We start from the raw sequence: 72,089 nt of genomic DNA on the forward strand, positions 1-72,089 counted from the left end.
GAGTGTATGTATATGTTATATGGAAGATTTATGGTATAAACATCAAAATGTTAATAATGGTTATCTCTGACAAGTAGGAAGATGGGTGTTTAAATTTTCTTATTTTTACTTCAATATAATTTCCTGCATTGTCTATAATTAAGATTTATTATTTTAGGGTCATAAAATAATATATAATAGGTTTTAAATTTTCTACTGAAATTGCTACCATATACCTTTTTCTCTCAAAAGTCAAAATTCAGAGAAATGAACTCGAGAGTTTTAGTTTGTGGGTTTTTTTCTCAAGTGAGGTTTTCATATTTTGTTGTTCCTATTATTTTAACTTTCTTTGAAATTTTATATGCACAGACTTATTTGAAATATTGTCTTCACTCATATGACCAGTGCTTTGAAGGGGAAACCCCAAATTATTGCAGAATTTAGGATTTTTCCAGCACTTTCAATTATTGGGACTGCTCAGGACAATCATTGGCACACAAATCTATAATTATTCATGATAGAGGGAATATTTGTAAAATGAAAATGTCATCCACAGCCCTGCTCAGGAATGTGACTTGAAAGTCTCTGAAATACCCATTAATGTATCCTCTTATAAGTATCCTCACTTCTACTACCTTAGTTCAGGCTCTGATTATCTCATGTCTTAATCTCCCAAACTGTCCCCCAGTTTGCATCAGATTAGAAAAGCTACCTTTTATCTAATTTGAAAAGGATCATTTCTGGAAAATGGCAATAAGTGAAAAACAATCGCCAGATTTCTTTCCATGGCAGATATGTTACACTCCCTCACGTTTCAAATAAGAGCAATATATTCAGCCTTTGCTGCCTTAAATACCACTCCAAAACTTAGTGGCTTAAATCAACAATAATTTATTAACTTGCAAGTTGGTGTGTTGGCCATTGGGGCCGGGCCCAGCTGGGCAGTTTTTCTGCCCATCTCAGCCAAGCTCATTCATTCATTCATCAATTGTCACCTGATGGCTTGGCTGTGGCTGGATGGTCTAGGATGGACACACCTGTTGGGCATTTGGTGCGCTATTTCCATGGAGGCTCTTCCATATGACCTCTAAAACAAGGTAGTTCAGGTGCAAAGCCTCCTGAAGACTACGCTCAAAATCTCACAACATCCCTTCTTCGGGAGTGTCACAAGGCCAATCTAAATTAAAAGGGATACCTCTTGAGGGCAGGAGCTATAGTGAATCTTTGGCCATCTTGAATCTATCATGCTATGTGATGAGCCTTAATACATACATTAAAAAGCAAGGAAGTGTTAAATGATGAAACAAAACCAATTTACTAATGAGCTTGATATCCTTTATTCAAAGAAAAACAAGCCATGGATTAGGGACGTACAGTGCCTCCCAAGCAGTGAAGCACTCTTCTCAAGGGATTTTGGGCAAGTTCAAGTTTTATAGAGCCTTAGAAAAAGCAACATGGAAGCAAAGCAAGATTGACTAGGTCAGGGATTTCCTTTATAAGACCAGCAGGTCCCATTTTCTAGAGTAAGGTAAGCTAGCTAGAGCTGAGTTGGAGAACTGTGGCTGGTGTACATTAGCTTTCCTTGACAGATATTTCTTGTAAAAGCAGGCTGACTTAGGTTGAGATAGGTAACATGGGCTGGGCCACTAGGGCAGTCTCCATTTTGTGGTCTCAATATACAAATTAACTTAAGGAATTAAATTAAGAAAGCCACATTCTTAGCTACACAGTCAGACTCCAACAGTGACCCAAAGGTAACTCTTATTAACTCTTACATTTCCTCAGAGACATTCATCTGGAGATCTCTCTCCTCTAATCATCCCACCCTATTCCTATGGCTCTGATGCTCTTCTTCTATATCCTCCTTTTTACTTCCTGACACAGTCTAAGAGAGAAGTTCTGATTTTGTCGGGTTATCTCAATCCATAGAGGGCATATCTATTAGGCAGATCACACTAGATCAACTCCAGAGACCACTGGTCTGCTTAAAGATTTCCAATTCTCAAAGGGGAGAGGAGAGTCAGGGAAGAATGCCTCAAAGAGAGCAAGCCAGAATCATCTGTTGATATTACGCTTTTCCTTATTCATCCAGAATAATTCTCACCCGTCCTTCTAGAACAGGCTAAAAACTACAAGAATTGTCTTCACTGTAAAAGCTTCCCAGCATCCATAGGCAAAATCAGTGTCTTCCACTATTGTGGTCTTCTGGTTATCTCAATTTCTGGACTAGTTACATTTTATAGTAATATAATGGACAGAGCACTGGGAAGGGTGGGCAAGGTTATAGAAACATTTCTGGTAGGTAAAATGGGCTCAGATCGAAATTCCTTAGAAAGTTACCTCTTGGGAGGCTTACCTCTAACGGCCTAAAGTATAGTATTGACTCAGCCTTATAGTTTTCATAATGCTGACAGAAGATAAGTCCTGTTACACTGTTAAATTAATTAAACAAGGAGGCCATTGGACAGAGGCTCCAATACTATGAGGTTTATGTCAGCAAACCAAAATCTAAGCCTGTAAATGCGTCAAGGTTATGAAATCAAAACCTAAGGACAATCAATCACAAATAGTCAAAAAGGCTTTCAGCTATATTCCATCAATAATTTCCTTGCTTTGCTTCCACCTTTTTCTACAAAAAAAAAAAAAAAAAAAAAATCTCTCCCCAGCTCCTGTTGTTTGAACCCTCCTGATCACTTCTGGTTTGGCGCTGCCCAGTGGAATCAATTTTTGCTCAAATAAACTCTTAAAATTTTTAATGTGTCTCAGTTTATTTTTAACACCACCAGAGTAACCTCATGTTAATTGATTGCGTAAGGTCACAAACACAGGGCGAAGACATACCCCAATGAGATATGTTTCTGAGTGTTTCTCAAATGGGCTCAACCGAAAGATGACATTTAATATTTCTATTAAGTATTCTCTATTTCTCTACCATTCTCTGACTAGCATTTCTACTGAGCTTAAAATAATGGGCTATTTCCTTTTAGATCAGTTTCAGAAATATAATTCATTGGTCTGTAGATGTCTATTACAATGAATTTCTGTTTTAATTGTGGAACAAGAATTAGCTAAAAAAAAAAATTTAAGCAGACAGGCACTTATTTGGGCAATTAAGGAGACATCGATGCAAGTAGACACCTGAATCAGTATCCATGTTAGACGAGGGTGCAGGATTATAAAGGCAAAAGGTTACAAGTGTAGTTCTTAATCTGGTCCCTTACGCAAAACAGGGATAGAAAGTAAGTAAACCGGGATTGGTTAGGTTAATATGCAGGTGAGGGATTGAAACCTGTCAATCACTTTGACTCCTTTCAAACCTAAGAATGCAAATGATACAGGTGTCATGGCGAAGAGAGAGTTAAACCCAGGCTGAAGGTTTGCAGCTGGCAAAAAGTTCATGGTTCCTTCAATGAGAACATGTATAAATTCCCCGAACCTTACAGCTTCCAACCAGACCTCATTTTAAAAGAGACTCCCTTAGCGAGGCTTGCTTGCTCCATTTTGAAATCTCCTTTTACATAATAAATAAGGTAACTTTGCTAGAGTCAGAAAATCCATTATTGGACTGTTAATATTGTCGATGAAGAAAAATTGTGCCTTCTACTCTTCAAGGTTATGTGTTCTGGTCTAAGAGTTAAACTGACATGAGACAGATTAGCAAAAGAAAAACTATTTAATTATATTCAAACATACAGGAGCCCTGCAAAAGGCAGCCAGATAATTGAGGCTTATATACCTTCTGGAGCTAAAGAAAGGGCTAGGGGTCTGGGGCTTCAAAGTGGGGGGAAGGCAATTTATGGGAAGGTGAGAAGAGGAAAATGTTTGTTAAAGAAGGGTTGCCCTACTGGGTAGATAAGTCTCTCAGATGAAATTATCTCTGGTAATAGCACTCTTTCTGGTACAGGTCCACTTTCTAATGTAAAATTACCCTTAGTAAAGGGCAACTTCTACTCTGTTTTCAGAGCTTCTCCCGTGTCTGAAGTTTCCAAAAGTAACATGATCCTTATGCCAAAGAGTACTATGCATAGCATAATGCCTTACTTTATCAAAACATTTATCAGAACTTTCCAGTAGACCTCTGTCTCGGCTGTATTCTAATTGGCCTCATTTAAAAGGAGTTTGTTGGACAATATCTATTTACTTTTACTTGATAATTTCAAAAATTATAATGCACTAAATCTCTAAAGATGAGGTTGCAAATGGTGGACGTCAAAAGATAAATTTCTTGGTTTGGTATTATCTCACTCTGTAGAATGGAGGCCCCCCTACATTCACCCCCAGACAGGAATTTTACTGACTTGTTCTTCCTCTGATACTCACTATATCAAATAATGGCATCAGTATTTATGATGATCTAAGTTACAAAATATCTAAGCCCTCTCTGTCCTCCAAAAACCCATTCCATCGCCAAGATTTAATCTCTACATATCCCTTGAAATTTCTCTTTTAAAAGTTCAGACTTTTATTGTCTAGTATCCCAAATCTCTCTTCCATAATAAGCCCTGGTCTCACCAGAACTGTCTTTATAAAATATAGATGGCATCACGCCAATCCTTTAGTTAAAACACATTGATGAGCTCCCACTATGATAGGGAAAACTAGGATAAAATGGGCAGTGAGAGAAAGGTTAGGGCCTGAGTTCCCTCAGTCAGGAAAAACACATATTTTGGAACAATTCTGGGAGTGTCTTACCACATCAAAGCCCCTTGGGCTTAAACTCCCTCTTAAGAATGTAACAGATACCACCTACTCCCCCTAAAGTTCCCCTCAGGAATTTGACAATCAAAATACCTGACTACAAAAGGTAAACCATCAAACCTATGTTATACAAGGGAGGGACAGTAGTATGACCAACCTGACTCCTCACACAGTGGAGTCAAGACAATCAGAAATGGACAACCCAGCACCTAGAGTTATCCAGCCAGTAAGGGCAGGACCTGAGAAGGAATGAGGGGGAAGGGAAAGGGGAGTGACCAGAACCTTATAAAATAAGGACCTTTTCTTACAGTCACAGGTATTCACCTTCGAATGCTCCCTCTCTGTAAAGAGAGCTTTCACACTACTCTTACTTTCTTATACTCTAATAAACTTTTCCCTGCTGCTCATTTTGTGTCCACCTCTTCATTGTTCGAAGTGGCAAGACCATGAATCTCGGGTATTGAGGTAAAAAACGTCCTGCAACACCACTGCCATCAAGGTTAAGTTTAAGCTCCTTAGCGTCATCTTCAAGCTCATCACAAACTTGGCCTGAGACACCAGCTTTCTGTATCTCAACCTAGTATCAATCGTTAATCAAAACTCAGAGCTTTAACTTTAGCCTGAAGATGTTGATGGCCTGTGTGTATTCTATTTTTAATGAAATGACTTAGTGACCTTATCCTTGCCTTGTGTCCTGTATCTCCCTGACTCCAAATCTGACCAACCGAAAGAGCAATGTTTTCTCCCCTGGTCATAACAAAGAAACTTTGGGAATACACAAATACACCAGTAACCTTTTGAATAGCTTACTGACAAAATAGTTTCTGAGCTCACTTTAATGAATTCTTTGCACTGGTTCATGGCTATAAAACAGTGACTGTTAGCAATAAAGCCCAAAGAAGAACCTAGGAGGTGCCTGCATTGAGAGGGCAATGCAATGCTTCGAGGCAACCAACAGGGGGAGCTGTATCCCCCCCTGCATCTCAAACATTCCTTGCCCCCCTGCCCTGCCCACCGCACACAGACAAGTCCTTAACATCTAAGCAAAACAAATAAATAACAGGTGGAATCTGATTATCTCCATTTGTTTCCTGTGTGCCTATTTTCACACTTTTTTTTTTTAATTTTTTAACGTTTATTTTTATTTTTGAGACTGAGAGAGACAGAGCTTGATTGGGGGGGTGGGGGGCGAGAGGTAGAGAGAGAGGGAAATCACAGAATCCGAAGCAGGCTCCAGGCTCTGAGCGGTCAGCGCAGAGCCCCACGCAGAGCTCGAACTCATGGACCGCGAGATCATGACGTGAGCCTAAGTCGGCCGCCCAGCCCACTGCGCCACCCAGGCGCCCCTATTTTCACATTCTTCTTCCTGTTTTTGGCAATACTGCTTTCCAATATTTACAACAGCTGTGATGGAATCAGCTTCATTGTTGGGAGCTGGTTTTGAGTGTTTGGCCTAAAGATCCAGGGGGAGAGTTTGGCCCTTTCAGCCCAAAAGCTCAGAGGTGCCTAAGCCTTGAGCTTGAGCCTGTGAGACCACTGTAACTTAGGTTTCTGTTGTAGTTCAGGTTCTTGGAGCCAAAATTAGTCTTCTTGGTTCTCAGCAGTGTTTTATTTCCCATTGTGGTCATGTTTGTCCCAGTACAAGGCTTTGAGAGGGTTCAAAGTACTTTGGCAAATAAACAACACAGCTCCTGATGGAGACCCGATTGCAAGGGAAAATCACCAGGGGTCTCCAGAGTAGCTGATGAAGGTGTTGAAGGGACAGGTTATTGCTTCTTTCTGTTTGACCCAGATTTTCTCTTTATTTTTTTTTATTGTTAACATTTATTCATTTTTGACAGAGTGTGAGTGGGTGGGGCAGAGAGGGAGATACAGAATCTGAAGCAGGCTCCAGTCTCTGAGCTGTCAGCACAGAGCGTGAGGCCGGGCTCAAACTCACAGACCGAGAGATCATGGCCTGAGCTGAAGTCAGACACTTAACCGATTGAGCCAGATTCTCTCTTTAAAATCCTAAGAAACACTCTTTAGGGATTACTAGATCAACTTAAATGGAACTGGAAATTGCCTTTTAGCAGCAACATCAATTAAGAAATGGACATGAAGTCTTCATAATGTGTACCCTGTAGCTGAGGAAACAGTGACACTAAGCAATTTGAGAATCACAGAATGCATATGAAGCCCGTGGATAAATTGTTTGCTAGGAGTTGTAAATGATGTTTCAAGTACTATTTATCTCCTTAAATCTCTTCAAACTATATACACAATTGGTGCACAATTAAATTGTTATTGATGCTTCTTGGTAAAGATGGGAGATAATAAATAAATCACAGAATCCCATCACCCTATAACCTAACAAGATAAACAAAAAATAGGCGAATCCATGAAGAAGTTCAACAACAAGAACCAGACAAAAGCAATAACCCCATATCATAAATTTTAAACGATGACAGCCTTAGGAGCCTGGGTGGCTCAGATAAGCAACTGACTCTTGTTTTCGGCTCAGGTGGTGATCTCCCAGTGAGATTGAACCTCAAGGTGAGATTGAGCCTCATGTTGGGCTGTGTGCTCACAGCACAGAGCCTACTTAGGACTCTCTCGCTCCCTCTCTCTCTGCCCCTCTCCTGCTCAAACACTCTCTCAAATAAATACACAATTTTTAAAAAAGAGGACAGTCAAGAGAGTAACACAGGCAGGTTAGTGAGGGCTCCTCTTCCCACCCTCTCCCCTTACAAACATTACTGTTGAGTCAGAAAAGTCCTGAGACTTCCGTTTATACCTCCTAACTATGGAGAGAAGTAGACTAAACAAATACTTCCTTGTCATGGGGAAGGGTGGAGTGGGGAAGTGGAAAAAGTTCCCAGGTGAAATGGACAAAGGAAAAAAGTTGGGCTGAGTCTCTGCTGGAACACAAGCTCCAGGCCTCCATGAGCAGCCTAAGAAAAAATCTATGACATGAAGGTATTCTCCCATGGAGTAGAATAAGCTCTTATTAAAAGGTAAATTCCTTTAGTGAAGATTGAACACAATCTCAGAGGAGATCTCTAAGCCCATTTTTCAACAAAGGCTGCAAACAGCTTTATCAAAGTTGCTCCCACATTCAAGATACAGGCAAAGTGGTTAGATCTCAATTCCCAGTCTTCAACTATAAGTCATAGGCAAGATAGATTAATGAATGAATTTAAGGTGAAATAGATTTATATTTGATTGTATACTGCATATCACTAGAAATTGCATCCCTTCAATCTCCATCAAGCTGAAAGCCTTTCTCTTACCTGGTCATGAGACTCAGAGTGAAAAGTGCTTGTTGAGGAAGGTCATCAAAAAAATGTGACTCTCGGTTGACCCATCAGCTAGACCTGGGTACTCAGAGGATCTTCATCCCTTCTGCTGTCCTTGAATTGTGCATTCCTCTTGCCTTTCCCACTCCTAGAGGCTGCATAACCTTGAGAACACAGCCTTGAGACAGGGATGCAGTGCTGAGAACCACCTGCATAGCACACATGACTGAACCTAGTTACAGTCTCTATGTAAACTTAAGGTTTGACAGGCGGGTTCAGGGATCCATTCATCTTGCTGCCACCCAAGACAAACCTCATAAGTTCCCTTTGTTAATTAAAACTGCCACCTACCTACCTGAAGCAGCAAGTCTCTTTCTTTGGTCTTTTCCTGCCCTCACAGTAGGGGGTCACTGGTTTCAGATTAGACAGGTGAAGATTCCTGGAAGGTTACAAACCAACAGTGCCCTGAAATTCAGAAGGACAAGAACCAATTCCCTCGTAAGTAGTGCCATGAAGAATCCCCATGGGAGATCTAGAGGCCACTACGAGAGATTACTGAAAAGTAAGAACAAGAAAATGGATCAGGGAAGGTGAGCATTAAGACGAAACTGAGGGGCACATGATTAAGCATCAGACTTTGGGCTCAGGGCATGATCTCACAGTTCGTGAGTTTGATCCCTGCCTCAGGCTCTGTGTTGACAGTGAAGAGCCTGCTTGATTCTTTCTCCCTCTCTCTCTGCCCCTCCCCCAACAGTGCTTTAGGGAAAGCAAAATAAATAAATAAACTTAAAAAGAAGAAGAAGAAGAAACTCGAGAGAGAAGGGACAAAGGGAATGAAATTTCCAAGGCACATTGCTAAAGGTGAAGGCAGCAAGCCCAAGTTAAGAGGAAGCATCTGGAGCAGTGTTTGAGAGCTGATCGTTCAGGAAATGTAACAAGATGAAGAAAACCACCCAGAACTCCTCTTTCAGACAACTATGCATGACTAGAGGGAGTCTTTTAATAATTCACTTGGAGTGAAAACTAAGAGCTCCTAAGAGATGGCCCCTAAAGAGGGGGAAATCAGATTAAGAGAGTGGCTGAAAATTTGGAGCCAGCCCTGGAGTACTCCGGACATGGAGGAGGGGCAGAAAACTCACAAGCCAAGAAGTGGCTTTTTACTTTCTCAGTTTGAAAGTGAAATTCAAAAGCCCCAGCTAAAACTTCAAATACTGCCTGAACTGCAACAAGAACATGTAATAAAATTTTGCAGAAAATTAGTGGCGGAGGGAATTCACCACTTACCAAAAAAGAGAAGGAAAAAAAAACAAAAAACCTTCCCAAACTATATGAAAACATCAACTGCATAAACCAGAAGCACAACTCCTACAAGGAGATGGCTGAAGACCTGGGGAAAGAATTGGAAAGAATGACTTCCTTCTATCAAGGGCAGATTATCTCTAGTGAGAAAAACCTCAAGATGGTATATGCTTCATCCTGGAATCATGTCCAAATTCCTCTCTCCACGTAGGGAAGGATGGGGGGGGGGGGCGTCCCAAGCAACATAGTTATATAGGATCATAGACCTGGTGCATGGGATGGCTCTTACCTAATTACTGCAAGCGGTGCTGACAGCCAAGAGGCCACAGTGCTGGGATGTGAAGTTGTACTTGAAGCCAGTCCAATAGAGTTCAGAAGTAGATATTAAAACATGGGAATCAGATAAAAAAGGAAGAGCAGGAAAACGTGCGTCAAGAGAGCAAATAGGAGGTAAAAAAGGGAACCCTGGCATTTATCTGTGGCCCACAGCTAACTTCTTGATGTACCTTACAGGTCTTCCTTTTATGTCATCTCCTCAGACTTTCCTTGACCGCTATATCTAAAGCTGTTCCCATTCACTTTTTAAACGACTATCATGGATTTGTGTTTCTTTCTTTGCTCTTATCACAGTTTTTATTTATCAGTTATTTACTTTTTTATTAGCTATTTCTCTCTCAAGACTGTAAGCCTTCTGGGGTCCAGGACCATGTCTGATTTGTTGATTCCTATTCTTATAGGTACCAGAAAAGGTATGGTACTCAGCAAGTGTTTCTTGACTAAACAGGTGAGTAATTGCTCATGGTCTTAAAAAGGCCATCCTCTGAGATGTAAGGTCCAAATTAAGAGAGCAGCTTACTTGTTTTCCCATAGTGCCTAGACACTCAGTAGCTCGTACCTTGAATATTTTTCAATGAATTAATAAGTGAAGCTGTTTGTAACCTAAAAAACATCGACATGTCACTCATCTTAAGATCCTTATATGAATAAAACAATAGCCTCTGATTTTTTTACAATTGTGTAGGCTCATATGTTTATTTTCCAAATCATGGTATTTTTTTAATGGATTAGAATATTACTTTCTTTATACTTCCTTTGTTAGTATGGCACAATAATGTAATTTATTCCTCTTAGGCTTTTCAGGCAGTTCCTGAGCAAATACTCAATGAATCCTTTCTGTTTCTCAATTGGATGATACTTCATGAATAAAACTGTGAATACAACTGTGAAAGGCATTCCCTTTTTAAAAATGAAATCATGGAAAGCTTATATAGTTTCTCATTGACAAAGATATTTTGAATGCACTAGACTCTGGAAAAAACACTAGTTTCTATAAACTAGAAGAGAAGCTTATGACTCATTTCAAACTAGAAAAATCAAGCTAAAGTTTTCTGATTTATTTCTGGTGTGTTGGTTCATTTCCATTTATTCTGACTAGCTAGGCACTATGGAGAAATATATATATATATAAAAGAGATTCTTCCTCCAAGGACCAAACAGCAGGAAAGAATTCAAACAGCCCTAACAAAGTCCCCAGCAAGGCCAACATGGTCCCGAGTATAGTAGGAGCAAAGAATAAGGAAAGCTATGTCACAGCTGATTGACATGATCAGTGAATACCTTACAGAGAAGGTAACATTTTAGGTTGGTCTTAAAATGGACTTATTTCAATAACCATTATGATATGAGTTACATGGAACATTTTATATGTGCTAATTGGATAGAACCAGCAATTCAAAAGGCCATTTTAAACATCCCTATGTGTTGTTAAATCAAGGAAAGCCTTTTGGGTAGCCAGAAGTTTAAAATTTAAACATAAGGGGTACCTAGGTGAATCAGTCAGCTAAGTATTCAACTTTGGCTCAGGTCATGATCTGGGGGATTTGTGGACTCGAGCCCCGTGTCAGACTCTTTCAGGCTCAGCATGGAGCCTGCTTCAGATCCTCTGTATCCCCTCATCTGTCCCACCCCAGCTCACATGCTCTCTCTCACTCTCAAAAAACAAATAAACTTAAATAAATAAATAAAAACTAAACATATATGCACATACACACATATATGCATAAATAATATACATATACATATACATATAAATAATATATATAAATTTGTGAAGTTAATGAGCTAAAGAACATGAAAAAAATTTTTCAAAAACATTTGATGAGCAATATTTTATCATAAGACCAGTTTAAAATTCTAAAATTTTAGCTTTTTTATTTAGTCCACTTCTCTTATTTTAAAATTAGGGGGGGGAAAGTCTTGGGAATATCAATCAACCTTCCCAGATAACTACCTGCAGAGAGGCCTCCACCCCACATTTCCCACTTTGACCAAATTGCCTTGCCACCATGCTATACTACCTTTCCAATGATAGACTATGAATTATCCTATTACAGTCTACATGTATCTGCTTGCCAGATTTTGGATTTCATAGAAAACAAAATTCATAAAAATATCTCTCTTCTCCCACTCAAAAAATAAAAGTAGATTGGGCAAAGTTGGCAGTGGATACAGTTTCAAACTGTTATTCACCAAAATTTTAATCCTGTAATCATCCCAACAGGCCTGTGAAGTAGGCATCCTTATTAATGTCAGTTTTACAGATAAAGAAGCCAACGCACGCATACTTAAACACTTGCCCAGGATCACCCAGTAGGTATGTAAGAGTTGGTGGCTTCAATCCACGCGGGGCCTAAGCCTTTAACCATTAAGTTACCAAGATAGCTTTGTATATAGGAGATGATATCCATCAGCTGACTCTGTACCGCACAGACTGATTATATTCATGCCTTCATCTCCATCACCTAGCGCAGTCTCCTTGTACATTATAAGCCTATTTCATAAGTTACTCAAATAAATATGGATTATTACTTATTCAGTGGTGCTGACTCACTGCTCCAAACTTAAAACCAATGTGATTTATTCTTTGGTTAGGGAAATAATTATGAATCTGGCAGGCACCGGGTGTTGAGTCATCTTCCAGAAACCAGAACAAATATCTAAGAAGCACCAGATGCCGAGGCGAGCAAGGGCTAAGGAGGCAGGGACCACCGGAGGCGGAAAACAAGCGGTCCCAGTGGGGCCGGGAGAAGGGCGGGCCTACTGTCGGGGGAACTTGCTTCCGGGGAGGGGACAGCAGTGAGGGGCGGACCAGCACCCGGATGTGGTGACGTGGGAGACTGTGGGGAAGTGTGAGCGGCGGCAGGTACGCTCCAGGCTTTTTGTCGGCTTGTTCGAAATTCCCACTTTGGTCCTGGAAATTCTTGTCTTCATACCTCCTGACGTCTCCTAAGCCCTCCACTCCCGTCAGGCCCGATGGTGCGAGTCGTGCAGTAGGGTTGGGTTCCTCTGGTCCCGGGCACGCGGGTGGAGGGAGCGGGAGCCCCGGGCCTCGGGGCTGAGCGTGCCTTGGCGGAGGGCATCAGGGAGGGGAGAAGAGAGCACCATCCCCACCCCCCAGTCTGGCCTCTGGCCGAGCACAGGCCCTGCCGAACCGTGTAGGGCGAGAGGGAGTGAGGCCCAGATGCTGGTAGGCAGAAGAGCCAGGAAGAAAATGGCGCTGGCACCCACCTAACGGGGTGCTGCTGGACCGGAAGGCCGCAAGTCCGTCTCTGCTTCTCACCAAAGAATTTGACAAGCACTGAATCACCAGCTTGTTTCCTAGTTTCACGAGCAAGAAAGCCGAATCCACTGAAGAGATGTTGATGAAGGAAACTGGGTGGTACTATGAAGATACCTAGACGTGGATTGGATGGATGGCTTTTCAGCCTGTGTGACAAAACTCCTACACCGCGGGCAACAGCGTGCGATAACAGCCAGGGGAATATTAGCGATGGTTTTATAAAGAAAAACACTCCCAGAGTCTCATTAGAGCAGAGGTGTTGGGAGAAAATCAAGCTGAAATTAAAATGAATTTAATTCAAGAGCTGGGATCTGAGAACTGTAGGAAAACCTTCTTTATTTAAATGTTAGGAACTAAAAAGAAAAAAGTTGGGAGGGAATGTTTTGCATTAACAACCTCAGATTATCCTATAGCTCTATTAAAGAGTAACAGTTATCAAATACTGATGATAAGTTTTCCTCCAGAAAAGAGTTTTGCCGTTTTTATTGTGGGGTGCTATTAGAATTATTTTCCTGCCTTAAAGATCAAGCTGTCATTTTTAAATAGTTTTACTTGAATAATAATTCAATAAACTGAAAATCTACAACTAAAATTCTTTCATTTAAAAACCACTAATAGTTGTCAAATGTCATACATTTGATTTAATGTCCAGTCAAAAAAAGGAAGGAAAGATTTGTGAAGTAACAAATTGCCAAAGCAATGTCTGTTGTGTTGTACTTCATTTGAAACAATAATATGACCCCTAAAATTACTTTAGGTAATTACTTCAGGAATTTTACTTACTTTTTACTTTGGACCAGCCACCACTACCACTTTCATACACCAGCCATTGGCATATGTTCTTTCCTTAATCCAGAATGCCTAAATTTCACGTTTGTATTTTCTCCCTGCAGTTTGCTTGTAAAAATCTAAAGACAAATGTCTCATACTCTTAGATTGTATTAATCCTAATTCTTCTAAACACTCTCCCACCCCCAAGTGTAAATGCTAACAGTTTTGTGAAAGTCAGTTTCTTCATCCTGACGGGATGACTTTACCTCTGGAATAATGTAGAATTTTGTATGATTGGTACCATAGGACTAAAACTAGAACTCATTCTTTAGCAGTTAGCTGGCTATACCCAAAGGAGTTTGGCGGGCAGGGGGACACAATTCGGTCCATGGCAGTAAGTACACTACCAGGAAATACAGCAAAAAAAAGTCACACATCAGATTTAGCAGTAACACCAGATTTTGAGTCCTATCATACCGACGGCAAGAAGATGAGTTGAACAATGGAATAGCTTTTTTGTGTAACCGGGACAAATAATTTCTACATATGCATGTAACATTGCCCTAATTTTAGATTTGTTTGGAGAAAACTTGAGTAGGGTCACATGTAGAAGAGTAGAGAAGCCTTAATGCATTTGACTATTATTAATAATGTGTATAGCAGAAATTTTCCATGTGCAATGGAGCTCAAGTAGGTGCTCTATGCGTGGAGTGCAGAAACATTAGTATTTGGCTTATTATCACTATAGTATAGTTTTTGTTTGTTTATTTCTTCATCTATTTTTTAACCCTATTTACTCTTCACTAGTTTAGACATGAGTCAAAGCAGCGAAGGATTTATGAAAAAGATAAGCAATGTGAATCTTGACAAGCTTATAAGTGATTTCTCTGAGATAGAAAAGGTATGTAAAGATATAAAAAGTTATAGTATAAAAACTATATAGTATAAAGTATAAAAGTTATAGTATAGTATAAAAGTGAAATAGATTTTGCCAGTGGAAAGAATTGGGAAGAAAGAAAAATGTACCAAAAAATAAGCAAAGTAAAGACAATGGAAATATATTTTTGCTAAGTCCTTTCTCATTTTTCAAATCCATATTTAAAATATATTTCATTTTGGATCATTTATACTAATGCATCAAAATGTTTCTGGGACAAGGAAACAGTTGATATACTTTAGCTGAAGTTAAAAGGAAAAATAATACTTAAATGTTCAAAATGTCCATAAACTCAGGAATGGTTTAATAAGAATTGGAATAGTCAATCCTCAATCTCTTACCATTATGACTAACTCTAATATTTTTTTACTCTTTCCTATTCTGTTCCTTTTTCTTTCTCTTTTGCCTAAAAACAGACCTATTTGAAGTTCCTTTCCCCAACTCTGGACATATTACATGGTAGACCAAACCCACAGTATATATTAGATTTCTTCCACCTTTTCTGCTTTGGAGAGAAATAAGAATAGTTGAGAAGATATAGGTGGATAAATAAGAGATTTGGGGAGTGGGTTTTTGAAGCAAGGGTGGGAAGGGGAATGATACCTACCTCTATTTTCTCTCTTTATCATTCTTCTCTATTCCTTCTTTTCCTCTGCACAGTGTGGTATGTCCATAATAAAAGGATTTTCATGACAATGGGTATTTTGAGATAACATCATCAACTTTTTTTTTTTTTTTTAAGTGAACTTCATACCCAGTGCAGAGCCCAATGCAGGGCTTGAACTAATAATCCTGAGATCAATACCTGAGCTGGGATCAAGAGTCAGACATTGAACTGACTGAGCCACCCAGGCACCCCACATTATGAACTTTTTAAAACAATAAACTTGAGTTTTCTTACCCAAGTGATTCTTACCAAAATGAGAATAGAGAAAGAAATAAGAAGCATTGTTCGTGAGAGAGGAATTGATGCAAAATTTTTGGAGATTATTTAGAAATATCTATCATATCCTTAAATATTTTAAATAAGAAATATTCATTTTTTTGATGTGATAAATTATTGTGATGTATTTTTAAGAATGTTCTCTCAGAGATACATGTAGATGATGATATTTATGGATGAAATATATAATGTCATGGAGTTGCTTTAAGATAAATTCAGAAGCAGAGAGAATAGGGAAATGGGTAGAGATAATAGAGGATACAATGAATTGATGATTTTTGAAGCTGTCTGAAGGGTATTGGCAGCTATTACACTATGCAAAAAGATATGTTGAAGAAGGTTTATTCATTATTTGTAATAGTGGAAACAACACAAATTCTCCTCACTAAGGGTACTAATTAAGTAAATTACGATATATTCATAAATGAAACACAATGCAGGTCTTAAAAAGAAAAAAGTAGACCTAAATGTGCTTATATGGACATCATCTCCAAGATAAGAGTTCTAAGTGGAACATCCAAGGTGCAAAACAGAGTATAAAATGATCCTTTCCTATAGTTGTATAGTCAATCATAACGTATTTTGGAAATATGTATAAGGAATTATCAACCATTGGGCTGAGGGCTGAATAGTTGGAAAGAAGGGGATTCAAGTTAGGTCATATTCTTAATTTTCATAACTTTTTATAACTGTTAGTCTGTTTTAATATTTTGCCATGTTACTTTTAAAATTAAATAAATGAGGAAATTGGCTTACATAAAACATATGCCAGACTTAATTATTAGACTTTCAGGTATTAAGTGGTTTGTATTCTCATTTGTCTTCATATCATTAGGTTAAAAAAAAAAAATCAAAATAGCAACATTGCTTTGGTAATACTATATATTGTTTCTTTTCTACAGAAAATGATAGAAACAAGTGGAAAGAATAATATACTGGATATACAGTTGGAAAAAACTAACTATTTGTTAAAAGTAACGCAAACAAAGGAGGTCTCAATTAAAAAAGGTCAGTTCTTTGCTGCCTGAAGAAATACTAAATCTCATGAGAGTGTTTTTTGGTACCACAGTGATTAATATTATACCATACATTTGTAAAATATTTTAAATTCACATGGAACTTTCTGGGCTATCATTTCATTTTATCCTTTATAACCATGATAAATAGGATTGGTATTACTAAGCCAGCTCAATAATGAAGAAACATAGGATAAAAGAAGTTAGATAGTCTGTTGGAGACCAGTAAACTAAGAAATGGAAAATCCAAGTCTCAATCCAAGCCTTCAAAACTGTGGGAAAAACCTATGAGCCAGCAATAGCAGTGCTAGGAATTTACCCAAGGGATACAGGAGTGCTGATGCATAGGGGCACATGTACCCCAATGTTCATAGCAGCACTCTCAACAATAGCTAAAACATGGTAAGAGCCTAAGTGTCCATCCACGGATGAATGGATCAAGAAGATGTGGTTTATCTATAAAATGGAATACTACATGGCAATGAGAAAAAATGAAATCTGGCCATGTGTAGCAACATGGATGGACCTTGAGGGTGTTATGCTGAGCGAAATAAGTCAGGCAGAGAAGGATAAATATCATATGCTTGCACGTATAGGAGGATTAGGAGGAACTTAACGGAGGACCATGGGCGAGAAGAAGGGGGGAAATATTGGGGGAGAGGGAGAGAGGCAAACCATGAGAGACTCTTGAATGCTGAGAACAAACTGAGGACTGATGGGTGTGGGGGTGAGGGGGCAGATGGGCATGGAGGAGGGCACTTGTGGGGATGAGCACTGGGTGTTATATGGAAACCAACTTGACAATAAACTATTTGTAAAAAAAAATTAAATTAAAAAAAAGCTTGTGGAACAGCAGTGTAAAAAGAAAAAAAAACCATGGGAAAAAATAACAGTTGAATTCTTGTCACCAAAAGAAAATTCAGATGGGTCAAAAATTTTAGTGCCAAAAATGGACTGTCTTAGTCCAAAGCTGTCCCCTTACTTCTGGAACAACCAGGCCATGTGTGCCTCTCAGCTCCCAGCCACCAACTATCCTCCCGGCTGTGTCCCTGGTCTTAGTCCATGCTTTGCACACCCACAAGCCTGCAGGGAGCCTTTAAACCCAGGCTCTTTGTAGGGCAAGGCGCCGCTCTTTGAGAATGCCAGCTCGCTTTTAGGCACAGTGGCCTGGGATTACACCCAGATAAAGGAGCTTCAGCTGCACCTGCAGCCCCCAGGCCCAGTAGTGCTTGGCCTCCTTGTGCAACCAGTTCAGGGTTTCTGGAGAACTCAAGAGAGCCTGAATTCCTTCACGTTCACATGAAACTTTGAGAAGCTCCTGGTATATGCCAGTCTGTGCCTGACTTTGAAGCCTATTGTACTGGAACCCAGCTGTGCCTTAGGTTCCCCTTGTACCCCTGCTGTTGGAGAGGGGGAGTGGTCACAGTGCTGTCCTCTGGGGAGGTTTCATCCATGATGGAGTTTTCTCAAAATTTGCCTGGAGGAATGCCTGGTGTTTAGTAACGTTTCCCAGAATGGGTGCTGATCCTGTTCATCCCAACACCCTTTTCCCAGACCAACACTCCTCACTAATGAAGTGCCCTGAGTCAGGAGAGAAAAAAGAAAGAGCCATATATATGTACCCTTGATATGGTGTGTTGAAAATGGCACTTCACCATTTTAGTAGTTTTAGATGTACAGACTTGTCTGATCTTCCTCCCAAAGACCCATAACCCCATCTAACCATGAGATAACTGTCAGCCAAATTCCCATAAAGGGCTTTTCTACGAAATACCTAACCAGGACTGCAAAGCTGTCAAGGTCCTCAAACACAAGAAAACTCTGAGAAACTATCACAGCCAGGAGGACATAAGAAGACATGACGAGTAAATGTAATATGGTATTGTGGATGGGATCCTAGAACAGAAAAAGAAAATAAGGTAACTAAGAAAATCTGAATAAAGTATAGATTTTAGTTAATAATAATGTATCAACATTGGTTCATTGATTTTAACAAACATCTCATACTAATGTTAGATATTAATAATGAGAAACTGGGTGTAGGATATTTGGCAACTCTGTAATACCTTCTTGATTTTTCTGTACATCTAAAACTACTAAAAAATAAAATTAATTAAAGGTGAAAAAAATGAAACCACAGGAAAAAATAGAATAGAACATGAATTTTTTTGAGGGGGGGGGTTGTGTTTATTAGTACGGAGGCCTTTCCGAGTGTGACATCCATCAGTAGGATTCTGGTTAAATTATGGCAGCTGATAAAAGAAAAGTAGTTCTATATGATATAATCTCCAAGAAGGAGGGCACTTGTGGGGATGAGCACTGGGTGTTGTATGGAAACCAACTTGACAATAAACTATTTGTAAAAAAAAACAAAAAAAAAAAACAAGAATAATCTCCAAGATACTGTAAATGAAAACAATGTTCACAACTGTCTTCTATCATTTTTATAAAAATATCTGTATACACACAGAACACCCTCTTCCTTATATATTTGTATATCTCTAGAAAGATAAACAGCATCAGTATCCTGATAACGGTGTTTGCTTTGGGGGAAGGGAAACTGGTTAGTTTAGAGGCCGAAACTGGAGAAATAATCATGTTTTGCTATACTTGTATTTCATGTGTATTTATTATTTGAAAAAAAAATAATTTTTAAAAATCCAATTCTACTTATTCTAAATCTAATGGCCTTTTTGCTGGATAATATGCAGCAGAAGTAAAAGAACTAGTGGTAATGACAGTTTATAGAGTCAAGTGTGTACTAATTGACCTAGACAGGAAGAACAAACTACATATATGATTGGATTTGTTCAACAATAAAGAATGAGATCATGACATTATATTTTCTACATTGGATACCAGATAAAGAATTTCTGTGCCGGTTGAAGATGATAATAATATTAGTATTATGGCCAAGTACTTTTCATACATAATTGCACTCAACATTTCCAAGTGTATTGTGAAATAGATGTTAATGGTCAAATTGCTAGTTAATGGCAGAGCCTAAATTTGAGTTCAAAACCACCATTTAATTTACTAAATTATACAGTATTAAGAAGTAGCTTAAGGGTGCCTGGGTGGTTTAGTCAGTTGAGCAGTCGACTTCGGGTCAGGTCATGATCTCCCGATTTGTAAGTTCGAACCCCGCCTCGGACTCTTTGCTGACATCTCGGAACCTGGAGCCTGCTACAGATTCTGTGTCTCCCTCTCTCTCTGCCCCTCCCTTGCTCATGTCCTGTCTCTCTGTCTCTCAAAAATAAATACATGTTAAAAAAAAATTTTTTTAAGAAGTAGCCTAATATTCTGAGCCCTAGCTTTTAAGCTTTGGATAGGAGAGTATTCATTCTAAAATCCAACAGAAATGATGATGCAGATAAAGATTTGCAAAGAGAATTAAAACTCATTATTTTAAAAATAAGGAATGATGGTATTCTACCTTATGAACAATTTTTTTATTGAGCCATTTTCCTTTGGGGAAAAAAAAGTGTTGAGAGAGCCACCTTGTGTTCATCTTTTGAAAAGACACTTTTTAAAAAAAAAATTCAGTATACTTTCAGTTTAAGGGCTCTGTTTTCAATTTGCTGATTACAGATGACCCTTGAAAAACACGAGTTTGAACAGCATGAATTCACTTATATGTGCATGTTTTTTGATAAAGACAGTACAATACTATAAATGTATTTGCTCTTCCTTGTGATTTTCCTAATAACATTTTCTTTAGCTTACTTTATTGTAGGAATATAGGCTATAATACATATAAAACAAAATATGTGTTATTGACTTTATGTTATCAGTAAGGTTCCGGCCAATAGTAGGCTATTAGTTAAGTTTTGGAACTTTAATTTTTTTTTTTTAAGTAAACTCTACATTCAATGTGTGGCTTGAACTCACAATCCCAAGATCAAGAGGTCACATGCTCTACCAGCTGAGTCAGCCAGGCCCCCCAGTAGTTCAGTTTATGAAGTCAAAAGGCACACTCAGATTTTCTTTCTTTCTTTTTTTTAATGTTTATTCATTTTTGAGAGACAGAGAGAGGACAGAGTGTGAGCAGGGGAGGGACAAAGAGGGAGGGAAACACAGCATCTGAAGCAGACTCCAGGCTCTGAGCTGTCAGCATAGAGTTCGACACAGGGCTGGAACTCACAAACCGCGAGATCATGACCTAAGCCAGAGTTGGACACTTAACCGACTGAGCCACCCAGGCACCCCCACACTCAGATTTTCAACTGCACAGGAGTCACCACCTCTAAACCCCCATGTTGTTCAAGAGTCAGCTGTACTGAAATAACTTCAGCTATCTATTTATTCCTCTAAAAGGCACAAAGAGAAGTGATGACAGAGTCTGTGCCTCCTTAATTTTTTTAAAGGTTTTATTTTTAAGTAGTCTCTACACCCAATGTGGGGCTCAAACTCACAACCTCAAGATCAAGGGTCGCACACTCCACTGACTGAACCAGCTAGGCCCCCCTTAATTTTTTAATTGTAGCAACTAACACAATAACATATATGAAGTAGGCAATGTCAGGTGTGATTTAACCATCAATCTATTACCAGGAAATAGTAAAAGAGAAAAAGAACGGAGGATGGTGGGAACTTTGAGTGGGTGGTGGGGATGGTCGAAGGGTTACAAGGAAGAGTGAAAAACTATAGTAGAAGAAACTTATATCTGCATAAAGCTTTTTTTTTAAATTTTTTTAATGTTTTATTTATTTCTAGGAGAGAGAGAGAGACAGCGTGAGCAGGGGAGGGTCAGAGAGAGAGGGAGTCACAGACTCTGAAACAGGCTCCAGGCTCTGAGCTGGCAGTTAGCACAGAGCCCGACGCGGGGCTCGAACCCACGAACCGCGAGATCATGACCTAAGCGAAAGTCAGACGCTTAACCGACTAAGCCACCCAGGAACCCCATGCATAAAGCTTTTAACTTCTGCAAAATACTTTCAGTTCCATTAGCATGGTTGAAGAAAGTATATGGAGACAGAGTGTTAAGACCTCTAACTGAAAGACAAAATTTTGCATTTTCCCTTCACAGTATGGGTTCTTTCCTTTAGTCAATAAATAAAAATACTATTGAACACCTATGAAATAGTCACCATATTAGAAGCAAGAAATATCTGGGTACCTGGGTGGTTCAGTCAGTTCATGACCAACTTCAGCTCAGGTCATGATCTCACAGTCCACAGTCTGTGTGGGTTTGAGCCCTGTGTCGGGCTCTGTGCTGACAGCTCAGAGCCTGGAGCCTGCTTCAGATTCTGTGTGTGTGTCTCTCTCTGCCTCTCCCCTGCTCACGCTCTGTCTCTCTCTCTCAAAAATAAATAAAACATTAAAAATTTTTAGAAATAAGAAATATCAAAATTAATAAGATATGATCTTTACCTGAAAGAGTTCACCATCTAGTGGGAGGAACCACAAATAACTAAAATGAAATGTCATAAAAGGAGAAAAGAGATATATACAAATTGTTGAGAGACAGAGGAGAGAAATAACAATAACAATGTTGAATATTTGTGAGTAAATTTAGAGAGTACTATTTTCTTATTTGGTTGTCAGAGTAGCCTTATATATGAGAATAGTCTTATATGTGAAGGAGGATAGGTAGTACCCATAGTTTTATTTTGCAGATGGAGAATATAAAGCTCAAAAAGGTTAAGTAGCTTGTCCAGGGTGTCATAGCTAGAGAGTGAAGAAGAGGAAACTCTATTCTATTTCCTTGGATCCCAAGTTTCATGGTTTCATCAGTGTATCCTATAATTTCCCAGAAGGTATTGAATAGCAGATTAAAATCAGGATTTGACATGAGAAAAACATGTTCAAGTCCATACCTTCCACTTACTAACTCTAGAATCCTGGGCAAGTAACTAGTAATCCTGGGCAATACTGGATGACCATCTCCCTTTGTAAAATCAGGATAATAATACTAACTTCTAAGTATCATTTTGAATACTAATTGAGTAATGTTTATAATGCACTTAGTGTAATAGCTGGCAGAGTAAACAATCAGTAAATGGTATTATTATACATAGATAACTTTTTATTAGATACAAATATGGTATTTAATATTTAACCATCAAAACAGATGCCCACCTAGAATGGAATTTAGTCAGTCTGTCATACTAGTGCATACAGGCTGAATATTGGCCGTGGGTCTCTAAAACTGAATGAAAGAGAATAAGGCTCAATATTTATTAGTTGTTAAGCCAAGTACATAAAGGTGAAATTGTCCTATTTTTTTAAAAAGGTGAAATTTTCCTTAAGCCTTTACAAGTTTTTAATATTTTAAAAACGTTACTCTTTTATGAAGTTTCATCATTATATATTTAGCTAGTATAATTGTAAACTTAAACTAGTGCAGTCTGTTCTCCCTAAGATTGTAAAACATGTGGTAGCAATAACAATCAGAAAGAGTCTGAGTCTATTCTTGTCCTCTTTCCAGGGCGTCCAACCTACTCATATTACTCTAAAGGAGCGGTCCTGGGCTGGTCTCTGTGGTAGTAAAGTAGTTAAATCACAGACTGAATTGCTGGACTGCTGGGGTTCTAGTTGTAGCTCTACCAGTTACCAATTATAAGTGTGACCTTGGGCAATTCACTAAACTTCTGTGTTCAGCTTGCTCCTATGTAAATGACACAAATACTAGGAGCTACCTCTTAGGGTTGAGAGGGCCAAATTATTCAATATTTGCAAAGCACTTAGGATAACGATATAATATATATTATTTTCAGACAGTTTTTCCATTTACCCCTTTCTTGCTTCAGTTTACTATTATATTGCCCATCAATCAGTCACTCAGCAAATATTTATGGAGTGCCTGCTATGGACCACAACTGCTCTAAATACTAGGGAGAAATGGTGAACAAAACAAAATAGTCCCTGATCTCCTGGAGCTTACAGTCAAGTGGACTGCCTTGAAATTATTGAAATGTCCATCTCTGCTGCCACCCATCAAAGGTTTAGCTTTTGCTAGTTATAACCAGCCTATAGTCACATGTCAGGGCATGAATGCTTGCAGTGAAGCCTCCATTTCCCATTGTGGCAGAAGTCATTTGCACCAAAGTTGCTAATTCCTTGTAACTCAGCACACTGAGTTTTTACTCCTTTGCCCTGGGACTTAGGCATGAGTACTAAGAGGATAGATTGGAGGACAGTGAGGAAGAAAAACATTGTCTTCTCCCAAATGACACCTCACCAGCTCTGGCTCTCAATCTTAACAAAATTTAGTGTACCTTGACTCTCCTGGAGATGTTCTTTCATGGAAAACTCACATAGATACACCACACATAGTTCCCCAAGCATGTCCAAGTGTGCCTTACCTTTAGGGCAGATATTGCTAAAGCACATGGGGTAGGGGATCACTACTATGCTGAATTTATTGCGCTGTAGAAAACTCATTACTAAACCCCAGAATGCATTTGGTTTAAAGGGTAATTAAAAATTACTTACTATATTATTTACTTTGAGATACCTGGTTGTTTCATAAAGGTCTCATAATTGTCAGGGCACCTAGCTGGCTCGGTTGGGTCTCTAACTTCGGCTCAGGTCATGATCTCACAGTTGGTGAGTTTGAGCCCAGCATCAGACTCTGTACTGACAGCTCAGAGCCTGGAGCCTGCTTCAGATTCTGTGTCTCCCTCCCTCCCTTCCTGCCCCTCCCCTGCTCCAGCTCTGTCTCTGTGTCTCTCTCTCTCTCAAAAATAAATAGATATTTTTTTAAAATCTCATAATTGTCAATTATTTTATTTTAAGTCTTTCAACTTTGAGAGAATAGTTTCAAAATGAAAGCAAATAATTTTCAAATAAATGTGTCTTTTATATTTTTAGAATGTTCTACTCTTCATAATATGATAAAAGGGCTACAACAGACCATTGAACATCAACATAATTTGAAAGGTAAGTTCAAAAAAAATCTTTAAAAATATTATATATTTGAGTACCTTTATAAATAGAGTTTTTACATCATTGACAGTAAGTTTCTTTTAATCTGGTCTTGTTAAACTCATCAGATAATGCCAAAACTTCTCACTACCAAATAATACATTCCTTAAATTATTATGAAATAAGAAATACCTTGCTGAACAGAATAATTCAGTAGTATTCTGACAAGAAAATCAGAGGATGTTTTATAGTCAGTTATAATAATTCTCTTTATTATTTTCAAAAGCTCAGAAATATATTTATTCTCAGAAGTGCTCTTAGTTTTTAATGATCCTGTGTTCAGTTTTGAAGGGTAGGTATGTTCTAGTAGTTACATGATGAATATTCTATTCAAACAGCAGTGATCGTTCACTAGTTAGTTTTTTATCAGAGACTAAGGATATGTTTGTGTAAATGAAGCCAGCACATTCAGTTTATCTTATTTTTGCTAGTCATGCTAACCTAACAGGCCTATTCATTGACAAAACAGATGAAGCAACCAAGTGTTTCATCCTGTTTTGAGTTAGCGACAGTGCAGTGTTAATGGGATTTTCCTCTACTATTTGGAGACTAGATGAAATTGCCTTCCAAGTCCCTTCTAACATAAAACTCCCATCAAACAAGAATTTTTTTATCTTAGTCTTCTATTTTTATCATAAAGTACTTTTTATATATAGATGAAGTATAATGATCTTACACACCATTTATTTGCTTTGCATGTTATTCCTTATTGTCTTTATAATGTTCTGAGATTTATCTTTAAGAAATACTAGCCTTACTTCTCCCCCATTGTTTTACCTTAAAATATCTGCTCAAGTGTTGATGAAACAAATATAAAAATTGGGTTAAAAGACTTCACACTTAAATTGTCAAACAGCATCTGCAGTACAGAAAGGATTCAGCTACTCTGCAGAGCTAAAGGGCAATAGATAGGGAACCACACCATCTCCAGTGCCTTTTCTTTTCTTAGTTTTTAATATGTCTTTATTTTGAGAGAGAGAGAGTGCAGGCAAGGTCGGGGCAGAAAGAGAATCCCAAGCAGGCTCCAATGGATGGCTCGATCCCACGAATGATATCATGACCTGAGCCAAAATCAAGAGTCAGACACCTAACCAACTGAGCCACCCAGGTGCCCCTCCAATGCCTTTTATTTTGGCTTAGTCCTCCAGACTTCTGATTCCCTGTGTCCCATAGATTTTCCTTTTTCTTGACTCTAGCAGTCTGATCACTTTTTTCAGGGTTTGATCCCCATTTCACACCTGGTCTGGACTTTCATTTTCCCATCTCAGTGCTAATGGTTCAGAATAACTTTTCCCTTCTCTGTGACTAAATACAATACCCCAGCTGCATTTAAAAAAATGTGATTGTTCACAATCCTTACAGGCCTCTTATTCTAGGATTCAAATGATATTTTAACTCTTCCTAGGATTTTGTTTAAATAAAACATCTACCAGAAATTAAAATTACTTTGAAGTCTCAGAAAGTTAATGTTGAATATATTAATTGATGAATTATAATTATTTTTTGTACAAAAGATATTAATTATTGACCAATGGTCAAGAATACAGTCTTTTCATAGATATAATATCCTGTCTTTTAAGTAATGTGTTTTGGACTTTAGAGTATAGACATGGGTCCTTAGTGGAGTAATTCATCACAATATATCAAATGATAGGGATTTTTTCCTATATTACTATATATCATATCTGGTTGAGGAGAACCCCTATAATTCATTGTATGAAAGATAGTGACAAGGCATCTAGCTTATGGTTAGTTACTACCAGGGCAAAAATAAGATTCAGAGACTTTTGTCCATTAGAATAGAATTAAGGAATTTAATTTAGGAATTCAAACACATGGGCAGGGCAGGGTGTCATGAAGAAAAGAGAGAGACACATGAAATCAGCTGCAAACACAGAGCACCTCTGTATGAGAATTCAAACTCATTTTTTCCAATTATCTCTAAATGATTTCTTGCAATTTAGTATTGCTTTTTTTCCTGTCTGAACTGAACTTGAATGACTTGAATTTATTTAGGCCCTTATACTCTATCAGGGTAGGTTTCCAGGAAGACATTGATATGTATAGCATAACTTTACTAAGCAAAATCATAGTAAGCAGCGTGATTTAATCAAATTTGATCACTGCCCAGAATGTTATAAAAAGGACAATAGGACATAGTTCAGTGTTATTTTATAAAAGAATTATCTGAGGAAGTAAACTAATCGATGACTATTACTCCTAAAGAAAAAAGTATTGCTCAAATTAAAAGTAGTTTGAAAAATGTGGAAATAGTTCTACCAACATACAGTAATTTGACATGGTATCTTCTACTATATCCTTGGGAAAATGCTACATTTATATAAGCAAATTCTGTATGGAGAAATGATCTCTCTGAAGTATATACTTCAGAGTCTTCATTATTTAAAAACTGCCTCCTTCCTAAAGAGATTTGCTTAAAGGTATGTTAAAAGGAAGCTAAAGAACAAAACAAGGCCAACTACATAATTTGCAGGGCCTCATACAAAATGAAAATGTGGGGCCTAATGTTCAAAAAACAGGAAAAAAGTAACATTAAAAGTTCTAAAATATAGAGCTTTATTTCTTTCTTCTGAGGTCTCTCAATTTCCCAGGGTTTTGTATTTGTTATTAATGGTACTCTAAGTAAAAAAGAATGAAAAACTTTAATTAGAAGCATAAATTTTGCCATTCATCTTTATATTGTGCAAATGAATTTTAAATTCAAAGACACAAGCATTTAACTCATGCAGAATCACAAAAGTACACAATTAGTACCATGAAAGCTTGTATATGCATATTTGTTTCATTTTACGAGAATAGTGGAAATGCTGCACAAAACTGCCTAAACCATTTATTATTCATTTTACTTTTTTTTTATTTTTTTAAATGTTTGTTTATTTTTGAGAGAGAGAATGAGGGGGAAGCAGAGGATCCTGGCAGGCTCTGTGCTGATAGCAGCGAGTCCGGACTCAGGGCTCAAATTCACAAACCCTGGATCATGACCTGAACTGAAATCAGACACTCAACCAACTGAATCACCCAGATGCCCTCATTTTATTTCTAGACACTTGCCCTTGCTACCAATACTCTCTATGTACAATTACTGGTGAAGAAAGATGGACTAAAAGGAAAAGGAATTGTGATAGTTCCTATCCTTCTCTTTCATTTAATGTCTTCATTTTTAACATAATTATTGGGTTAATAGAGAGATATGATAGAGTTGTTTGGTAATTCATATTTCTTAGAATACTATTGCTTTTTTCCTGCATTTGAAGCAAGTTCTAATGAAAAAGAAAATGAGGGCCCTTGCTTACTCAGTTTTAGATGGAATATATTTACCTTGTACTTGTACTTTTGAGTTTTGCTGAACTCCCAAGTATCATGAGTCCACCAGAATTTTGTGTTCATGGGGACTTGCAAGTGCTGTGTGTGAATGTAGTGGCAAGAAGCAGTAGACATGGATGTTGCTCTTATCTTCTCTGCTCACATACATGCTCCATTGTCCCACTGGCATTTACTTGAAAACATAAGTTCAAAGACAAGATTATTAAGAATTTCAAGACATCAATGGCAGAAAGTTAAAGCAAGCATTGCACCCTTCTGAGTGCAGGGCCCAGTGCAACCCCACAGATTGCACACTCATAATGCTGGCCCTGCCTATAATCAGTAGGAAGAGAGTTAGGAAAATACTTGGATCAGAAACCTCACTTAAGGAGGAGGTGCTTCAATATTGCACAAAAGTTAACTCTAAATTTTCTAGAAACCAAGGCAAAACAAAATAAGAAAAAACTCAATTTGGTCAGTTATATTACTATATTTTTTCTAATTTAAAATAAAATAAAGTAAAAACATTCAGTTAATTAAAACACAAAAACATTTCCAGGATCTGAGTAAATGCCACTAGAAGACCATCTCAATTTAGATAAACATAGCCTTTTTAAAAAAAAAAATTTTTTTTTAATATTTATTTTTGAGAGAGAAAGACAGAGTGTGAATTGGGGAAGGGCAGAGAGAGAAAGGGAGACACAGAATCTGACACAGGCCCCGGGCTCTGAGCTATCAGCACGGAGCCCGACATGGGCTCCAACACATGAACCATGAGATCATGATCTGAGCCGAGGTCGGATGCTTAACCCACTGACCCACCCAGGCGCCCCTAAATCAACATAGCCTTAATTCAGGCAATCAATCAACTAAGAACTTTAAATGTAAAAATATCTAGTTCATTATGGAATGAAATTATTACAAGGCTAAGCAATCCAATCATAAATGATATTTTTAAAAAACCAACTCACTGTAAGTGTACAATGAATATAAAGACAATGTACACTTAAGGACTTCCTCCCAGTTCAGTATGAAAGGAAAATAATTTTAGAAAAATATGCTGCAAAACTATTAGAGCCCAAGAGAATAAGATGAATTTTGGCTAGGCCAGAGAAAGATTACTTGCCAAATATCAGGACCAGGTGGACTCTACACTGATGCAAAATGCTCTTTTAATTTACAGATACTTTAGCCAGAGCAGCAAGAGCCTCACACCTTAAGGAAGTGGCCAGAGTAGGAATCTGTGTTTGAAAATCTAAGGTAGAATCTGGTAGGATGATGAAAAAGTAACAGTTCAAACAATAATCACATGTTGTTTGTTCTACAAATGAACAGCAACAGGTCTAGAAACAGGCCCCCATATTTGTTAATGTAATAGATGAAACAAGAAATATGTCAATTTATTGAAAAAAGAATGGCATTTTAACATATGGTACTGGCACAACTAACTTTCCGTCTAGAAGAAAAGAAAGTTGGACTCTTTCCCACCACATTAAAAATAAATTCCAAGGGCGCCTGGGTGGCTCAGTTGGTTAAGCATCCTACTTCTGCTCAGGTCATGATCTCGCAGTTCCTGGTTTCAAGTCCCGCATCGGGCTCTGTGCTGACAGCTCAGAGCCTGGAGCCTGCTTCAGATTCTGTGTCTCCCTCTCTCTCTGCCCCTCCCTCACTCACACTCTGTCTGTCTCTCTCTCTCTCAAAAATAAATAAACACTAAAAAAAATAGTGAGAAAAAATTAAATAAATAAAAATAAATTCCAAATGGATAAAAGACTTCAGTATGAAAAAGAACAATAAAAACTTAAAAGAAAATTCAGGATATATCATCAGCTGTATCCAGGATACAACCAAGAGCTGCAGGGTGTCTTCTTAACCAATCTGGAAACTTCAGACACTATATAAAGATAAAAAACACCCAACAGGCTTTTTTAACAACAACACAACAAAAGGACAAACAACAACAATAAAACAACTTTGCATGTTATTTTGTCACACAAAAATTTTAAAAAACAAGTAATTTATTTCAAAAAGTGCTTTCAAATACCAGTGTAGTTTATATCAACAATCTATAAAGAGCTCTCCAAATACAAAGAGATCTACAAATTGACCAACAGGGATAAATAGAATTTTTAAATAGGCAAAAGATATGAATAAAATTATGGAAATGTATATATGTATACACATGTATGATCAAGAGGTTAATAAGTCCAAGGGAAAAAATTGAGAAGGAAACACAATTACACCAGGGATATGAGATGGGGTGAAAGGAGAAAAAGGGAGAGAGAGAAGGCAGAAAGAAAATGAAAGAAAGAGAAAAGGGAAGAGTACTCTAAAGGTAGCTCAGCATGTATAATATGACCTGATTTATATAAAATTATAAAAATGTATTTATATATATGCATAGAAAAATACCGGACTTGAAGGAACGTCCATTTTTAGGAAACAAGTTTTTTGCAAAGTAATATGTGTAGTACAATTCTATATTGGTAAAAATGAGTAAAACCAGTACAAATGTGTTTATATATAATTATATAAGCTGGGAGAAAAGTAGGAAAGAAATACAGACCAGGCTGCTAACATTGATAATTTAGGTGAGGTAAGTAGAAGGGAAGGTGTGTAGAGATGATTAGCTTCCCTTTACAGATGTTTCGCTTACTATAAGACAAGCACGTATACTTTTATAAATTAGAAAACATTGGGGGAATCTGGGTGGCCTAGTCAGTTAAATGTCTGACTTCAGCTCAGGTCATGATCTTGTGGTTCATGAGTTTGAGCTTCACATTGGGCCCTGTGCTGTCAGCTCAGAGCCCGAAGCCTGCTTCAGATTCTGTGTTTCCCTCTCACTGCCCCTCCCTGACTTGTGCTGTCTCTGTCTCCTTCTCTCTTTCTCTGTCTCAAAAATAAACATTAAAAATTTTTTGAAAAAAAGAAAATATCAAATACCATTTCTTTCTTTCATCTTTCAATGATAGATGCTTCAGCGTTTCCAATAGATACAAGTGATACAAGTTGCCTAGTTAGTACAGTGTTTTTTAAGACAGTTCCCAGCCCTTAATTATTGTGACAAAAACAAAACAAAACAAAAACAAAAAACCTTAAACTTAAAAATCATACAAAACTGAATGATACCGGAAAGTATACTCCTTTATTATTATAGAGATCAAAATCCTCTAAAATCTCCAGTTTCCTAATTCTAGAATACATACATTCTACTAATAAGATACATTTCATCTTGAAAACTTTCACGTTACATGGTTATTAATGCATTGTGTCCCTATGGTTTGAAAATCCCATTAGAATGGGGGTGGGTGGGAGAAACATATCTGAAGTCATTTGTTCTAAAGGCAGTCGTATATTTTGTAGGTATTTTAGTTGGAAATGTTTTCAAATTATTGGTGTTTCCATTCAAGGAAATATCAATTTTCCAGCAAAATTTTTATAAAACTAAAGCCACCATTCAGATTAAGTTCTTCATTTTAAAATATGAACCTTTGAAATACAGCACTTTCTGAGAGAGAATCCCAGGAGGGGGCAAGGGGCAGAGAGAGAGAGAGAAGCAGGGCTCACCTAAAGCAGGGCTCTTGTTTTACTGAGCTTGAGCTCACCCGATGTGGGTCTCAAACTCATTAACCTTGAGATCATGATCAGAGTGAAAGTCAAATGCTTAACAACTGAGCCCACCCAGGTGCCCAAACATTTTTCAATTACCCAAACCAGAAAACTAGAAAGCAAAAGTTCCCCTTTCTTTTCTGCCTCTGCTCTCCAGCCAATCATAAGTCTCCTGGTAATCTTACAATCTAAATAATTGTCTTCATTTTCCTTTTATGTCCTACTGCCACTGATCTAATTTAGGCTCTGTTATTTCTTTTTTTTTTCTTCTTCTTCTTTCATAGTTTATTGTCAAGTATTCCATATAACACCCAGTGCTCATTCCAACAAGTGCCCTCCTCCATGCTCATCACCCTCCTTCCCCTCTCCCCAACGCCTATCAGCCCTCAGTTTGTTCTCAGTATTCAAGAGTCTCTCATGTTTGCCTCCCTCCCTCTCCCAACTATTTTTCCCCTTCTCCTCCCCCATGGCCCTCCGTTAAGTTTCTCCTAATCCTCCTATAAGTGAAAGCATATGGTATCTGTCTTTCTCTGCCTGACTTATTTTGCTCAGCATAACACCCTCAAATTCCATCGACATTGCTACAAATGGCCAAATTTCATTCTTTCTCGTTGACATGTAGTATTCCATTGTATAGATAAATCACATCTTCTTGTTCCATTCATCAGTTGATGGACACCTAGGCTCTTTCCATGATTTGGCTATTGTTGAGAGTGCTGCTATGAACATTGGGGTACATGTGCCCCTATGCATCAGCACTCCTGTATCCCTTGGGTAAATTCCTAGCAGTGCTATTGCTGGGCCATAGGGGAGTTCTATTGTTAGTTTTTTAAGGAACCTCCACACTGTTTTCCAGACCAGCTGCACCAGTTTACACTCCCACCAACAGTGTAGGAGGGTGCCTGTTTCTCCACATCCTCACCAGCATCTATAGTCTCCTGATTTGCTCATTTTAGCCACTCTGACTAGCGTGAGGTGGTATCTCAGTGTGGTTTTGATCTTCATTTCCCTGATGATGAGGGATGCTGAGCATTGTTTCATGTGTCTGTTGGCCATCTGGATGTCCACTTTGGAGAAGTGTCTGTTCATGTCTTCTGGGCTCCTGTTATTTCTTACTTGATCTGTTTTTTACTGATACCCATCATCTAGGTTCAAAACCCACCCATTCATCATCTACACTGCCAGATCATTTTTTTATCATGTAACTAATAATTTTATTTCAAAATTCTTTGACTGTAACCTATAAAATAAAATTTAAAGTCATTCATATACAATAGATCCTCCTATTAGGATATGGCTTCAGCCTATTTAGCGCATCATCCTCACAGTTTATATTCCAGCAATACTGTACTTGAATTGTGACTTTCCAAAACATGCTATAGCCACTCAAGCCCAGAGTCTTCTGTGCAGTTTTCTGTATGTGAAATGCATTCCGGCAACATGGGGTAAGCCTTATCATTTAAGTCCTAGTGCAAAAATGATTCCTCTTCTGTAAATCCTTTCCTGACTTCAGGCTGATTTAGGCTTTCCTTCCGCAAATCCCCATGGCATTTCAGCACATTGCCGTTACAGAGCAATTATCGTAGTGTATCATAACGTCTTACACATCTGTTTTACCATGTGGCTGTAAGTTCTTTGAAGAGCAATAATTTTGTTTGTTTGTTTCAACATTTCCAGTGCCATGAATGCAGCCTCGTGTGTAGTAGATGCTGTATGTATGTGTTGAATGTGTATATGAATGGAAACCCAAAATGTTAAATGTATTCCTATATTAATTAAAATGTTTTATATATTAGGATGCCCTCTGATTATTTTTACACAGGTGAAAATGAACAACTAAAAAGAAATGCTGATCTTATGAAAGAAAAACTAAAGTCTCATGAACAGGCGAGTTTATGTATTTTTATATTCAATCAAATTCCTGTAGAACATTTGTCTTCTCAATTTAGAAAAAAAAGAAGGGTGGTTCTCATTAATAAGGACAGCCAAAATTTGGAGAGGAAATATATATATGTGTATGTGTGTGCCAGAATTTTTAATGAATAAATATTTTTAAAGAGATAACAGTTTTAAGGACTCTAGTCTCTTTGCAGACTATAAAGCACTAATGTATCACTTATTTTACTTTTTCTTCCAACCAAAAAGAGATACAACTATTTTGCTACATATTTTTTAATTTTGTTAATAAAATATTTACTCTAGAGTGTACTCTATTAATTAGCACTTTTAAACTTTTTACTGTAAAATAAATGAACCTTTAATCTTTCTGATTTGAGTAATCTATTGCAATTTTTATTGCATCATCCAAATGAAGGAGAGTTTTTATGTGGATAGCCAATTATTTCTCTCCAAGGACTACCATACCCTCTGCTACTTTTTCTTTTCTCCTAAAGGAACCGCATATGGCAGAAATTATAGAACAAACAACCTAGGGCCTAGAACATAAAAAGTGCTCAGTAAATGTCAGTTCCTACCACCCTTCGGGAGGCTTATTATGATTTTTTTTTCTCCTCTCCCAAGAGCTAATATGTCAAACCTTAACAGACCTGAGATTTCCAAAACTCAAAATTGGATCTGTATCAAGCTTAGAACTTCAACTTGAAGGATCATTTCCATATTCAATCTGGTTCCTCACTTGAGATAATTTAAATATGTCTGGCATATATCCCACCCTTTATTTTTCCTTTCCTTTATCCTTTTCCTTTCTCCTTTCTCATTGTTTCCATACCTTTCCTGTAAAGCTCAACAAAGATGGTACAGTTAGGATATAATTGGGGCAGAGGGAGAAATTTTTACCTTCTTTCTCTTCTAAAATGTCAAGCCATTGAATATTGCTTAGCCTAAGATACTATAGGGATTGGGGACATGATAGTGAGCAAAAACAAACCCCCTGCCTTCATTAATGTACCTTTCTTAGTATCCTATTTTACTTTTATTCTAGCTGCTTACCTTTTCTCCTACCTACATTTTAAGGTCAATAAGTGGTTTATGTAGGAACATCCCTCTAGAAAATTGTAAATTTTATCTTTGGGAGCTTTCTCCTCCAACACCTCTCTGAATGCCCCTGTCCACATTAGGACAATAATCATTTCTGTCCTGCAGCAACCTAAGAAACTAATCTCAGGCACCTGTCGAGCACTTCTCAACTCCCAAATTCATCCTTCTCTAGCCTCCTCCTCATAAAACTAACCTTTGCCATGAGTAGTACTTAACTTCCTTCTGGGAATTTGGGATGTTTATATAATTTTCAGAAACAGAACTTTAGGCTACATTCAAAGAATGCATCCTACATTAGGTTAAGGTTACCAACTATCGAACAGAACATACTATTGGCTCTAAAGTATAGCTTTGGCTTTAATGGACATATTTTAATGTTATCATGCAAAGTATCATGCACACTTTGAGCATCTATGATATGTTAAATACTGGTGGTGAGTATTCAGGAAGCAAAGATAAAAAGATATTGTCTTTAGATGAGCTCAATTTACTTGGACCAGAAATTGATCCTTTTCAAAGCTGATTATTCAAGCAAGGAACAATATCTATCCCCTCTAGATATGATTACATATTAACAATTAATCTAAAGCATGAGAATTTCACCTTTCTAATTAATGGAACATTGTGTATATATATTTAAATTGAGGAATGAATATATATTTTAATCTTTAGGAATATCAGAATAACATTGCCAAACTTATGAGTGAAATGAAAATCAAAGAGGAGGAACATAAAATAGAAATAAGGAAACTTTATCAAGATATGCAGGAAAAAAGTAAGTTTTTTATTTCTAACTTACTGAATTCTGAGACATCATAAAATAGTTTAAATGCACATATAAACTTTTTTCAGTAATTGCCAATATTCTTGAATGAATATTGCCTTGATGCATTTTAATTTAGGTTTTGTACCTTTCTATATATTTATGTGATATAAATTACAACATTTCTAAGCTGGATTTAAGGTTTTTGTACTTAATATTACTTAATATGAAGCAGTTAAGGTCATTATAAATTTAATGTGAAATGTATAATAACTTTAATATTTATATAGTTGACATATAGACTATAATTTCAGCAATGAAACTTCTTCCTTTACTAAAGATGTTGAGAATTATATGGTTTCATAAAAATAATAAAAAGTTTTCTTAAAAAAAAAGTTTTCTTAATGAACCCATACTTATACACAATATATGTAAAAATTTGCTGGAAATAAATGTCAGAATATAAACCTACATCTACAAAACTGCTAGAAGAAACTATAGAGGTGCCTGGGTGGCTCAGTCAGTTGAACATCCTGTAGGAAGCTGTAGGAAGACTAACCAGGCAACAGTGTATAGTGTGTAGAGACCAGTGATTGAGAACCTGAACATAGAGTTCAATTGAGGAAAAAATGAGGCTTGAAACTAAGTAAGTAGTGAATTATTCATGGATGGAGACCCCTTATTTGTGGGGTTGTGGATGAATTGACTCTCTTTTCTCCCTAAAGTCAGAAATGTCTTTGAGACTCCCGTACTAGATAACATGGTGTCATTAGTAGGAATAGGAAATATGAGAGCAGAGGAAATATGAGAGCAGAGGAAGCATAGAGATGTGGTGTAAACATGACAGAAGCCCAATCGTGTGGAATAGAGTATAGTAGGGACTTGATGTAGCTCTAGAATCATCCAGTAATTTGGAGCCCCCTGTGCCTAGGAACCCAGGCTTTGTGTCCCTGTTTAACCACTAAGTCTCCTATTTATTCTCTCTCATAAAATATATAATTCATGTTTAATAGTATAAATCAGTTTATTTGTTCAAAAACAGTTGATGGGTGATCTTTGGTCTCAAGCATTTTGTAGGAGCTTATTCCAAAATATAGAAAAGCTACCCTGCATGTAAACAGTTTCTAAAATATATGTACTTATTAATAAAATGTACTTTCTTATGGATTGTTTAAAATGTTAATGAAATACAAGCTTATAAAATTTTTGAAATGTTAAGATGAATTGATTATTTATTTATTATTTTCTTCAGTTGAGTCAAATGAAGAAAAGCATAAAGAACTGATAGAGAAAAAAGAGGTGGAAATTTCAGAGTTAAATGCAAAGTTAAGAATTCAAGAAAAGGAAAAACAAAGTGAAATAATCAAGTTACACCTAGAGGTAAGTGTTTAAGGGTCTGCTAAATTTGAAAATGCATCCCTTAGTCTAGATTGAATTTTGGTTATTTTTCATCACAGTGAGATAAACTTCAGGATTAGAAACAACCCTGACATACTCATTCTCCATCACATGTTGATTCTTGTACACCAGACCATGCTAGCTAGCTACACTGCCTTGCAGCATTTGGTGGGAAGCTGGGATTCTTCAGTGGTTCAAAAGGTCCTGGTTTCCACAGAGTGTATTGTTTCCTCTGAGACTGGAGAGCTGTAATTCAAGGGTCACGCACACTTTGTAGCTGAGTCTATGCAAGCTTCATAGGACTACCATTCCAGCAGCGGGGAGAGTGTATCTAATCATTAACATTTTTCTCTCCTCAGCAGAAATTGTGGAACCCTGGTAAACCATCTAGAAATTCCTTCAGCTTTTATTAAAAAGAGACAGGTTGCTTCCTAATAAATGTGTGGAAAATACATATCAGAAGGGAAGACAAAGCAGATGTTTAAAAAGTTGTTAAAGGGACTTTACATAGAGCATCTCAAAGGCTGCGGTTCTAGTTTTAGGCTCTAAAGCCTTTTCAGTAGGTTGTTTAACCAGATGTCAGAATCTCAGGGACATTGATGTTTTGACAATATATTTGTTCTTTAAAAAATTTTTTCTAGATTCTAGCCATCTCCGTTTCCATCATTCTGCCACTGCTTTTCCCCAGCCTGACTCCCACCTTACCTTATGTTGTCAGAATTCACCAGTTTGGTTAAAGATAACTTACTATTCACATTCATGAAAGTTTGGTCTCTCTGGGGTGTTTGGTGAGGTTCGATGTTGAAATCTGTATAATCTTTGAGCAAAAGGGGACTGATGTTGACTTGAGAGGCATTTTGCTGCTTGCTGCTACTATCTCTGGTCAAGTGTGCCCACAACCCACAGAGAGGGCTAGATAGCCAACTGAGATACACTAAGTTGTGTTTCAGGCTCTACCATCAACTGCTAATCCACTGATTTAAAATATGCATTTTGTTTCCTATCTGTGCTCTGTCACAGATTTGGTTGAGCCCAAATCTGTGGCTTACACTGATAGACACAGCTCTTTTTGTTCTTCATCTTCATTGTAGCTATCCATTTCCCTCCTCAAACCAGAAGACAATCTCACAGAGAATTTGTGAGAATTTTGTTTTTAGATCAGAGAGAGGCTACACTGAACTCAACCTGAATGGAAGAATTATAATGGACGATTTGGGGAAAACATATATATATATATGACCTGTAAGAATGACTTATGAGAATTTTTTAAGCCTGATTCAGTTTAATGTCAAAATAGTAAGAGTTCAAACTGAATCAACAAAATTATATCCAAATTCTACTACTCAGTCTCAAAGTTTTTACAGAAGGGTATATGAGATATCCCATGACTATTGACTATACTATATTTTCTTTATGAAAGGACACTCACAGTAACACGAAAATATTTTTATCAGTCTTTAACTAGATTCTCAACCTTAGTTATCTAGATTCTTTGCCTTGCATGATAGAATCATCTAATGTCTTAAAAAGGTAATGCTGACTCCATCCCAGAATCTCTAAGGTAGTGCCCAGGTATTTGGTACTTTTAAAAAGCTTTCCAGGAAATTTTAACATGCAGCAAGGTTTATCTTGTTCGGGTGTTCTTTGCTCTTTCTTAAAAACTGTTTCTTAAAGAAAGACTTCTCTATCTTGTGTTGTACAGAGAATATAGTTAAATTAGAGATTATATGTTAAAAGATATAATGGATTATACTTATATTTATAGAAGCAGTTGTTTCTAGTTGTTTAACTAGAATCTTCTCAATAACTTTCTTTTTAAACTTGATTCAGTTTGATGCCAAACTAGCAAGAGTTCAAACTAAATCAAAATCCTATCCAGATTCTACTGCTTTGCCACAGAGTATCTACAGAAGGGTATGTGAGATTTTATTCTATAGCCATTGTGTAAGAAAATAAATGTTCTTAGTGTGTTTCTATAAAAGCTATCTAGTATTTACTAACAATATACTTAATAGTTTTTCTTAAAATATATCACACAGTCAGAAATATATTAGTTTTCAAATAATATTTAAAAGTCACTTTCAATTTAAAATAGTAAATCTTAGAGGCACCTGGGTGGCTCAGTCAGTTAAGTGTCCAACTTCAACTCAGGTCATGATCTTATGGTTCATGAATTCAAGCCCTGCGTAGGGCTTTGTGCTGACAGCTCAGAGCCTGAGCTGCTTCAAATTCTGTGTCTCCCTCTCTCTCTCTCTCTCTCTCTATGCCCCTCCCCCACTCATTCTCTCTCTCTCTCTCTCTCTCTCTCTCTCAAATAAATAAAACATTTTTTAAAAATTAAAACTAGTAAAGCTTAGCAGTAAATTAAAACATTAGAGAAGTCCTCTGAGTCTTTGGTCATCTAAGGAGTTCCATAATCTATTCTGAACCAAGGCTGACCTACTATTATTTAGGCACTTAGGTAATAGATTTCTTTTTGTTCCACTCTTACTTTATGGTTTGTAACTTCAAGCTATATAGGGAAAAGGGAATAAACTAAAACAACTGGCGCTAATACGTTTTTAATATCCTTATTCCAGTTGTACCCCATAAGCCTCATAAAAATAAAACTATAAACCTTTCAAAACAAGCTGTCTTTTTTAACCTACTTAAACCAGAAATGTAATTTTTGTTATTTTATTGTTTCTTGTATTTAATCTTACTATTTCTGAATTGCAGTAACAAATTTTTTGCTGCTTTATTTAGAAGCTTCAACACCTTCAAGAAGAAAAAAACAAGGAGATTGCAGTTCTTCGTAATACCATTCACGATTTAGAGCAACGTCTCTCTGTTGGCCAAGATTCTCAACTTAAACCTTTTGACAAAGGTTCTTGCCCTAAGCGTAGACGGTTTTGAGTATGACAGTAAATTCATTAGTTGCTACTTAATCTCTTTAAAATCAGTTGAAGGGGCGCCTGGGTGGCTCAGTCGGTTAAGCATCCGACTGCTGCTCACGTAATGATCTCACAGTTCGTGGGTTCAAGCCCCGCATTGGGGCTCTGTGCTGACAGCTAGCTCAGAGCCTGGAGCCTGCTTCAGATTCTGTATCTCCCTCTCTCTCTCTCAGACCCTCCCTGCTCATGCTGTCTCTCTCTCTCAGAAATAAATAAGACATTAAAAAAAATTTTTTAATAAAATAAAAACAGTTGAAAACACCACTTCCATCATTAATGTAACATACTACCTAAATAGCAACAATGAAAACAAGATCACTTTAAATATTTTAAATTGAGTTTATTTAAACAAATCCACATTTGGCCCACTGTGTACTACATTCTTGCTCAATAGTATGAACCATAGAGGAGTTCAGGTTTATAGGACTTAGTTTACCTACTGAACCATCATTGACTATGGAAATACTTTCTAAGCAATCAAGAGCCAGACAACATTCTTTTACCTTCTCCATTACATCTTTCAAGAGAGACTATCTCAAATTTTAAAGGTGTGATGTAATAATGCTAGATAAAGAAAATAAGACATAAGGGTTTCATACATATGTGATAGTAAAAATCAAGATATGACCCTTAGACATACAAAGTATAAATGCATATTTAAAATGTAGTCATAACGAAATATTCATGTGTTAGTACTTCTGGAACCTAAAAAGATAGAATTCACTGTTCTTTATAAAATTTAATCAGTTAAAAATGTAAGATTAAAAAGAAAAATAAAGGGTTTTTTTGAGAAATAAGTAAAGAAAAAAATGGAAAATATGTCTTTGTTGTTCTTTCTCCATTCTAAATTGCTAACTATCCAACAGAAACCCCTAGGTCATAGTTTATGCCTCTGTTCTCATTAATGCAAGTAGAATGCTGGAAAAAGAAAAAGAAAAACATATTAACCAAGTGCTGCAATCACCTTTATAATAAAATAATAAGAATTTGGTTTGGGTCAAAATTTCTTTGACTTAAATTTTAAAATTAGGAAGCCAATATAATAGATTTCTGCATGTTTTGTATAAATCCAATTCTTATTTTTAGATCACTGATAATTAGGTAGCATATAAAAGTACTGGAAATGAAATTGTCTAGACTGACTTGGGGAGTATAATCCTGTTTAAAATATTTAGTATGAAGGTCATTTTCATATTTGGGACTTATATTTTCAGCTTCAACTGGTGCTGACCTCTGTGGGCTTGAGCTGCTGACTTGCATGTCAGGCAGCTGGAGGCAAACGTCACTGTCAAGATTCAATGACGTTCTCCTCTGCCCAGAGTCCCTGTCAACTACATAAAGAGGGAAGGTTTTCTTTACATTGTCAGGTGATTGCAGACTCTGTTTTTTCAAATATCAGATGCCGTCAGTGTCAGCATCAGCTGCTAGGAGCTAACTCTGAATCTTTGGGCAATTTGCAGTGTAACTGATTTATACATCCCTTTCGTCAGAGCTTCTGTTGTAGGACAGAAAGTTGCAAACTTTCACCTCCTGCTGGCATGTCTCAGTCCTCTGAATGGCCCTCTCTTTGGTGGTCAATGTGCTTGTCGTGGTGATGAGGGACTTGAGAAGGGAGTTGCTCAGTAGCAGCTGGTGCTTCTGGTTTCTGGTTCTCTGAAAGCTCACCATTCCCATGACGCTGATGCCCATGCTCATGATTATGATGGTGATGGTGGTGGGGGTGGGGGTGGGGGTGGGGATGGCGGTGGTGGTGATGTGGCCGTGGAGCCTCAGTTGTATTTCCCATGGTAGCTGAAGATACAATTTTACAGAAGTCTTCATCTTCCGGTGTCTAGAACAAATTTATAAATCATTTTTCAGCAAAATTATAGATTTAAAAGCTGTGCACAAAAAATGATTTGTAGAGCTAACATATATAAAATTCAAAGTAGTCAATTTAGGTTTGAACTGGCTTTGTTTTTCTAGTGTCATGTTAATGCAGTAAAAATTTGATGTCAGTTTCAACACCCAGACTTGTTATTACAATTTGGTTCCAATCATACCTAATTTTAAAGTTCTTCTCATGCAAAGTTTGTATTTAATCGAAGAATCCTCAAGCATCTTCCAAAGGAATTAACATTAATGTTTTGCAAATAGATAAAACAGAGCATAACAAAATTAAAATTTTGCAGTTCACTTAAGCTTCTATACTGGTTAAATCAATAGCAGAATTCAAATTTTCCTTTTTTTATAAAGAGTATTTCCTAAATTTTTAAGAACCCTGAAGAAGTATTTAAAAGGTATGTAAGGCTTAAAAAGAAAGCCAAACCACTATATTTCCATCTGCAGAATCAAAACTAAATAAACTGGTTAAAAGAACTTACATCCACTGCAGTAAAGTCAAACAAATATCAAATCCTAAAAGCAGATGAACTACAAGGAAACTTTCACACCTGTGTCAAATACTATATTCATATTTAATATTCTAGTCTGAGGCAAACTAATTTCTGTTAATTCAAAAATGCCAGTAAACTCTGCTGAAAACCAGTAGTTTTTCATGCCACCACTTATGCCAGGAAATGTTCTGAACTTGAGCAGTCTTGTTACTATGTCCCTGCTGTTGAACTGACAGCTGCAAGTAGCAAATTATTGCCCATCTTCTGCTGGGCATATGCTCCCATCTACATCAATCTAGTTAACTCGCTGCCAGTCTTTATTGTTTTGTGTGCCTACAAATATAGGCTCAAAGCTTATAGATATAGCAGCATCATATGAAACTTTTACCTAAAGTGATTTATAAATAAACTTCGTGACTCTTTGTGGTCTCTCAAATTGATTTTCTAAGTGGTTCCGTGTCTCGAAAGGTTAAAAATTCCACTGGATTTTTGCATACGACTATTAAGTGGTACATTTTTTGGTTATTACTGAATTACTTTTGAGAATTTCATGCTATTTTTTAAGCTTTTATTCAAACTCCCATTAGTTAACATACAGTGTAATATTAGTTTCAGGTGTACAATATAGTTATTCAACACGCACATCACCTGGTGCTCATCACAAGTGCCCTCCTTAATCCACATCACCTATTTAGCCTATTCCCCCTGCCCGCCTCCCCTCTCACAACCCTCAGTTTGTTGTCTATAGTTAATTTGTTTTTTGGTTTGCCTCTCTTTGAGTTCATTTGTTTTTTCTTAAATTTCACATATGCATGAAATCATATGGTATTTGTCTTTCTCTGACTTATTTCACTTAGCATAATACTCTCTACCTCTATCCACATTGTTGGCAAATGGCAAGATTTCATTCTTTTTTTATGGCTGCGTAATATTCCATTGTACATATACCACATCTTTATCCATTCACCAATCAGTGGACACTTGGGCTGTTTCCATAATTTGGCTATTGTAGACAATGCTGCTATAAACATCAGGGTGCATGTATCCTCTTGAATTGGTACTACTAATATTAGTACTACCTAGTAGTACAATTGCTGGATCATGGGATAGTTCTATTTTTAGCTTTTTGAGAGTGTTTTCCAGAGTGGCTGCACCAGTTTACCTTCCCACCAACAGTATAAGACAATTCCCCTTGCTTCACATCCCCACCAATACCTGCTGTTTCTTGTGTTGTTGATTTTAGCCTTTCTGATAGCTGTGTGGTGATATCTCACTGTAGTTTTTGTTTGTCCCTGATGATGAGTGATGTTAAGCATCTTTTTCATGTGTCTGTTGACTATCTGTATGTCTTCTTTAGAAAAATGTCTATTCATGTCTTTTGCCAGTTTTTTAATTGAATTTTTTTGGTGTTGAGTTTTATACATTCTTTATATATTTTGAATACTAATCCTTTATTTATATGTCATTTGCAACTATCTTCTCCCATTCCACAGGATGCCTTTTAGTTTTGTGACTTGTTTCGTTTTCTTTAGAGTATTTAATGTTACTTGATTAAAAGCTTATAAACATTTTTGATAAATGTTTAAAATATACTATGTAATGTTCTAAATGTTCAGAAGTCAATGGTAGTAGTCTAATTAGTTTCCAAAACTGATTACTGTATTTTATTGATCTCACAAGGTATTTTTTTCACACTTTAATGTCTTTAAAATCAGAATGTGTCCTATTATTGATGGCATTGTAACAGTGTCCTACCTTAACTGACAGCATTTTTAAAATAGTACATAAAAGAATGTATCTTATAATTGATGGCATCTAGGATACAATGAAAAAAAGAAAACTCCAATTTGATCTGGCATATCATATATAGGGTGTATTTTATTTATAGGTGGTTCAAAAATTTTAAGCTTGTTATGGGACTGTGCCTTTGTTTTGATATAACTGGGTATATTTATAACTATTAGGCACTTGTAAAAATGCAAAACAATCCCAGAATATGAGGAATCAATATAGCTAGCATTTATTATGCACTTAGTAGAAGTCAGACATTGAATTAATACTTTATTTATATTACTTCAGTCTCCCCATCTTTAGAAGCAGTAGACTAAGCTTCATAGGATTATAATGAAGATTAAAATGTGAAAACTTATATAACTGGAGTAATTAACCTATTGTGGTCCATAACAACTAAATTAATTAATTAAATAATTCATTAAAAATTGAAATGGTTTCTTTACAACAGGAGAAATCTGATGGATTTATAGCTCTCAAATAAAATTCAGAACTATTTTTAAACCTGAGGTCAAATTTTGCCAATTTTCCCCATTAAGGAAACATTGTTTGGGATTATTTTCCTTTTCAATATGGGGAGGGGAGAGTCTAGTTAATATAAATTAAAATCAATTCCTTGAGTATCTTTTTATAAATAGTATTTAAATGTAAAGCTTCTTATAAATAGGAATAAATATTCTCATGGTTCTTAGGAGAAAAATATGAGTAATGTCTAGAAAACTTACTCCACTGTGAAATAAATGCAGTAATTCTGACTGCAGAATGGGCAGACAGTGTTAAGGGCTTCAGGGAAAAGCTGACAATCTTAGAAAAGCTGACAGTCTTACATCTTTGATAAAGTAAGTAACTATCTGGACCTCAATTCCATTTCAGATAATGCCATGAATAAGCTTTGCTGTCTGTCACTAGGGTCTTGGTGAACACATTCAGGGTACTACAATATTTTATGTTGGCTGAATTCTTTGGACACTTTGAGCACACGCAACATCATTTGGTGGCATTTGATGATATATGCCATTTCTGTTGGTTTTTGTTTTCTAAACTCCTTCTAGATAAAAGCAGCAATATAGATCTTGAAAAAGTATCTTACAGTATATGTTACATAAATAGGAAGTAATTATAAAAATTGCTGTTGTTTATTTTTAGTATACCAACAGAAACATTACTTAGCTAATTGGTCATAAAATACTAACTTATTTAAATAGCTCTTAAGAGACTTTCTTTTTTCTCCCAGTGGAAATAATTGAAAAAAATAAAGTACCATGAGAGAGCAGTTTCCACATTTCTTTTCACAGTAAGCAATCTTAATGGCTTCTTCTACATATGGGAAAGTTAGGAAGGAGTAAGGCAAACCAAGATGGTATACGAGACGGCCACATCTAAAAAAAAAAAAAAAAAAGGCAAACACAATATCATTACAATATTTTCTGTATCATGATCATATTCAAGCAGTTTGGGATAGGTGCTATTGGTTTAATAGTCTTATAACTAAGACCCATTCACACCTCCCAATAAACTTCCTTGAATGGGGTCTCAAGTGAGCTCCCTGGCACTGCATACCAGGTTAGGTCACAGCCAGACTACAGTGAGACTCACACCAGCATTTTGAAATCTTGTAGATATGCCGCTATAAATAATATCAGAACTACATAGTCGAGTCATTGTGACTTGGTCAAATACAGTTGGTAATAGACATAAATTCTATGAATGCACAAATCACTACCTTACCATAAATTAGGCTCTGCAAGTAACATGAGGTTTTCATAACTGCTATAGCAGCACAAATTCCATTCAACAAAAAAGTACAGCATAACGAGAAAGATCCTCAAGTCTTGGCCAATAGCCCATTTGTGTAAAAATATATTTGATACAGCAAAAATTTCAGCATAATGAAAGAAATGGAATTATAATACTCAGCATTCTCAGAAATGGTGGAGTTGAAATGTCCTTCTTATCCACATTTTACCCAGGATACATAATATAATGTTCTATCAAAGAGCTACACTTTGCACCTGTACAAATTAAAAGTTTGCAGTCCTAAAAGAATATGTAATATTAAAAATATTTAGAGTGGGGTGAAGTAGGGCTCAAGTCTAACCAGAGTATGCCTCATCACTTCTGAAGAGTCAAAAGAAAACAACACCAACTAAGAATGTTGATAATATCAAATAATGTGAGCATGGAGGTTCCCTTAAAATACAAATGTTTTATTCATTCATGGAATCAAAAGCAGATTCAAGACGATTAAACCTAAATGATTAACACTCTATAGTTCAGAAATTGAGGTGTGTAACCTCTAAATTATTAATCAGATTAGAGACAAGCAAGCGGTCTGCAAAGTGTAGTTATTCATCTGCAGAATTCTCAGGTTAGAATTGTACTTGATACACAAATTGATCCTTTTACTGAGTCAGAATGCTAATTTATGGGGGTGGGGGGAGTATAGTCAATTTTCTGTATTTCTCTACTAGAATGGTGAATTCTTTTGCACAAAAGTCAGTTTTTTAAATAAAATATTAAAACCAAACATTTTAATAGCTCACTTTGAGTAATATGTAATAAAACAAAAGAAGATGTCTTATTTTAAATAACTGTTAAATGCAAAGCAGGCACCTTTTAATTAGGGGTGTGTGTGTGTATGTGTGTGTGTATACACACCTGTCATATATGAAAAAGTCATCTTTGTTCCCATTTAAGAGAGTCCAGACATCTGTTTGGTTTTCTTCTTGTTGATAAACAGGAATATGTTCTGAAACTTTATTTTTAAGATGCATATATTTTAATTGAGAAGGGAGTCCTTGATGATTAACAACAACATAAGAGATGTTCAAATATCCTTGTTGCTCCAGTTTTACTCGCAGGTCTTCCAATCTAAAATATTTGGGAAAAATACAAAAAAAAAAAAAGGAAAAATCTCATTAGATTTCTTTGTGACTTCTCTCTCAATTTTTTTTACATGAAACTCTCTTACTATTTTTTACTTACTCAAATCTCTTCTTTATATTGTAAAAACTAAAACACATTTTTTCAATTATTTATTGAGCACTTGTGCTCAGTTAAAATCTTATGCTAAATGTTTACACAAATGATAGTTCATTTGGTCCTCAAATTAACCCTAAAAAGTGTGTATTTTTTAATCCATTTTACAGTTAGAGAATTCTACCCAATAAATACTTATCAAATAACCCAGCCAATATATGTATGTTATACAAATAATTTTTAGATACATATACATACATATTTGTTAAATGACCCAAGACATTTGATGAGAAGTCTAGTGGTCATCCTATTCTGGCAAAGCATTCGTATTTGCTTCCTATATCGAAATAACTAAACTATTTGCAGGATTACTTTTTAGAACATTTTCATTACACAATACATATTTAGTAGGACATTTTAAAATACAGGTCCACAAAATGAAGAAAATTTGTCTATAATCCCAAGAAAACCACTATAAATATTTTGGTGTATATCCACCTAGCATATTTTAACATGTTTTATGCAAACATGTATAGTTTTTCTAAAAATATGATTAAATAAATACATCTTTTCCATTTCTATTTTATGTATGTATTTAATAGCTTTCCCCTTGAGAAATCCAAGACCACCAAAAGACCAGCTCACCTGGATGCCTGCAGGATGCACAGGTATCAGCTGGCTTGAAGAAGAGCAACCACGGTCACTGAACCATTTGAGTTTAGCATGGGATTTTGATCCCTTATGCTCCAGGCTGGAGGCTGCTTACAAAAGGAGCTTTGTCCCTGGCTCTCTGTTCTTCCCCAAGGGAGAAGACAGAGAGCCAGGGCAAGCCCCAGGCTTTTCCACATTGCTGGGGTTGTCCTGTAAAAGAGGAAGCCTTGCTGTCATCTTCACAGGTAACTTCACAGTCATAACCAGGAATTTCTATAAATACAGTCAGTACAATCCCCCTTCCTATCAATATCTTGCCCAAAGATTCTTTTTTTCTTATTTTTTAATGTTTATTTATTTTTGAGACAGAGAGAGAGAGCATGAGCAGAGAAGAGGTAGAGAGAGAGGAAGACACAGAATCTGAAACAGGCTCCAGGCTCTGAACTGTCAGCACAGAGCCTGATGTGGGGCTTGAACCCATGAACCGTGAGATCATGACCTGAGTCAAAGTTGGACGCTTAATCAACTGAGCCACCCAGGTGCCCCTTCTAGCCCATGGATTCTACCCCAATGTTGCTGGGCTCATTATGTTGGGCCTTCCTACACCACATCATCCCAGCAGGAGTAAAAAATCAGCCAGAGGCAAAGGAGTTGTCAAAGCACCTCTTAACTATCTGATCTGACAAGATACTTTGGTAAGCATGCTATGGAAATTTGCCCAGTATTTTTCTAGGAGACGGTACATTTAGAAAATTTTTGAGACTGTGTCCTCTATAACCCAATAATATTCTGCAAATGTGATTTTGTTTTTATTTAAGATGCACCAAATTCTGACTGCTGTTTTCCATCCTCCACCAATGTAAGAAAGAAAAGGGTAAGTAGAGGATTCTGCACAGAAATGAAAAGACCATGAAAAGAGAACCCAGGAAGAAACAGGAGGCTGTAAGAACAGTTTACCAACATGAAGGTGGTCCATATGGGGCCTTCAGCTCTTCATGTTCAAGCCTTCTGTATTTAGAAGTCTCTTGGGTCTGGCTCCCTATTGTTCCTCTTATTCTTTAAAGTCTAGCTATACGTGAATATTAAAGGATTTGAATCTTTTCAGGTATAAAACTGCCTGCCAAAGTGTTACTACCACATCCAAGATAAATATGAACCAAAAGGAAAAACCTGACCCAGAAGAAATGTCACAAATCACTGCCCCCTCAACCATTTAAGACCCACTGCAATTTACACTGAGTCTATTCATTGGCTACCATTATTTTCAAGAAGTTTCTGTGACTAGATGGCACGTTCTTGGGTAAAAAGATGTCCCCCTGAGTAGAAAAGGTAAATATCTGACTAGAAATATTCCCCAACTATGGCTAACTCTTAGCACAGAGGTACACATAAAACAGGTGAACTGTAAACAGGTAGTGAAAATAAGGAACACATTCAGCAGAGATGAGCAGAAAAATAAAAATCCAGGAACAGGCTCATTCTGTAATGTAAAAAAAAAAAAAAATCTGTGGAGAGAGAACAGGGCAACATTCCAGAAGTAGGAAGTTGCACATTTTCAGGCACTAATCTGGGATAAGAAAGTAAAATACTTTTGGGGAGAGAAGGTAGGAGGCTAATGATAGGTTAGAGTGAGCCCAGAATTAAGACGGGAGTAGAAAGGTTAGAATCAGAGTGATTTGGGCTCTGGTGTATGATAAATACAGATAGAATTTTTAAAAACCTGATTATCTTTCATATTGTTTAACACCACAAAATCCAAGAGAGACAGATAAATCAAATGATTAAGGCCGTTCCAACCATTCTAATATTTTTAAAAATTCTAATATTTAAAAAAGAGAGGATATATCTGGACTAAATCTTGGGAATTTCTTTAGGATAGTATTTATATTGGCGGCACAATTATCCTTATTATGACTACCAATTAATGAGCATTTACAGAACTCTATGCAGGTGGTGCTAAGCAGTTATTTTTATCATATCAGTTAATCCTTGCAGTTACGTGACCATTATCCGCCTTTTGCAGCTGAGGAAACATGGCCAGGAGAGTTTAGGCATCTTGCCCAAGTCCACACAGATAGTAAATCACAAAAGAAACTAGATTCAAACCAGTTCTCCTAAATCCAAAACATGACCTCTTAGCTATTAGATAGATCACCTTTAATAACTAGTAGCGAGGGTTTTGTTTGTTTATGCCCTCGGATGGCAAGGAGAACATCAAGAAAATTCAAGCTGTTTTGTTTTTTACTAGAATGGAGAGATTTTCCCTACTTTCTAAGATAGAATTTCAGTAACTATAGAACCTTCAGCATAAATTCGGCACTTGGTTTCCTCACTTTGCCATATAACATAGCCTTTCTAGTGGCTAAATAGTGAATATAAATGAAAATGCTTTTTCCCTTCCTTTATTTAGTTTTTTGATGAAAAAAGACATAAAGTCATTGGCAGAGGGTAGTGGATTACAAAGTTCACACTCACAGATTTTCCTCTTCTGTTATAATCAATAGGCTGTTCAACTTTGTCTTCTTCTTAAGATCATTTTTTGTATAATAAACATTTGATTATAGTTATAGCTATCTATAACTAAATAGATAACTAAATAGGATTTATTAGAAGCTGCTAAAAGTGTTTGTAAATTTCACTAATCTCACCAATTTTCGATCACAGAACTAGATTTCTGGCCACATACAGACTTACATTTGTTTAAAATTCCCCATTAAAAGGCAGAATATGCAGAAACTTTTTCCCTGAACTTCAAACTGCCATTTGAGGGTCCTTCCTCATTCACCTAAAAGTACCCACTCACCTTCTAAACCGCAAAACTTTGCATTTAATCACAGGCCACCTGATTTGACATGGGTTTGAACTCTTAAGGGCAGTCACTTCTGCCCAGTGGACCAAACCTGCTCTCTCTACCACCAGGGATTTGTTTGTTTGTTTCCTGACAGTAAACAAACAGGCTCACAGTATCCTTGGACATTTCTACAGCTACAGAATGGCTATTTCAGTCTCTGCTCTTCAAACAGGAGCTGAGCTTAAACAAGCTATATTGCCTCTATAACATCACAACTCTTTGCAGAGTAACTGTTCCATTTCTCCAGCCTCCTCTGCTCCCATCTCCAACCACAGGATGGGGGGAGGCAGTAGACAGGGCAGAAATCAGCAAAGGGCTACAGACGTGCCCACCACAGACCTTCACCCACCACATTCCAGTCCAGACTCTTCCGTTCTTTCTTTTGTATTAGTTTTATCTTCTTTACCCATCTCTCTTTTTTTAAAAATTTATTCTAAAGACAGAAACATTTTATCAGACTCAAAATCAAATTATTTACCACACTCAAAAAGAAATAATGGAGAACACAACGTTCCTACTTACAGAACCCCTTCGGATCAGTCTGTGTCCTTTCTCTTTACTCAGCTCCGCAGCTCCACAGCCAAAAGCCTTGATATTTATAGTCCTGTTGTTTACCTCTCTATCCAGCTGTAGTCCAAAGTTCACTGCCCCCTCTGGCTGTGACCTTGCCGGCATAGCAAACCCTTGAACTGATTTTATAATCAACTTAAAGCAGCAAATGCTGTCACGCACAAAATTGGGGGAAACTTTTTTGCAATTACTGATTTATTCCCTTTCCTTTTTAGTCACCCCAGTATCTAGGATTTAATGGTACAGTCAGGGGCAGGAGGAAGGACTAAGGGTAAAAGGGCCTCCAAGTCATGTTCTTTTTCAAACTATAATAGGGAAAAACATTTGCTGAGCCAGCAAGCTAAGCTGCTGCTTTAAAAAAAAAAAAAAATACTGTTTTTCCTTCTGCTCTGTTGTGGCTAGGTTAGCCTAACCAAGACTGTGTGAGTTTTGTTAGAAAAGTCACCTACTGTTTCAAATCTTTCCGGATCCCTGCTGTTACAGGCCTGCTTGGATTCTTTTACTGTGTTTAAAACTTGGATCTGTGTAGGATCTCACAGGACCTCTGCTCTCTTCTTTTTCATTTAAGGAAAAGAACAAGCCTCCTAGCAGAGGGAAACCAAGCCTCAGTTTATTATTACAGACATCGTATTCCCTAGAAGACCTATGTATCCCACAGAAGTATTTAAGAATTGAATGGGAAATATTTATAAATGTATATAACATACAAATAAAAATTTTTAGTGGTAGAAGCTGAACATGCAAAAGGGTGTAGAAATTTCAAATTTCTCACAAATTAAATGGAAAGTTCTTACTCTTTCAGAAAGGGGTAAACTCTTTCCAATAACTGCTACATGTGGGCATACCATGGGGTATAAGGTCAGGAGCAATGTTAAATGATGTCATCCCTGGATAGTGATGGTTTTCAAGTAAGCCTTGCCTATACTATTAATGTATTTTTCCCAAACAAACCCCTATTGATTGTTGTGCACTGGGTACTATTGTACCACATGGGGCTAAACACAAAGAGACTCAGACATCAGCCTTCCCACAAAGAGACTTATCAAATTAGAAGTTTGATTTTGAAAGCCAAATTCTGTTTACTCAAACCAGTGATACTATTTTGGGTCCCAGATCCTTTTGAGAAATGCTTAGTTTCTCTCCAGGAAATAAAAAGGCAAATATACAGACTCACTTTTTGAAAGAATTTTGTCAAAAATCTTTGTGTAAAGCAGATAGTCCCCCCTGTACCTCGTTTCTTGGACAGATCATTTGAATAGTCATCTTGGGTCTGTCTGCAGCAGGAAATTTTACCATCCCCTGCCTCTTTCACAAGAGGTGCAGCAGCCTCCAGCCCCTAAAGGGCTCCCTGCAGCTGTGCCTCTAGCTATGAGCAAAGTTCCCAGGATTGTGAGAGTCCAGGTCAGTGAGTGTCGAAAACCCCAGATGGCAAAAGGAGAAGACTGTGGGGCGGGGGGGGGGGGGATGTTTGAAGGGAATCAGTCCATCCTTAACAGCCTCAGCCTCTGCTGTGCCAAGCAACCTGGGACCAGTCAACATCATTAAGAGGAACTTTGGGGGTCCATGGGTGGCTCCGTCAGTTAAATGTCCAACTCTCGGTATCAACTCCAGTTGTGATCTCATCAAGCCCCACGTGGGCTTTGCACTGACAGCGTGGAGCCTGCTTGGGATTGCCTCGCTCTCAAACTCTCTCAAAATAGATAAATAAACTTGAAAAAGAAAAAGAAAACCGAATTTTCAAACAAACCTGTATTTGATGTTCAATCAAATGAAATTAAACATTTATTAGTTGCTTACAATAGGCACAATGCTAAGTTCCCTTGTACTCAAGGGTCTCAAAATCTAATAGGGTAGGCATACAAGGAAGCAGAAAAACAAAAAACCCACAAAACTGTAAAGTGTGACAGTGTCCTAGTGGCTGCATGCACAAGGTTCTGTTGGAAACTTGGAAATGAAAAAAAGCATTATAACCCAGCCTACAGATAGAGCCAGCATGCTAGATTGGTATACTTCAGGCAAGTTCAAAGGCCCTTTTTATTTTACCCTCTACTTCAGAGCACCCAGCAGACCTGGCCAAAGCACTGTCTAGAAAGTTTTTTCATTCCAATTTGTATGAATGATTAAAATCTCCGGACCATTTGCTCCAGCCACTACCACACAGTCGAACATTAAAATTCATCAACTACATTCTATCAAGTTCAACTTTATCTTAATGATCTCTCTGCCTACTATCTCATTCTTCCCCATCCTTACTATTTGTCCCCAGAATGTTTATGCATTTATTTAGGTCCATGTTTTAGTAAGCATGCTCACCCTTTTATAAATAGTAGGTAATTTCCTTGGAGAATAGGACCCTATGAATCTGAGTCCAATATATACTTAAAAGAGAGAAGAGCTGTGAACTGTGACTCTATAACTGAGTATATTAGCTATAGCAGGTGACAATACAGCATTGATTCATTAGCATTTGTAAAATACTAATGTCTCAAAATATGAGAAAGTAAAAGAGTATTATTGCTACATGAAGAGCCTATGTAAAGTATTAACCCCCTTAGCTTGAGTGTTAGGTGGGTGTTTTACATGCAAAAGAAAATGAAGACCTTCCAAATATTTTGGGCAATAGCACCTATTGACCTGTATGATTCTTCCTTTCCCTTGCACATACTAGAAGGTCCTTTCCCTTGCATGTACTAGAAGGTGCTTTAGACTTCCCCCTATGCATTGTTCTAAATCTAATATGTTTGAGCAACCAAGTTGAAAGATAAGCCACTGAGTACGGAAGAGATGCATAGGATAAAGCAAGATGTTTTCAAAGTAAACAAGATAAATAGGAACAATAGTCAGAGGAAGGCATGGGAACACAGCTTTGATTAGATAAGGACTAATTTGATTCTCTGAGATTCATACGAAACTGAGATCTGCTTTGAAGGGAGCTTTTCTTCTAGCTCACAAGCTTACAGATCTGAGAACTGTTTGTCAAATCAAACATAAATGCAGTTATTGCACCTCAAAGTGTATCAGATTATACTCCCACCTAAAAGCACATGGTAGTACTTGTTTCCATCATCAAATTTTTGTGTAATTTGAGCTTATTTCATCTTTTGTAAGTTTACTCACTGTTAGTTTGCTAGAGCTGTTGTAACAAAGTACCATACATTGGGTGGCTCAAGCAACAGAAATTTATTTCCTCACCGTTCTAGAAACCAGAAGTCCAAGATCAGGGTGTCAGCAGAGTTGACTTCATTTGGAAGCCTCCCTCTTTGGTTTGTATGGCTATTCTCTCTCTGTCCTCATACAGTCTTCCTCTGTGTGTACCTATGTCCTAACCTCTTCTTGAGAGGACACCAGTCATGATGAATTAGGGTCCATCTGAATGGCATCATTTTACCTTAAAAGCCCTATTTCCAAATATAGTCACTCACTCTGGTTTCTCTTAAGATCGTATAAATCTTTCACCTTTTACTAAATATAGTCACATTCTGAGGTACTAGGAATGAGGACTCCAACATATGAATTTGGGAGAACACAATTCAGCCCATAATATTGACCATTTGTAGGTCCTCCTCTGAGAAATGCCAGTTCATGCCAGCTGGCTATTTTGCTATTAATTGGTTCACCTTTTAAAATTTATTACAAACATTATTTGTATATTAAGGAATCTATGCTTTCACTTTGTGCTTTTCTTTGCTGTTTTATGCATCAACTTACATACATGTATCTTTTAAATTCTGGCTTATTAACCGTATAGGCCTAGGTGCAGAAGGGATTTTACTCTTCTATACCCTTAAAATACCAAACAGAAACATGACACCCCGGGTTTTCTTGAAATTTTGCAACTAGGGTTTGCTACCACACAGTTTCAGTGTAATGCTGGTAGCATGGAGACATCCTAGCAATAAAATATATAAAGCCAGCACTCACATTTAGCTCAGGTTCTCCTCTGCCATTGCCTCATTATTAACTCTTTCAATAGTTCATGCAAGCAGTCATTAAAATGGTCCTTCTAAAAGGAAATAAAGTAAACAGCAACTTGTTGAAGCTGCTAACTTTTTAGGAAGGTAAATAATCATCTACATGGTTTAGTTTGAGAGGCACAAAAATACTTCCTATGTACCTTAAGTCCTCCCAGGAGAATTGTCCTTGACTCCAGGAAGCCCTGGAATACAGCAAATTGTTAGTTGAGAGAGAAGGCTACTGTTAGCACAGTAACTCAGCACTACAGCAAGGTCACAGGCTTAAGGAAATGAGACCAGGAGGGTCTGATAATGAACCTTAGAGCATGGAACTGTAGAAAACATAAATAGTCACATTGTCATCATCACACATTATTTATCACGTATTTACTGGGTGATATTGTTCGCCAATGAGACGCATGGTCCCTGAACAGGAAATAAATAGGAGATACACCACTCCACAGTTCTCCCTGGAAACTGGAATTTTATTGCACTCTGTTTCAGTTTTCTAACTTGCATAACAGTATGTTTTTTTTTTTCAATTTTTGTATGTTTACTTTTGAGAGACAGACAGAGTATGAGTGCGGAAAGGGAAGAGAGAGAGGAAGACACAGAATCTCAAGCAGGCTCCAGGCTCCCAGCTGTCAGCGCAAAGCCTGACGCGGGGCTCGAACTCATGAGCCACAAGATCATAACCTAAGATAAAGTCAGATGCTTAACCAATAAATAAGTGAGCAGAGACCCGTGTTAAATAAAATGTCTTCTCCATATTGGGAAGGAAGAGGAGGAGGTCAGGAGCAGATCAGATGGCTAAAGGGACCTCCTAGCTATTTGAAACACTATTGCCAATTTATCAGTAATTTACAATTTACAGCAAATGATATACTCAATTTCCCTTTTGAAACAGGTTGTGAAAATAGACGTCCATTTCAGTCTTAAGATATTCTGTAGTTATGTAACTAAAAAATATAAATATTCAAGCAAAGCAACCAATAGCAGAATATACACTTTCCCTGATTCGAAAATTAATGGAAAAATGGCAAAATGTTTGTTCTTTTCCAAAAATGTCTCCATGATAACTATTTAAGCAAGTTTTGACCTTTTGGTGCATAGCTTAATCCTGAATGCATATTTGTGCAGGATTATCTAACCATTAATGTACACATTCTAACTTTTACAAGAAGAAAAAAAATCTAACCTTTACAAGAAGTTCACTGAGGGGCGCCTGGGTGGCTCAGTTGGTTAGGCATCCGACTTTGGCTCAGGTCATGATCTCAAGGTTCGTGGGTTCAAGCCCCATGTCGGGCTCTGTGATGACAGCTAGCTCAGAGTCTGGAGCCTGCTTCAGATTCTATGTTTCCCTCTCTCTCTGACCCTCCCCTGCTCACGCTGTGTGTATGTCTCTCTCTCTCAGAAATAAATAAAAACATTAAAAAATAAAAAGAAATTTACTGAGACCAGAGTGAGAGTAAACAGAAGACATGCACATGAAAAAGACCAGGAAGATATATTCAGATTGAACAGCAGTTCTCCTTCAGAATAAGGGTAAGTTTTAGTTCTTCTTTGCTCTTAGTTGTTTTTTCTAAAAACCCCACAATAATGGTTATCATTTATTATGTGCCAGTCATGATCCTAAGTCTTTCATAGGTCACAGCTCATTTAATCCTCACACCAGCCTGCTACCCTTGCTTTATAGATGAGAAAACTGAAGTAATGAGATGGTGAGTAGCTTCCACCAGATCTGGATCTAGAAAGTAGAGGAGCTGAGATCAAATTCAGCAGTTCCAGAATTCAAGAGTTCAACTGCTGTAATAAACATGAATTTATTTCTCGTCGTAAATGTATGTGTGCATGTAAATAATGTGTGTGTGTGTGTGTGTGTGTGTGTGTGTACAGTCAACCCTTGAACAACATGAGTTTGAACTTTGTAGGTCCACTTATTTGCAGACCTTTTTGATAAACACAGTACAGTACTGTAAATGCATTTTCTCTTCCTTACAATCTTAACATTTTCTTTTCTCTAGTTTACTTTATTGTAGAAATACAGTATATAATGCAAATGACATACAAAATATGTGTTAATCAACTAAGTTACCGAGAAGGCTTCTGGTCAACAGTGGGCTACGAGTAGTTACATTTTTGAGGAGACCCAAAAGTTATACACAGGATTTCAATTGCACAGGGGTTGGTGCCCCTAAACCCCGTGTTGTTCAAGGATCATCTGTGTGTGTGTTTGGTTGCATTTAAGGCGAGGCGATGTGTGCTGAGGTTTGGTACATTTAGATAAATGCATGACACCTAAAGTTGAATTCCGTTCTCTCAATTGCTAGAGAAATGTCATTATAACTAATTCCCAAACTACCTTAACTGCTAGGCTTTTTCAACTGAAGAAAGAATAAATGTGTGGGAGGAGGAAGAAGGTTCTGCAAAGCCTCTCCTACTGTTTGTCTGGCAGCCAATGCAGAACAGCATGCTCTCAGATTAACTACTTAGAGCCTAAAATCCAGATGATTTCCGATGAGCATGCCGTACAATTAAACAAGAAGTAAACTTGAAGTCCTCAAACCCCGTGCAGGAAACAGTTCTGAAGCCTCTCTCCGAGGCTCTGCTTAAACACTGCCAGTGTGGCAACCTCCAGTCTAGGATGTCACATGTGGGCTTTGCTGAGTCTCCTGTGTCACAAATAATGTCTCTTAAAAGTTGTATTTTTTTAATGTTTTATTTATTTCTGAGAGAGAGACAGACAGCGTGAGCAGGGGAGGGTCAGAGAGAGAGAGGGAGACACAGAATCTGAAACAGGCTCCAGGCTCTGAGCTAGCTGTCAGCACAGAGTCAGGCACGGGACTCGAACCCACGAACCATGAGATGATGACCTGAGCCGAAATCAGACACTTAACCGACTGAGCCACCCAGGCGCCCCAATAAATAATGTCCCTTGACATGACCCTGAAGTCTCACAGGACAAGCTCCAACCTCAGAAAGGCATATGCGCCAAACTTGATATGCTTGCTCCTTCTACAGAGAGAGTTCTCTCCTTATGAACTCTAACTTTTTCTTTGTGACCTCACTCCAGTTACCTCGGGAGATGACTAAGGTAAAGCTAATATTTGAAAGCAGTAGGTTCCAAGGGAAAACATCTCTCTCTGTTTCCATGAGAGTCTGGAGTCATCACATCCTACCAAAAGTTAAATGTTTGACTATGGAGCTGAAAGTAACATTCCAAAGGGGCAGGAATGTACAAATGTTGCTATAAAACCAATCAGGCCTTAGGCATGTCCTATTCCATGGGTCCAGTTCATCACCCCTCTGACCGCAAACCATCAGACCCAGACTCTGGCCTCCAGCTCTTATATCATTAAGACCTTGGGAATCATCCATTCACCGGAACAGACTGGACCTCATCTCTGCTGCTGGGTCAGAGCCCCCCAGCTTCAGTATTGGATTTGCCATGAACTGTGGGTTCTGGTTCTGCCCACGTCTGGCATCCCCTGATAAACTGCCCCTTGGTCATGTTTGCTGACTTGCCTTTTGCCTTCTGGACAAGGTTTTCACCTCTTGCCAGCACTCGCCTATTTATTTGATCGTTATTTCAATCTCAGGACTGACAATTCTCATGACCCTGAAGACTTAACCAAGCAGATGGAATGAGTCCTAACCACTCTTTCCACCCTACCTCCCAGCACGCCTTGGGGGAGCTACCCTCTTCCGGCCTGAGGGCCTCGCTCACACATGGTACTCTGCACCTTTGTCAACACCACCCCCCTGCCCCAGACCGCCTTTCCCTCTGCTCTCCAGTTGAGACCCTAGCACAGGGTTAAAAGTTCAGGCTCTGGAATCAGATTGCTTCTGTGTGTGTCCAGCTTTTCTACTTATTAACCATATGACCCTGGGCAAGTTACTTAACTCGAAATGCTGAGGTTTTCTCATGTGTAAAAGGAGAGGAGCAGGGCTCTCTGCAGAGGCCCTGCTAACGGCCCATCCGACACCCATTCCCTTCCTTCAGTACACAGCTCTGAAGGTTCTAAGCAGCTCTGTACTCAGGCTAAATAATAAAAATCAAAAAGCCTCCCTTCCTCAGCCAGTCTTGCAGCCGGGGTGTCTCCATGACACACTCTAACCCATGGGATGGAGTGGAAGTCTGGTCTGCTGGGGAGCCCTAGGGCAGTTTTTCTTTCCATTATTAGCACTTGTGGTTTTCTTCTTTTTTTATGTTTATTTATTTTTGAGAGAGAGAGGAATAGAGAGAGAGAAGGGGAGGGGCAGAGAGAGAGGGAGACAGAGTATCCTAAGTGGGCTCCACACTATCAGCACAAAGACTGACGTGGAGCTTGAACCCAAGAACTGTGAGATCATGACCTGAGCCAAAGTCAGATGCTCAACTGACTGAGCCACAAAGGTGCCCCAGCACTTGTGGTTTTCTTTATCTTTCTGCCAGGATGCCAACATAATGCCCGAAGTGGATTAGCCACTTTATACCCTGAGGATAAAAACCACACCCAGGCCGGTCGAGCAGGAAGCTAGAAGGAGCTGGAGCCTTGAGGTTTTCTCAAGCACCTGCCTCAGCCCCAGACTGCCGGCTCTCGACCTCCTTCTTATGTGAGGACAAGTAAGCCTCCACTTCCTCATGCTGAGATCGTTGGGTTTCTGTTCCCTAAGAGCCTTGTACAGCTGTTGTGAGGACTGAATAAGAAAATACATGTGTGCAACTAGCGCAATGCCTGGCTTAGTAAGTGCTCACAAAGTGATTTTGCTATTTCAAACCTCAACTTAAGTCCCAGGGGCTCCAGAGCCCAGCAACCTGTGGTGAACCCTCCCTCCTCAAAGGACTCTCAAGCTTACCTTTTGCGCCACTCACTGAGCCTTAGGTCTCTTCTACTGCTGTAATGTTAATATTGTGCTTGTTAAACTTGTGGTTCCTAGCTCTGCAGGGAAATAATATGCTGCAGGCGGCACATGTGATGCTCCAAGCTCTACCCGCAGTGCTTAGCCCAGTTCTGCATATACAGGTGCTGCTCGGTGAATACTCACTTGTTTGTTCAGGAACTTTAGAACTGCTGAAGCATTGGAAAAGTTGTTTCCTCGCATTTTTCTGGTTGTACTTTGTGGCCAGATTCTTTCAAGCTAAGGAGTTCTCTTGCTGAATTGTACAGCTGAGAGGTTTTTGTGAAATTATCTAGGAAATAACCTTTCTTTTTCTTTAGCTTTTGACTACTATAGAACCAATACTCTATCAATGGCAGTTTTCAAAGGCTACTAATTCAAAGTAGATTTTAACAGTAGCAATAACTATGTCTACATATTTTCTTACTTCTCAAGTAATATAATATTCTAACAAGCTTTCCTCACCTCAGGAATTGGACTATAAATAGACCTAGGACTGGGGCAGAAAACAGCTGTCCAGTGAACTCTTTGTACCCTATCTTCTCCTTCACTTACTAGGACGGCTTGCATGGCCCTCAGGGTGGCAGGTCCCGCCCACTTCCCCATATCTTGCCCTATGCATCTCTTCTGTCCGACTGTTTCCAAGTTATATCCTGTCATCATAAATTGTTAATCTGGTAATAAAATGTTTCTGAGTTCTGTGAGCCATGCTAGCCAATTAATCAAACCCAAGGATGGGGTCATTGGAACCTCCGACCTTTAGCTGGTTGGTGAGACCCACAGATGACAACCTGGACTTGTGATTGGCACCTGAATGGGAGGGAAGGGGATGTCGTGTGGAACCGAGCCCTTAACCTGTGGGATCTGATGCCACCTTCATGTAGATAGTGGCAGAATTGAGCTGAATTGTAGAACACCCAGCTGATCAGGGAATCGCTTGGTGGCATGGGGAAAAGACATGAACATTAGAATTGGGTGTCAGAATTATACCCTATTATTTAAAAGTAGTATAAAATTTTTTTAAATAGGGCAAAATCTCAAGATATCCCAAGATGGGAAGATGGGGTGTTTGTTGTCTTGGTCACTGTTCCTAAGATGTTTTTTCTTTAATTCAGCAAATACGTATTGAGTATCTAGGTACTGATATTGCTGTAAGCACTGGATATATATTAGAAACCAAAAAAGAAAAAGCAGAAGAATACCCAGTCCTAACTCTAGCGGTGCTATAGTCTGACAGTAGAACAAATGTCAGCAAGTGCTCAGTTGCAGAGAGTAGGAAACAGGGAAAGCAGCTGCTTCGTAGAGTTGGTGAAAGCTTCCCTAATGAGGTAACAATTGAGCAGCAGCCCACGTGAGATGGAGGAGTTAATCAGATGAAGTTGGAGGAAGAGAGCAGAACATGAGCAAAGATCTATGCTGAGAGGAGGCATGGCAGACAGAAGGAACTGAATAAAACCGGTGTGGCTGGAGCAGAGGGTAAGCGATGAAACAGGAGCCATGCACAGGGGCCAGACCATGTAGACCTGGTGGGAGTTTGTGTGCCACATGTCAGGTTTGTATTCTCAAAGATCACTTTAACGCACAGTGAGGAACGGGGTGGGAGACAACAAGAGCGGCAGGTGGAGCCTAGATAGCCCAGAAAGGCTTCTCCAAAGGCCAGTCTCTAGTAAGTCTACTTCTTGCAGGTTCCCAGGGGCTAAAAAAGGAGCTTGGAGGGGCCATTTACACACCAGGCCAGAATAGTTCAGGGCTGGAGGAAGGGCCAAATTCAATTTAAAGAGCTGTTCTTTTCTTTTTATATTAAAAATTTTTATTTATTTATTTTTAAAGATTAAGAGAGAGCTGGAGAGGGGCAGAGAGAGAGAGGGAGAGAGAGGATCCCAAGCAGGCTCCACACCATCAGCTCAGACCCCATGTGGGGCTTGATCATGCTTGATCACATGAACACTGGGATCATGATCTGAGCTGAAATCAAGAGTCAGACGCTTAAGCAACTGAGCCACCCAGGCACTCTCAATTTAAAGAGTTGGTCTCTTGGGGTGCCTGGGTGGCTCAGTCGGTTAAGCATCCGTCTTCAGCTCAGGTCATGATCTTGCGGTTTGTGGGCTCACCCCCCACATCAGGTTCTGTGCTAACCCCTAAGAGCCTGGAGCCTGTTTCAGATTCTGTGTCTTCCTCTCTCTCTCTGCCCCTCTCTCACTCATGCTCTGTCTCTGTCTGTCTCAAAAATAAATAAAACTATAAAAAAAATTTTTAAATAAATAAAGAGTTGGTCTCAGGGTATTGCTAGACTCCTATCTGCCCTCCTAGCTTTCACATGAGACTCAAAATTCATGCCTTGCCGTCTTGGTGACCACAGATATATTTTATATGTTATTTGTCATCCTGAGAAAAGGGAGTCCATTTTCTCCCCTAAGTAATACAATTTAGAGTCACTATGAAAAGTCCAGATGTGACTGGTAAGGGAGAATCAAGAATTTCCAGAAGGCTCAGTGTTTTGTGTTGGGAAAGGAGGTTTCAGGTAAGGAACTTGTGAGTTGGCAAAACAGCCGGGAGGGAAGTAGGTGCGTGACTGGTTTCCTGGCAGATTTTTAGTAGAACCCATCTTCCTGGGTTCCCACTGGCAGTGCCCAGACACAGCCCCCTAGGCCTGGGGCCAGGTAAACTTGTACTGGGGTGAACGTAAACAGAGCATTCCCCAGAGCTGAAGACTTCACTCAAAATCTTACTTGCATTTGCTCTGAGAAAAGCCTAGTGTTTTCTTGATCTTAGTCCAAGGGCAAGGTTTTCTGGAAAATATGAGTAAAAAATTCATGCCAGGCAGCTAAAGGCCTATAGGGACAAAAAACAATGTTTCTTTTTCTTTTTCTTTTTTCCTGAGGAAAGCTCAAGGAAGCAGACTTGCAGTTTCTCTGGCATTCCTGGGCCCTTGAAGAATGCACATTGGTCATTTTGTAGTTACACAAAAAATATCATTTAATCCAATGCTGCCACCATGAAGGCCAGGTCTACATAAGATGGTAAAAGTTGCTTAGCAACAATACTGACTATATTCCTTCTTCCTTCCTTCCTTCCTTCCTTCCTTCTTTCCTTCCTTCATTTCTTTACAAACAATTGAGCATCAATCAAGCAGCCACACTTTGCAACACACTGGAGATCACAGTGGTATGTGCAGCATCTTTGACTTCACCAGGGTACCACCAGAGTAAATGTCTCATGAGCTCTAAGAGCAGAGTCCCCAGGAGTGGAGGCCCTGACCTCTGACTAAGCAATCAGGTTAGACTTGCCTCAGACCAGGTTCTCCCTGTACTTTGGAGAGATCCCCCTTCCTTGGGTCCAGGCCATCTTCCCATCCGGCAAACTCCTGCAAAAATGTGTTGGAGATCACAACAATGTCGATATACTTAACACTACTGAACTGTACACTTAAAAATGGTTAAGATGAGGGGCACCTGGATGGCTCAGTCTCACCTCTGACTTTGACTCAGGTCATGATCTCACAGTTTGTGACTTTGAGTCCCGCACTGGGCTCGCTGCTATCAGCACAAGCCCGCTTCAGATCCTCTGAACCCTTCTCTCTCTGCCCCTCCCCCACTTGCAGTCTCAAAACAATAAACATTAAAAAAAATCAATTAAAAATGGTTAAGATTGTAAATTTTATTATGAGATTCTTTTTAACACAATAATGTGCCCAAGGTCACACAGCTAGTAAATGAGAGAGGTGGCTCCAAAGTCCCTGAGTCCCTGCTCTTAACCCTACCCTGTACTGTAACTCAGACTTCAGCTTACTCTATCACCTCATCTTCTTTCAATGCAGAGCACAGCTCACACCATAAATGGATTTTCTGGGTGCTTATTTATTTCTATATTTGTTTATTATCTGTCTCCCCCACTAAAATCAGGGATCTAGGCTGGGTGGCTTAAACAATAGAACTCTATTTTCCCACAGTTCTGGAAGCTAGAAGTCCATGATCAAGGTATCAACAGGGTTGCCCGCACAGCCTGTGGTACTTTGTTACAGAAGCCCTTGTAAACTAACACTAAAGCCTTTATCGCTTCACAAACAGAATAAAGAGAATTTACTTAAAACTTTAAAAATCATTCTTTCATAGTAAATATATGTTAACTCATATATAAACTCTTTCTGGCTGGTATACTTTGCTTTTCAAACATTTGCCTTACACCTCTTTGCTTGTACAAAAATATATATATACATTAGCACCTATTTCCACTAACCAAAAGAAATCCAAAGAGGATTTCTGTTTTCACGAAAAAAGGCAAAAAGTGACAATAGTGCACAGCATTGGTTTTGCAGCGAGCCTTCTAGAGGCAACGCATCACAAGCAGTGAGAATGGTGCTACCAATACCTTCCCTGGGAACTACACTCACCGTCTCAGCATCAAGCCATTACAGCTTTAACTAGGTCTGTGAGCATATGTGTTTTATCTTATTTTATGATCTTTTAGTAAGATGTGTTCTAAGGTATTAGGAAAACCTAGAAAAGCTTATTTTTGGGGGTCTGGGAATGCTTAAAAATGCTTCCATATAAACTCATGGCAATTGCTTCTTCACTCTATGCCCTTTTGGCTATGGAAGCTTTTACAGAAATGATCTACTCTTGGATAGTGGGGGAAGCCTGTATTTGGTATGAGTTTCTTACTTAAGGAATAACTTTCTGTTAACAGAAGATGTTTTGAGAGAAAATTAGAAAATAAACATGAGAAGTTAGAAAATATACATATGCAAAATGAAGAAAATAAAAATCACTCGTTATCCTTTACTAGCTTATATTATGATGTAGCAGTGATGATCTGTCTCAGCAGATATATGCAGTGATGGTTCACAGTATTCTAATGGATCTTGGATTTTCCCACATATTATCAATGTGACTTTAGCCAACCTTGACCAAGTCGGAACCTCTATGAGCTCATCTGTAAAAGGGGGATAATAAGAATGGCCTCCCTGGCCAGGCTTTTGTCAATTATATGTTAATAAGGTACTGTATATAAAGCACCTAAGTGCCTGGTATGTAGTAAGCAAACAATAAATATTTTGTGTCTTTTCACAAAGCCTGTATTTTACCAAAACAGGGTCATTCTCTACACACTATTTTTGCAACTTAGCTTTCCTCATGTTTGGTATAGTTTTGTTACTATTTATTTATTAAGTTTCATTTCTGGGTATATAAATGCCCCATACATAAGAATGTGTTATTCTGGTCTCTCGCTGTTTTCATTTGAACAGTCTTTCTTTAGACCTCTTGGTATAGAATTCTGGACTGTTCCTTGTGTTTGGGAAAACTTCCAAAAGCACAGTTGGGGGTGAGAACTCGTTCAAATTTGAGACACCGCCAGGCGGCAAAGAGTAAACAGAACCGATCCTGCTGACCCTGCACCGTAGCTGCCAGATGCCTTGCTTAACTCTGGAAAGGGAAAAAAAATGGAATCGTGAAATGAAATGCTTTAGAAACCACAAAATGGTGGTGGTGAATGGACGTTTGCTCCTCTGGTGCTCTTAGCCGTGGTTCTAAGGGGCTGCTATACCCCAAGCCCGCATGTCTGACAGAGCCCAGGCCACCACAGGATGGAGCAGGCTTGTAGGAGGTGACTGCAGCTGGGTGCCCGGAAGTTACCCACTCGGGGCAGGTATCCCGACACTACCACCAAAAAGCAACCTCCTTCACCCGAAGTTCTGTTCACTGAGCTTTCCTAAATTGCAAAACCCCATAACAGCTTTTAAACCTAGAGTTCGTAGGATAAATGAGTTTCAAGTTCTTTCTGAAAGCAGGTTTCACTGGGGGCAGGGGAACAGCTTGAGAAAACGTGCGGCATGTGTGGGGAAGAAAGATGTTGATTCCAAAGGGGAAGCTGGAGTTAAGTCCTATTTACCTCCAACTGTGCAAGAACCAGTCTAAGTTCTGCGGGGCAGTGGAGGGGCGTGACTGGTACCGAGGTCTCTTACAAATACCCTATATGAGGAAAGACCACATTCCATCTGGGCTTCAGGGTCTCTCCCAAGGACATGCAGATCAAGGTGGCTTCCATATAGAAAACAGATGGCATTTTGTAGAGCGAAGTTGGGCTTTTTAGAAAACACAAGACATGGAGGGCTGTGAGTGCCCACCTGTCAGCAATTCTTTTTCTTCCAGTAACTCCAGTGTATCAGGTAAACTCGACAAATATTTGCCAGACGTCCACTGTGAACAGGACACTGCATCATGATAGACCTGCCCAGTGAAGGCAGCATCCTGCAGCTTGCCGCTTTCTCATGCAGCAGCTTCCAGCCAACTTTGGAACTGGAGGCATGAGGAGGTCAGGAACAGGAAGCCTGGCAGAGGAAACTGCACCCTCACCCTCACCCCCATACCAAAAGGCCAACTGCTGTGCCCCCATGCACTGAAAAGTAAGGATCACCATGAGACCACAGGCTGGCCCAATAGGGATTTTCTGCCAATCAGTTTTTTAAACAAAAAGAAAGAGAGTGCCTGGATGGTTCAGTCAGTTAAGCATTATACTCTTGATTTTGGCTCAGGTCATGATCTCATGGTTTGTGGGATGGAGCCTTATGACAGGTTCTGTGCTGACAGCTCAGAGCCTCTTGGGATTCTCTCTCTCCCTCTCTCTTTGCCTCCCCCCCCCCCACTTGTGCTTGCTCTCTCTGCCTCTCTCAAAATAAATAAACATTTTAAAAAGAAAGAGTCTCTCTAAGGATAAACAATTTAACATGGATCTTTGAATAATGAATAACCCTAAGAAACAGAAGTGACTGCTTATTTCATAAGAGACAGATTTTGTGAAATAATATGTTCAAGAACATGGGTCAATGGCAAAATATTGCTCTAACTGGTTACATACATTTTAATGCATTTTTTCCTGCTTGCTTTTTTACCACCATTTAGAAGCACAGAAAGTTGTCAACATAAACTTTATGCTATGAAGATGGCCCCAGTAGAACCTCAAAAATGACATAATTCCCAGAGTATTGCTCACAAGCACAACTAAGCAATCTTACTTATTTTTTTCAGGATGCCTGAAGATATGAGTTCCTTCCTTCACCTGAAAAATGTACTTTGCCCTGGCCAAATGGACCACAATGCCTCCCAAGACTATGGTCTCCTTCTAAGGGAATCTGCCACTTAGATCTTGTGCTCCAGGCCATCCATCCCAATTCTGGCTACACATCAGAATCACTGGAGAGCTTTAAAAACATGTCACTATCTCAGCCTCACTCCCACAGATTCTAATTCCAAGATTCTAATTAATCTTGGATGGAGTCTAATTTTTAAAGCCACCACAGAAGATTCTGTTTTTTAGCCTGTACTGAGAACCACTGTGCTAGACCATTCCATAAGCTGAAGTAGCCAGGCTAAGTACAATCCCACACTTCCGCCCCTGTATGTGGTTAATTGGACCCGTGTTGAACAGTTGGTCCAAGGACAGCCAATACCTAAGTTGGCCTAGGTCCTTTGAGGTGGCCTGAGTTAGGATGACCTCCCCCATATTTAGATATTTCCTAGAATAACTCATGAGATCCAGCACATAGCCAGACTCATGGCTAAGATTTATTACAATGACAGAGTAAGGATAGGACATCAGATCATAATGGGAAAAGACACAGGCAGAATCTAGAGAAATCCACACACAGGCTTCCTGTGTTTTCTCCTTCTGAGAGGGGTACACATGAGCATGCTACTTTCCCGAGCAATGAAAAATGCAGTAACATGTGTATGGTGTTCCTTGCCCCAAACAGCCCTTTAGAGATTCAGCGTTCAACATTTTTATTGGGGGCTAGTCACATCTGCATTCTGCTTATCGTTTTCCAAATTCCAGACTCCCAGAAGGAAAGAACGTATTCAGCATAAATCATATTGCTTATGCAAACAGTCTAGGAACAGAGAACCACTCTTATCAGTTATGAGAATAGAAACACCCAGACACCAGCCGAGGGCCAACCTTGCAAATTGTCCTAGACATAGCAGTCTCGGGCCTGCTGTAGTTAACTCTTTTCTGCACTCGGCTCAAAACAGAGGTGATAATCATTAGCTAGACTGATAAATTTTGACTATGGAATAGGACCTAGGAAACAAGAATAGCCTCAGATTATTGATTTTGAAGGGGAAATGACCAGGCACAAAGAGAAACAAAGATAAGGGCATAGTTGAGTCACATTGATGGTAATGCTCTAGTGAAGAGAAGAGAGTCCAGTGCTGAGGGTTCAACAAGATAACTTAGCTATTCAAGCTCTGTTTCTTCTTCTGCTTCCCAAATGTGGTTCCTCTTTTCTCTCTGAAACCTATCACCCCAGCCTCTCCTGGTTTTTCATGGATTTTCTGTTTCCCTTAGAGTCACTTTGTAAGTTTATCTTTTCTATGCGTGGTTCATCCTCTCTATAAACCTGGATCACTCAGCGGGGGTAAGTCTTAATATCTTTTAACTAAAAGAGCTAAAAGCCCACTCATCGCATGATGCTGACCCAGGACTAACTTAGACATAGGCAGAGAAAGAGCAACCACCAACAACCAATCTCAAAATGGGAAGGGGGAGGGAGAAGGCATATGAGCTTATCACCCAGAGTAGGTTTCAAAAAGCCACAGCTGTCATTCTTGGGAACATACTGCCTTCCACATCAGATGGACTTTTAGCTAAACTCGGTGATACCTTTGCAGAAATTATTTAGAAGTTCTGGTCATAGAGACAATGAAGACTTGGTCTTCATAGTCCCAGAATCAAAACAACTGATTGAGAACTGTAGAAGAGTTCCTAGTTTCTACGAACTTCTGTCTATGTCTACTTATATCTTGGTTTCACTCGCTTAATGTTTAGCTGGACATATCTATGGACTTCACAATCTTTTTTTATATTACTTTTGGGAGAGCACAAGTGGAGGAGGGGCAGAGAGAAGGGGACAGAGGATCTGAAGTGGGCTCTACGCTGACAGGCTGACAACAGTAAGCCTGATAGGGAACTCGAACTCACAAACTGAGAGATCGAGATGTGAGCTGAAGTCAGATGCTCTACAGACTGAGTCACCCAGGTGCTCTGAAAATCTTTTTTTTTTAAGGGAAGCTCTATGCCCAAGGTGGGGCTCAAACTCATGACCCCCAGATCAAGAGTCACACACTCTACCAACTAAGCCAACCAGCACCCCTCAAAATATTTTTAAATAGGGAAATAAACACATAAATATTCAGTTCAGATGCTGTGAAATTCGGACTTTTAGGTTGAAGGATTAAGTCCTTCCTCTATCCCAAGACCACTAGTTTATCCCTGTCTATCCTGCACCCCATATTCCCAGTGCTAACACTTTCCGTCACCATTATATAGTCTTTCTATCATAGTGGTTACCGATTCAAATAAATGGTAGAATCTTAGACTTGGAAGAGATATTACAAATCACTTGAAATTTAATCCTCTGGTTTTAAGGATGAGAAGCTGTAGGCCCAGCAAGCTTTATAGACTTATCCAAGATCTCACAGCTGGCTTGAACCAAAGAAGAACTAGTATTCTAACCTCCTGACTCAATGGAGATTTAATTTATTGCCACTCTAGGCTCTTCATTTTCATCTTTTCCTGTGCAATAATAGCATTTAGGTTCCAAACTGTGGGTAACTTCTGACTATTTCTGCACCTCTTATCTTTTCAAAGTCTGTTGTCATTCCAGAAAATATTAACATTTGCAAAGCTGTGGATTTGTCATTGTGTAATAAGTAAATAAGACATGTTCTCGAATGCACTAATGTTTACAGACTAAGATCACATGTTCCTAAAGAACAGGAAGTTACCCTCAAATTTTGTATTTTTGAGTCTCTAAAAACAAGGCAGCACAATGTGTTGTTTGCTAAAGTTATGCTTGAAAGAGAATTTAACCTTTACTCATTTACTTTTAAGACTATGTCAAGTGATAATATTCAATTCAAAGAAGGTAAATGTTACCTGCATAACATTTTTACTTGGAAGTTAGGCATCAGTTAATCTATCCATGATTAATGATGAGGAACTTAGTTAACCATTATTAAAATCCCAGCACTGTTCCAAGATTGGGTGTGATGGAGAGAGGCAAAGCAATACAAATTAAGATACTCTCAGAAGATTTTAAGTTCAGAAAAGCATCAGTAATGTGCAGAAAAATAAAATAATAAGCACTTAGATCATGCAGTAAATCTTACAATGTCACAAGAACTCAAGGATGAGAGAGACCACCAGATATAGGGCAAATCCAATTCGTATTTTCTGACTAGACATTTGTGTTTGGAAGTTGATGGGAGAGCTCCTGAGGCATAGTAGAAAGGCAAGCCAGCTTTGGGGTCCATCTGAAAGTTATTTCTAGTCTTTCATGCATATAATGAGTGTTTATTAAGCACATTTCTATCTACCTAACACTTTGCTAGCCATTGCAAAGGATACAGCCACGGCCTGTTTTCATGTCAGGGAAATATGAAAAATTGACTAGATAATACTAGGTCCCTTCTAGTTTTTATGTTCTATGAGTCTCATATCCCCCAAAGGGAGAAAGTATTCCTGCTAAGTTCTTAAATTTATTGGAAGCAACAAAATGTGTGTGCATGAAATATTTAAATAAGAACATCTGATTTTCAGGGGCTCTAGACTGTTTTGCCCTCCTAACACATAGGAAGAATATAACCTATTTCCTTCAGTACACCTCACAACTGCTCAGCCACCTCTCATTTAAGCATTTGACTTTGGCTCAGGTCATGATCTCATGGCTCCTGAGTTCAAGCCCAGTGTCGGGCTCTGTGCTGACAGCTCAGAACCTGGTGCCTACTTCATATTCTGTGTCTCCCTCTCTCTCCGCTCTTCCCCTGTTCCCACTCTGTTTCTCTCTTAAAAATAAACATTAAAAAACTTTTAATAAAAATAAATAAATAAATAATCATTGGATTCAATGTTCAAATGAATAGAATACTTGATGGAGGGTATAATAAGCAGAAGTGAGCAGAAGCAGTAAAATATTTAAAACATTTCTTCTTTCATTCAAGACAGACTCAACTACTTCCTGTGTTCCTGTTGTTGTGCTAGGAACTACAGATTAAAAATCAACCAATCAGAGACCCAGCCCTTAAGACATGTGAAGCATTGTAGCCCAGATCCACTATAGAACACTATAGACTACACATATCAGAAACCTGACGGGCTTAAACACCAAAAACTATTGGATGATGTAACTAAAATTCTAAAAGTAGAGTAGGCATCATAGTTAGCTTAATCTACTGACTCCAACTGGTTGTTTTCAAAGAACCTTAACTCAAGGTTCCCAGCTCCCCCACTGACTAACAATGGTAACAAAGAGCTTAGCCCAGCGCCTAGTACAGAGTAAGAACTCAAAACATTTATTTTTAGCCATCATAATAATTAAGCTAGTTAACCATGTGCAACAGTTAAGATATTTTAAAGGGAATTTTACAACCCACAGCTGAATTTGTGAAAAACAATTTTTAAAAATTGGTTGAAAAGTGATTTGAGAGCCATAATTTGCAGAATATAGTAGAAACCCTTTTTAAAAAGAAGAGTTTGAGAAAGAAAGATAAAATAAAAAAGGTAGTGGCTAGAAGAAGACCTCGGGATAATAGAAATAGAACTTTTTATTTTGAAAGCAAAGAAACCCAAATATTTGTATATCCTGGGAGGTAGGATCTAGCGAAGTCAAAGATGTTGAAAATACAAGAGAAAAAGAGAATACTGCACATTGCAGAGATGGATACTCAACACAGGGGCAGGAATTTGCCTTGAGCAGATGACAGGAGGAGGATGATTTTAATTATTCCATTTTATTAAATGCTCACTATGCCAGACAGCAGCCTAAGTGTTATGCATGTTATTTTATCCTCACAACAACCTTAAGTATAGACTCTTTATCTCCATTCAGCACCCCCTGTTCAAGTCTAAAACTAAGATTTAGAAATTGTTAAATAACATCTGGTAGGGATAGAACACAAATGTGAACCTGTGTTTTATACCAAACCCCTCATCCTAATACCTATGTAAACTGAGGTAAGAGAATGAGAAAAGATGCATGTGTTGAAACCTCTGTGGGTGTTGGGGTAGGAATTGATATAATTTTACATTGGATAGAATCCATATTTTCCATGTAGTATACGAAATTAACTACAGAGACAGAGGAGTTCAAAAAGGCCTACAAGCTACAAAGGAAGGAATGGAATGGCTGGGGGATACCCAATATTCAATGAGAATTTTCTATAATTAATGAAAGACTTACATTTCCAGAGTGAAGAATCACAATGAGTACCAAATTAAACAAGTAAAACATAATCCACACCTAGACTCATCTGAGTAAAACTGCAGAACACCATTAATAATGAGATCGATCTTAACAGTAATCAGAACAAAAAGACAAACTACCTACAAAGTAACAATTAGACTAAAGGAGGCTTCTCAACAGAAATAAAACTAGGACCACAAAATAAGGGAGAGTGCCTAAGAAACATGTCAGCCCAAATATCATAAAAGAGGAGAGAGAAAATCGAAAAAGGAAAGTCTGAGTACGTATGCCATATGCAATGAGTGGC

General features: G+C 38.2%; 2 protein-coding genes across 3 annotated transcripts; one reads left to right on the forward strand and one right to left on the reverse strand.

Moving 5' to 3' along the window:
• Positions 1–14,458: 14,458 nt before the first annotated feature.
• CCDC152 (coiled-coil domain containing 152) lies at positions 14,459–39,455 on the forward strand. Its single transcript, XM_039234147.1, has 8 exons — positions 14,459–14,545; positions 16,427–16,532; positions 24,356–24,424; positions 33,225–33,289; positions 35,072–35,174; positions 36,415–36,542; positions 38,391–38,474; positions 39,306–39,455. Exons 1-8 carry the CDS (start codon positions 14,459–14,461, stop codon positions 39,453–39,455), a joined length of 792 nt encoding a protein of 263 aa, XP_039090078.1.
• A 357-nt stretch (positions 39,456–39,812) lies between these two features.
• Positions 39,813–50,865, reverse strand: LOC120233059 (selenoprotein P). Of its 2 annotated transcripts, none has more exons than XM_039234140.1 (5): positions 50,663–50,862; positions 47,284–47,499; positions 46,318–46,530; positions 44,921–45,038; positions 39,813–41,324 (listed from the first exon to the last, which is right to left on the reverse strand). In XM_039234140.1, exons 2-5 carry the CDS (start codon positions 47,484–47,486, stop codon positions 40,665–40,667), a joined length of 1,194 nt encoding a protein of 397 aa, XP_039090071.1. In that variant the 5' UTR covers positions 47,487–47,499; positions 50,663–50,862; the 3' UTR covers positions 39,813–40,664. The 2 variants fall into 2 exon arrangements, with proteins under 2 accessions (XP_039090071.1, XP_039090072.1); XM_039234141.1 differs by having other exon boundaries at positions 40,683–41,324; positions 50,663–50,865.
• Between the last annotated feature and the right edge of the window lie 21,224 nt (positions 50,866–72,089).

Source organism: Hyaena hyaena, unplaced genomic scaffold (genome assembly GCF_003009895.1).
Source record: "Hyaena hyaena isolate Hyena2069 unplaced genomic scaffold, ASM300989v1 scaffold_83, whole genome shotgun sequence".
Classification (NCBI taxonomy): domain Eukaryota; kingdom Metazoa; phylum Chordata; class Mammalia; order Carnivora; family Hyaenidae; genus Hyaena; species Hyaena hyaena.

Coding starts and splice junctions, on each gene's coding strand:
- CCDC152 (XM_039234147.1), top strand. CDS start 14,459: ATGAGTCAAAGCAGCGAAGGATTTATGAAAAAGATAAGCAATGTGAAT. Junction 24,425..33,224: donor ACATCAACATAATTTGAAAG/GTAAGTTCAAAA, acceptor ATTTTTACACAG/GTGAAAATGAACAACTAAAA. Junction 36,543..38,390: donor TAATCAAGTTACACCTAGAG/GTAAGTGTTTAA, acceptor AACTTGATTCAG/TTTGATGCCAAACTAGCAAG.